Source organism: Gorilla gorilla, chromosome 20 (genome assembly GCF_029281585.2).
Source record: "Gorilla gorilla gorilla isolate KB3781 chromosome 20, NHGRI_mGorGor1-v2.1_pri, whole genome shotgun sequence".
Lineage (NCBI taxonomy): Eukaryota > Metazoa > Chordata > Mammalia > Primates > Hominidae > Gorilla > Gorilla gorilla.
The window spans coordinates 29,950,670-30,020,585 of NC_073244.2; the positions used below are offsets into that span (position 1 = coordinate 29,950,670).

Here is a 69,916-nt window from a genome sequence, read left to right on the forward strand (position 1 = left end):
TGCACTAGAACAGGTGCTGGTATCCACAGCTGAGAAGCCTATAGATGGTTCACATCACAGGACTCTGTGCAGACAACTCCAGTACCAGCGCAGAGTCACGTAGACTTGCTGGGTGGCTAGACCCAGAAGAGAGACAAAAATCCCTGCATTTTGGCACACAGGGAGCCACATCCATAGGAAAAGGGGAAGAGTACTACAACACCCAGTGGGACAAAAGAACTGAAAACAGCCTTCAGCCCTGGACTTTCCCTCTGACAGAGCCTACCAAAATGAGAAGAAGTCAGAAAACAAACCCTGGTAATATGGCAAAACAAGGCTCTTTAACACCCCCCAAAAAATCACACTAGTTCACCAGCAATGGATTCAAACCAAGAAGAAATCCCTAATTTACCTGAAAAATAACTCAGGAGGTTAATTATTAAGCTAATCAGGGAGAGGTCAGAGAAAGGTGAAGCCCAATGCAAGAAAATCCAAAACAAATCATACAAGAAGTAAAGGGAGGAATATTCAAGGAAATTGATAGCTGAAAGAAAAAACAATAAAAAATTCAGGAAACTTTGGACACAATTTTAGAAATGTGAAATGCTCTGGAAAGTCTTCACAATAGAATTGAACAAGTAGAAGAAAAATTCAGGGCTCTAAGACAAGGTCTTTGAATTAACCCAATCCAACAAAGACAAAAATAAATAAATAAATAAGAATAAGAAAATATGAACAAAGTCTCCAAGAAGTCTGGAATTACGTTAAATGACCAAACAAGAATAATCAGTGTTGCTGAAGAAGAAGAGAAACCTAAAAGTTCGGAAAACATATTTAGGGGAATAATTGAGAAAAAGCTTTCCTGGTCTTGCTAGAGACCTAGACATCCAAATGCAAGAAGCACAAAGAACACCTGGGAAATTCATCTCAAAAAGATTGTTGCTTAGGCACATTTTCATCAGGTTATCTAATGTTAAGATGAAGGAAAGAATATTAAGAGTTGTGAGACAAAAGCACCAGGTAACCTATAAAACAAAACCTATCAGATTAACAGCAGATTTCTCAGCAGAAACTCTACAAGCTAGAAGGGATTGAGGATCTATCTTCAGCCTTCTTGAACAAAGCAATTATCAGCCAAGAATTTTGTATCCAGCAAAATTAAGCTTTACATATGAAGAAAAGATAATCGTTTTCAGACAAACAAATGCTGAATTTGCCATTATCAAGTCACCACTACAAAACAGCTAAAAGAGAGCTAAATCTTGAAACAAATTCTGAAAACACATCAAAACAGAACCTCTTTAAAGCGTAAATCTCACAGGACCTAAAAAACAAAAATACAATTTAAAAAACAAAAACAAACAAAGTATACAGACAACAAATAGCATGATGAATGGAATGGTGCCTCACATCTCAATACTAACACTGAATGTAAATAGACTAAATGCTCTACTTAAATGACACAGAATTGCAGAATGAATAAGCATTCCCCAACCAACCATCTGCTGCCTTCAGGAGACTCACCTAACACATAAGGACTCGCAAAAACTTAAGGTAAAGTGGTGGAAAAACACATTTCATGCAAATGGACACCAAAAGCAAGCAGGAGTAGCTACTCTTAAATCAGACAAAACAAACTTTAAGGCAACAGCAGTTAAAAAAGACAAAGAAGGACATTATATAATGATAAAAAGCCTTGTCCAACAGGAAAATATCACAATTCTATACATATATGCACCTAACAGTGGAGATCCCAAATCTATAAAACAATTACTAATAGACCTAAGAAATGAGATAGACAGCAACACAATAATAGTGGGAGACTTTAATTCTCCACTGACAGCACTAGAAAGGTCATCTGGGTGTGGTGGCTCATGCCTGTAATCCCAGCACTTTGGGAGGCTAAGGCAGGCAGATCAGCTGAGGTCAGGAGTTCAAGACCAGCCTGATCAAGATGGTGAAACCCTGTCTCTACAAAAGTAAAAAAATTAGCTGGGCATGATGGCAGGTACCGGTAATCCCAGCTACTTGGGAGGCTGAGGTGAGAGAATCACTTGAACTTGGGAGGTGGAGGTTGCAGTGAGCCAAGATCACGCCATTGCACTCTAGCCTGGGTGAGAGAGCAGATTTCATCTAAGAAAAAAAAAGTCATCAAGACAGTATACAAAGAAACAATGTACTGAAACTATACACTGGAACAAATGTATCTCTCTCTCTCTCTATCTATCTATGTATATAGATATATAGATATAGATATATAGATATATAGATATCTATATATATCTACCTGTGTCGAGGCGTAGTGTTACACACTTTATTTCAATTATTTAATTTGATTTTAACAATGAGATGGATAATATCCTCCTCATTTTACAGATGAGACAATTGAGCCTTAAAGGTTAAACAAATGATTTCCTAAGCTCATTCAGCCAATAAACGGTAGGGGACTGCTTGACTCCAGTCCAGTTGATCCTCAAATCCATGATTTCTGCCACCATATTCACAGAAACAAGACAAGCTGAAAGTATAGCCTGACTCTTGAAACTGTCAAAGAATTGTGTATGTTTATGAAAGATATAGATATATAGATATATAGATATCTATATATCTATCTATATACAGATAGATATTTATATAGAGAGAGAACATTTCATCCAACAACCACAGAATATACATTCTATTCAAAAGTGCATGGAACTTTCACCAAGACAGACCATATGATAGGCCACATAATGAGCCTCGATAAATTTAAGAAAATTAAAATTCTATCAAGCACTCTCTCAGACCACAGTGGAATAAAACTGGAAATCAACTCCAAAAGGAACCCCCAAAATCATGCAAATACATGGAAATTGAATAACCTGCTCCTGAATGATTATTGGGTCAAAAATGAAATTAAGATGAAAATTATAAAATTCTTCTAACTGAATGAAAAAGGGGACAAAATCTATCAAAACCTCCAGGACACAGCTAAGGTGGTGCAAAGAGGAACGCTTATAGCCCTAAATGCCTACATCAAAGTCTGAAAGAGCACAGACAATCTAAGGTCACACCTCAAGGAACTAGAGGAACAAAAACAAACCAAACCCAAACCCAGCAGAAGAAAGGAAATAACCAATATCAGAGCAGAACTAAATAAAGTTGAAACAAAGAAAACAACACAAAAAATAAATTTAACAAAAAGCTGGTTCTTTGAAAAGATAAAGAAAACTGATAGACCATTAGCAAGATTAACCAAAAAAAGAAGAGAGAAAAGCCAAATAAGCTCAACAAGGAATGAAACAAGATACAACTGACACCCCAGAAATACAAAAGATCATTCAAGGCTACTATGAACACTTTTATGTGCATAAACTAGAAAACCTGTAAGAGATGGATAAATTCCTGGAAAGATACAACCCTCCTGGCTTAAATCAGGAAGAATTAGATATCCTGAACAAACCAATAACAAGCAACAAGATTGAAATGATAATTAAAAAATTATAAACAAAAAAAAGTCCAGGACCAGACAGATTCACAGCAGAATTCTACCAGACAAACAAAGAAGAGTTGGTACCAATCCTATTGACACTATTTCACAAGATGGAGAGAGAGAAAACCCTTCCTTGGGTTTTCCTTCATTCTATGAACCCAGTATCATTTTAATGCCAAAACCAGGAAAGGATATAACCAAAAACAAACAAACAAAAAACTACAGACCAATATCCCTGATGAAAATAGATGCTAAAATTCTTAACAAAATACTAGCTAACTGAATCTGACAACATATCAACAAAGCACGATCAAGTGGGTTTCATACCAGGGATGCAGGGATGGTTTAACATTGCAAGTCAATAAATGTGATACAGCACCTAAACAGAATTAAAAACAAAAATCACATCATCATCTCAATAGATGCAGAAAAACATTTGACAAAATCCAGCATCGCTTTATGATTAAAACTCTCAGCAAAATAGGCATACAAGAAACATACCTCAATGTAGTAAAAGCCATCTATGACAAACCCACAGCCAACATAATACTGCATGTGGAAGAGTTGAAACCATTTTCTCTGAGAACTGTAACAAGACAAGGATGCCCACACTCACCACTCCTCTTCAACATAGTACTGGAAGTCCTAGCCAGAGCAATCAGACAAGAGAAGGAAATAAAGAGCATCCAAATCAGTAAAGAGGAAGGTCAAACTGTCACTGTTTGCTGATGATATAATTGTTTACTTAGAAAACGCTAAAGACTCCTCCAGAAAGCTTCTAGAACTGATAAAAGAATTCAGCAAAGTTTCCAGACACAAAATTAATGTACACAAATTAGTAGCTCTTCTGTATACCAACAGTGACCAAGCTGAGAATCAAATCAGGAACTCAACCGCTTTTACGATAGCTGCGAAAAAAATTAAATGCTTAGGAATATGTCTAACAAAGGAGGTGAAAGCTCTCTACAAAGAAAACTACAAAACACTGCTGAAAGAAATCATAGACAACACAAACAAATAGAATTACCTCCCATGCTCAGGGATGGGTAGAATCAATATTGTGAAAACGACCGTACTGTCAAAAGCAATCTACAAATTCAATGCAATTCCCATCCAAATACCACCATGATTCTTCAGAGTTAGAAAAAACAATTCTAAACTTCATATTAAACTGAAAAACAGCTCATACAGCCAAAGCAAGACTAACTAAAAAGAACAAATCTGGAGGCATCACATTACCTGATTTCAAACTGTACTATAAGACGATAGTCACCAAAACAGCATGGTACTGGTATAAAAATAGGCACATAGTCCAATGGAACAAAATAGAGAACCCAGAGATAAACCCAAATACTTACAGCCAACTGATCTTCAACAAAACAAACGAAAACATTATATGGGGAAAGGATACTCTTTTCAACAAATTGTGCTGGGATAATTGGCTAGTCACATGTAGGAAAATAAAACTGGATCCTTGCCTCACCTCTCACCTTATACAAAAATCAGCTCAAGATGGATTAAGGACTTAAATCTAAGACCTGAAACTAGAACATTGAAAAAAACCCTTCTAGACATTGGCTTAGGCAGGACTTCATGACCAAGAACCCAAAAGCAAATGCAATAAAACAAAGATAAATTGCTGGGACTTAATTAAACTAAAGAGCCTTTGCATGGCAAAAGTAAAGTCAGCAGAGTAAACAGAAAACCCACAGAGTGGGAAAAATCTTTACAATCTACACATCTGACAAAGAACTAATATCCAAAATCTACAAAGAACTCAAAAAAAGCAACAAGAATAAAAAAGAAACAATCCTTCCAAAAAGTAGGCTAAGGACATGAATACACAATTATAAAAAGAAGACATATAAATGGCTAACAAACATATGGAAAAAATGCTCAACATCACTAATGATCAGGAAAATGCAAATCAAAACCACAATGTGATACCAACTTACTCCTGCAAGAATGGCCGTAATCAAGAAATCAAAAAATAGTAGATGTTGGCATGGATTCAATGAACAAAGAACACTTCTGCACTGTGGGTGGGAATGTAAACTAGTACAACCACTATGGAAATCAGGGTGGAGATTCCTTAAATAACTAAAAGTAGAACTACCATTTGATCCAGCAATTCCACAACTGGGTACCCAGAAAAAAAGAAGTCATTATGTGAAAAAGATACCTGCACATGCATGTTTATAGCAGTACAATTCACAATTGCAAAATCGTGCCCAAATGCCCATCAGTTGAGTGGATTAAGAAACTGTGGTATACGTATAGGATGGGAATATTATCCAAGCCTTAAAAAGGAATGAACGAATGGCATTCTCAGCGACCTGGTTGAGATTGGAGGCTATTATTCTAAGTGAAGTAACTCAGGAATGGAAAACCAAACATCATATGTTCTCACTAATAAGTGGAAGCTGTGTTGTAAGGATGCAAAGACATAAAAGTAATATAATGGACTTTGGGGATACAGGGAGAAAGGGTAGAAAGGGGGTGAGGGATAAAAGACTACAAATAGGGTCCAGTGTATAATGCTCAGGTGATGGGTGCACCAGACTCTCACAAATCACCACTAAAGAACTTACTTATGTAACCAAACACCACCTGTTCCCCAATAACCTTTGGAAATAAAAACAATTTTTAAAAAATGTCAGTCTCAGCACATGCAGTTTCAGCTTTGCTTCAGACACCTGAATTACTTTGATTCATGGTCCAGCTAAAATTAAATTAAATTAAATTTTAAAATGTCAACGTTTTCAAAGGAAGTACAATAAGCCTGAAAATATTTTAGATAAAAATATTTTTGTAAATTTGACAGGTTAAGGCCAGGCGCGGTGGCTCACGCCTGTAATCCCAGCACTTTGGGAAGCCGAGGCGAACGGATCACGAGGTCGGGAGATCGAGATCATCCTGGCTAACATGGTGAAACCCCGTCTCTACTAAAAATACAAAAAAAAAAAAAAAAAAAGAAAAAAAGAAAAAAAGAAAAAAAAAATTAGCCGGGCATGGCGCCAGGCGCCTATAGTCCTAGTTACTCGGGAGGCTGAGGCAGGAGAATGGCATGAACCTGGGAGGCTGAGCTTGCAGTGAGCCGAGATTGCACCACTGCACTCCAGCCTGGGCGACAGAGCAAGACTCCATCTCAAAAATAAAAAAATAAAAAATTACGGGTTAATGTGGTATAAGACTAAACTAATCAGTAGAGTACATTTGAAACACTTCAGATTACAAATATTTAGTCCTTTTTAGGATACAGTTTTAAAAATTAATCACTATTTTTATGAATAAAAGACTTTTTTTTGAATTGTAAAATTTTATTTTCCACACGTCAACATTCTTATTAACACAGCTTGAATGAAAAAATTCTGACCATAAGCATGTTGATTATTTCCCTTTGGAACTGGTGAAATCAGAAAAATAAAATATTTATTTTGCATATATAGCATCAAAAATATTCACTCAATGTGGCCTTCTGTGTGTATATTAAAAGGCTTTCTTCTGGCCGGGTGCGGTGGCTCACGCCTGTAATCCTAGCACTTTGGGAGGCTGAGGCGGGCGGATCACCTGAGGTCGGGAGTTTGAGACCAGCCTTACTAACATGGAGAAATCCTGTCTCTACTAAAAATACAAAATTAGCCAGGCGTGGTGGCACATGCCTGTAATCCCAGCTACTCGAGGAGGCTGAAGCAGGAGAATTGCTTGAACCCGGGAGGAAGACGGAGTATTTATTAAAAAGAGAGAAAAGGGATTGATTACAGATGTTAGTTGCAGATACAATTTATTGTGATTGGAACTAAATGTTACCAAAAAATTTAGGTTGTATGTGAAATTCTTCGATAAATTTTATGGACTTCAATAGGTCACAGAAAATCTTACTGTGCTCTTCTTTCTTTTACAACACAAAGTTGGCTGGGCGCGGTGGTTCACGCCTGTAATCCCAGCACTTCGGAAGGCCGAGGTGGGTGGATCACTGTCATTATTTCTAGCTGACATAAGGTAACAATTTACATGCTGTGGCTGTAGAAACTGGAAATGTCCTGGTTGACTCTGCTTTACTTCTTGACTTCCTATTTTAGAGAAACAAAGCAGCACAAGAAAGGTCAGAAACGACACACCTTGATTGTAAACACACTGGCGTCTTTCTAGGGAGAATATATGGGTGATAATATTAATTTGAAATTTATGGCATCTTTTGTAGAAGTACGGACATCTATATGGCAAATAATAAATACAAGTAAAAACTTAACACTGCGATAGAATCAGGAAAGTTTGCCAAAAATACCTCGTGATTCATTATTCCTTTATTCACTAGTATGGTTGTGATGGAATGGTTGCAGCAGTGTGGTCTTAAATAGCCAACACTCTATTTCATCATCCTTGCGCGATGGCCGTTTTTTTTGAGACGGAGTCTCACTCTGTTGCCCAGGCTGAAGTGCACTGGCATGATCTCGGCTCACTGCAACTTCTGCCTCCTGGGTTCAAGCGATTCTCCTGCCTCAGCCTCCTGAGTAGCTGGGACTACAGGTGTGAGCCACCACGCCCAGCTAATTTTTATCTTTTTAGTAGAGACAGGGTTTCACCATGTTGGCCAGGATGGTCTCCATCTCTTGACGTCATGATCTGCCCGCCTCGGCCTTCCAAAGTGCTAGAATTACAGGCATAAGCCACTGCACCTGGCCGCTTTTTTCTTTAGAAAAATACTTTATTTTCCTAATTCAGAAATTTAACGTAATTTTCAGTCTCACATTTTCAAAAATGGTTTATTCTAAAAGAAATATGATTAAACAATTCAGCATTTTTTTCCAAAAAAAAAAAGAGTAAAAAGTTAACTTTATAGTCTAGTGTAGTTACTAAGTAAAAAACAAAGATGTAGAGTCATTTATTTTAGCTGCACACTTGGAAATAAAACACTTCTTTGCCTATAGGCTGAGAGCTTTCAAAGATGCTAGCTTATAGAATGTGGGGAGACCTAGTATTAAAACATTCACCCCTATGCTCAAAGGGAACATAATTTTGTGTCTTCTTTGACTCCTAATTCCAACTATTTACCCAAAACTATAGAAATGTAACATTTCATTATAGCACAAAATATTTTATTATTTTTATTTCAGATTCAAGAGATATAGGTGAAGATGTGTAACATAGGTATACTGCATGATGTTAAGGTTTGGGCACTTGATAACTCCATTGCCCCAGTAGTGTACATCATACTTGATAGGTAGTTTTTCAATGTTTCTCTCCTTTTTTATTTTTAGAACTCTGCGTTTATTGTTTTCATCTGTGTTTCCATGTTAACCCAATGTTTAGCACCCACTCATAAGTGAGAACATGTGGTATATAACATACTTATACACAATGCAATACTATCCAGCCACAGAAAAGAAATAGTGTTTTTTTGCGGCAACATGGATGCATCAGAAGTAATGTTCTTTGCAGCAATATGGATATTAATTTTCTCATTATAAGCAAATTAAAAAAGAAAATGAATCTAAAGGCCGGGCGTGGTAGCTCACGCCTGTAATCCCAACACTTTGGGAAACCGAGGTGGGCGGATCAGGAGGTCAAGAGATCGAGACCATCCTGGCCAACATGGTGAAACCCCATCTCTACTAAAAATACAAAAATTAGCTGGGCGTGGTGGTGCATGCCTGTAGTCCCAGATACTTGGGAGGCTGAGGAAGGAGAATCGCTTGAACATGGGAGGTGGAGGTTGCAGTGAGCTGAGATCGTGCCACTGCACTCCAGCCTGGTGACAGAGGGAGACTCCATCTCAAAAAAAAAAAAAAAAAGAAAAAGAAAAGAAAAAGGACACCACATATTCTCACTCATAGGTGGGAATTGAACAATGAGAACACATGGACACAGGAAGGGGAACATCACACTCTGGGGACTGTTGTGGGGTGGGGAGAGGGGGGAGGAATAGCATTGGGAGATATACCTAATGCTAGATGATGGGTTAGTGGGTGCAGCACACCAGCATGGCACATGTATGCATATGTAACTAACCTGCACATTGTGCACATGTACCCTAAAACTTAAAGTATAATAATAATAAATTTAAAAAAAAGAAAAGAAAAAGGAAATTAATCTAAAATTCATTAGTACCTGGTTAAATTGTAGAACTTTGCTATGGTGAATAGTGCTGCAGTAAACATTTCAGTGCAAGTCTTTTTTCTAAAATTATTTTCCCTTTTGGGTATATACTCAGTAATTGGGTTGATGGGCTAAATGGCAATTCTATTTTAAGTTCTTTGAGAAATCTTCAAACTGTGTTCCATAGAGGCTGAATTAATTTGCATTTCCATCAACAGTGTAGAAAGACGCCCTTTTTTCCCACAGCTTGAATATTTGTCACTTTTTGGCTTTTAATAAGTCATTCTAACTAGCATGAGATAGTATCACATTGTTATTTTGACTTACATTTCTCTGATGACTAGGGATGCTGAGCATTTTTCTTTGTATGTTTATTGGCAGCTTTTATGTCTTTCTTTGAGTAATGGCTTTTCATATTATGTGTCTTTTTTTATAAAATTTCTGATAGATTCTATATATTAATACTTTGTTGTATGTAGTTTGCAAATATTTTATTTTATACTACAGGTTGTCTAATTTGTCAATAGTTTGTTTTGCTATGCAGCTATTTAGTTTAATTAGGTGTGAATTTCCAAGTTTTTTCCACTGAATTTACTTTTAAGGTGTTATGAATTATTTCCAGAGGGCAGTGTCTAGAAGAGTACTTTCTAATTGGTCTTCTAGAGTTTTTATATATTAAAGTCTCACAGTTATTAATCTATCTCATTTTATATATGAGAGGTAGGGTTTCAGTTTTCTTCTTTTGCATATGACTAACCAGTTTTCCCAATACTATTTATTAGATAGGTAATTATTTCCTTTTTATTTCTATTAACTTTGTCAAAAATAAGTTGGGGGAAGGAGTGGTGGCTCCTGCCTGTAATCCCAGCACTTCAGGGTCCAAGGTGAGCAGATCACTTGAGTTCAAGTGTTTGAGATCAGCCTGGCCAACATGGTGAAACCCCACCTCTACTAAAAATACAAAAGTTGGCCAGGCGTGGTGGTGCATATCTGTAATCACAGCTACTCGGGAGGCTGAGGCATGAGAATTGCTTGAACTCAGGAGTCAGAGGTTGCAGTGATCTGGGATTGTCCCACAGCACTCCCTCAAAAAAAAAAAAAAAAAAAAGTTCGTTGTGTAGGAGTGTAGCTTTATTTCAGGGCTCTCTCTCTGTTCCATTGGTCCATATGTATATTTTTGTACCAGAACCATGTCATATTGGTTACTGTAGCTTCTGGTAAAGTTTGAAGTCAGGTAATGTGAGGCATCCAGGTTTGTTAACGTTGCCTTGGCTATTTAGGCTTGTTTTTCTATACATTTTAGAAGATTTTTTTTAATTCTATAAAAATGACATTAAGGGTTTGATAGAAATAGCACTTAAATTGTAGGTGGTTTTAGGCAGCACAAACATTTAAATTATATTGATTCTTCAAATCCATGAGCATAAAATGCTTTTCCATTTACTTGTGTTTTCTGATTTCTTTCAGCAATGTATTGTTGTACTCCTAGTAGAGAGATTTTACATCCTTGATTCAATGTATATATATTTTTTGTTTGTGGCTATCATAAACTGTGTTCTTGATTTTGTTCTCAGCTTGAATGTTATTAGTGTAAAAAATGCTACTCGTTTTTGTATGTTGATTTTGTATCATAAGACATTGCTGAAGTCATTTTTTAGGCTTACGAGTCTTCTGGTGAAATCTTTAAAGTTTCCCAAGTAGAGAATTATATCTTCTGTGAAGATAATTTGACTTCCTATTTTTCTATTTAGATGCCTTTTGTTTATTTGTTTGATTGCACTGGCTAGGACTTCCAGAACTATGTTGAATAGGAGTGTGAGTGTTGAGTGAATATTGTTATTTTTATGGAGAATGCATCTAGCTTTCATCTGTTAAGTATGATGTTAAATGAAGATTTGTCATGGATGACTCATTATTTTGAGGTGTTTCTTCAATGTCTAGTTTGTTGAGAATATTTTTATGAATATTGAATTTTCTTGAATGCTTTTTCTGCATGTTTTGATAATTACATAATTTTTGCTTTTAATCATTTTACAAGGTGAATTTCACTTATTGACTGCATATCATAAAACATTCTTGCATTCATAAAGCCCGCATGATTGTGGAAAATAACTTTTTGATCTGCTTGTGAACTCAGCTTGCTAGTGTTTCATGGAGGATGTTTCAATGTTCATGAAGAATATTTGCCTATAGTTTTTTTGTGTCTTCACTAGATTTTGGTATTAGGATGATACTTGTTTCATATAATGAATTAGGAATAAATTCCACTTTGATATTTTATATACATTCAGTAGAATTAGTACCAGTTCATCCTTTTTTTTTTTTTTTTTTGACGGAGTCTTCCTCTGTTGCCCAGGCTGGAGTGTAGTGGTGCGATCTCAGCTCACTGCAACCTACCCGTACCGGGCTCAAGCAATTCTCCTGTCTCAGCCTCCTGGGTAGCTGGGACTACAGGCGCCCACTACCAACACGCTTGACTAATTTTTGTATTTTTAGTAGAGACAGGGTTTCACCATATTGGCCAGGGTGGTCTTGAACTCCTGCCCTTGTGATCCGCCCACCTCAGCCTCCCAGAGTGTTGAGATTAACAAGCATGAGCCACCATGCCCGGCCTAGTTCATTTTTTTTTGTTTGTTTGAGGCAGTCTCGCTTTGTCGCCCAGGCTGGAGTGCAGTGGCATGCATGATCTTGGCTCACTGCAACCTCCACCTCCTGTGTTAAAGTGATTCTCCTACCTCAGCCTCCCGAGTAGCTGGGATTACAGGCACATGCCACCATGCCCAGTTAATTTTTGTATTTTTGATAAAGACAGGATTTCACCATGTTGCCCAGGCTGGTCTCGAACACCTGACCTCAGGTGATCCACACACTTCGGTCTCCCTAAGTGCTGGGATTACAGGCATGAGCCACTATGCCCGGCCCATCTTTTTTATATGTGGTAAAATTTGGCTGTGAATTTATCTGATTCAGAGCTATTTATGTTTTTTTATTACTAATTCAATTTCATTATACATTTTTGCTCTGTTCTAGATTTTTGTTTCTTCATGGCTCAATTTTGGAAGATTGTGTGTATCCAGTTTATTTTCTCTAAATTTTTTAGTTTCCATGCATAGAGACGTCCATAGTAGTCTCTGAGGATGTTTTATATTTATGTGGGATTAGCTTTCACATGTTTAACATTTAAATACATGCAGAATAAAAGTTGGACAAAAGTCATATTTCCTCATGATAAATATGTGAATAAATTAGGTATAGGGCAAATGCACCTTAAGCCAATAAATGCCACATATAACAAAAATTGCACAGCTAACAACATAGTAGATGGAGAAATGTTGTGAGCTTTTACTCTAAGAGCTAGAATAACACAAGGATGCACATTTTCTTCAGTCTTACTAAACAGAGTACTAAATGTTCATGGCAGAGAAATTAGAAAATAAAATCAAAGGCATCCATATTGGAAAAAAATTAAATTATTGCTGCTTGCAGATGACATCTTAAGTATAGAAAAGCCTAAGACTTTACTGAGAACCACTAGAATAAACAAATTTATTAAACTGGACAAATATAAAATCAACATACAAAATTAGTAGCATTTCTATACACTAATGATTAACTATCTGAAAATGAAATTAAAAACTAATCCCATCTACAATAACTGTAGTTACTAGACTTTGAATTAAATTTAGCTAAAAAGTTGAAACATGTTACATTATAGGATAAAGAACCTTAAAGAAATTAAATAATACACAAATGAAAAAATTACAAATATTTGCAAAAAACTATCAAAGTACCAGTGACACACTAAATAGAAAATTTTAAATATATATCTAAAATTTTATATATATATCTAAAATTTATATGGTACCACAAAATACCTGAATAGCCAAAACAACCAAGAAAAAAAAGACTGAAATTATCACCCAAACTGACTTAGAAATATACTACAAAGCTATAGTAATCAAAATGGTATGGTACTTGAATAAAAATAAACACATTCACAAATGAAGCAGAAAAGAGCAGAAACATATTCATGTATTTATAGCTAAATGATTTTAGAAATAGGTGACAGTTTCTTAGGGAAAGGACAGTATCTTCAGTAAATGGTGTTGGGAAAACTATATAGCCACATGAAGAGCAATAAAACAAGATCTGCATATCACATCATATATATAAATCAACTCAAAATAAATTAGATACTTAACTGTAAGGTTGAAACTGGAATTACTACAAAAAAATATAGAGTGAAAGCCCTATAACATTGATCTGGACAGTGACTTTCTTGTTGTAATCTCAAAACCCCAGGAAAATAAGGGAAAAACAGATAAGTCATATTACTTCAAATTAAAAAGTTGCTGCACACAATTCTCATACAATTAACAGGATTAGACAACTGAAGAATCAGAGAAAATATAGGCAAATCATACATGAGACAAGTTTTTTGTTGTATACTAAAATTACTACACCAAAAAAACTTAAAAATGAGCAAAAGGTTTGAATATTTTTCAAGACATACATATTGCCAAGCTATAAATTAAAAAATGCTCAATATCAATTATCAGAAAAGGAAAGCAAAAAAAATTACTATGAGATATCAACTCACTCCTGTTAGAATGACTCTTATTAAAAAGTGTTAGTAAAGCTGTGCAGAAAAGGGAATGCTTGCACACTGTTGGGGTGAATGTAAATGGGGACAGCCATTATGAAAAACAAAATAGAGATATCTCAAAAAATTTAAAATCAAACTATCAAATGCAGAAAGTGCAATATTGGATACATATCCAAAACAAAATCGGAATGAAGAAACATTTGCAACTCTATGTTGTTTGCAACACTCTTCACAATGGCCAAAACATAAAATCAGTGGTTCAACATCTAATTAATATATAAAGACAATGTGGTGTATATACACAACAAAATACTATTCATCTTTAAAAAGAAAATGTAGTTTTCAATTACATGATTAATCTGGAGGACATTAGTTGAAGTAAGGCATAGATATTATTACTTTATAATTTCACTTACAGATGGATTCTAAAAAAACTTAATCTCATTGAAGTAGAGAGTAACATAGTGACCACCAGATGCCAAGGTATTCAGAAAGTGAAGCTTGAAAATAAATCTGTCAAACAATACATAATTATAGTTGGGCAGGAGAAATAAGTTCAAACAATATGTTCTACAGCATAGTGACTATAGTTCATAATAATGTATTTGCATTTTTTTTAAATTAAGACAATATCATGTGCTCTCACCACAAAGAGTTAACTATGTAAAGCATTACCTAAAATTAAGTATTTGACAATGTACATAGACTTCAAAATGTAATGTTTTACAAAATAAATACACATTTATTTATTACAGATGGTAATGGTATGAAAGACACTAAAAGGGCAGGTGTTCGGGCTGGGCACAGTGGCTCATGCCTGTAATCCCAGCACCTTGGGAGGCTGAGGTGGGCAAATCATGAGGTCAAGAGATTGAGACCATCCTGGCCAACGTGGTGAAATCCCGCCTCTACTAAAAAGACAAAAAACTTAGCTGGGTGTGGTGGTACATGCCTATAGTCCCAGCCACTTGGGAGGCTGAGGCAGGAGAATCGCTTGAACTAGGGAGGTGGAGGTTGCAGCGAGCCGAGATCGTGCCACTGCACTCCAGCCTGGTGATAGAGCAAGACTCCGTCTCAAAACAAAACAAAACAAAAAAACTTACATTGATAAGCAAACTCTCCAGTTAAAATCAATTATTCTTTCTTTTTTTGAGACAGTCTCGCCTTGTCACCTAGGCTGGAGTGCAATGGTGCAATCTCGGCTCACTGCTACCTCCGCCTCCTGGGTTCAAGCGATTCTTTTGCCTCAGCCTCCTGAGTAGCTGGGATTACAGGTGCATGCCACCCCACCTGGCTATTTTGTATCTTTAGTAGAGTCAGGGTTTCACCATATTGGCCAGGCTGGTCTCAAACTCCTGACCTCATGATCTGCCCGCCTTGGCCTCCCAACGTGCTGGGATTACAGGTGTGAGCCATCGCACTTGACCAAAAAACAATTTTTCAAGTGCATTAAAAATACCAACTTTCTCATCAAAACCTACAAAGTAGCATGTGAAATGACATGGCATTAAAAAAAAAGTGAGAAAATTGTAGCTATAAAACAGAAAAAAAGAAGTGCTGTGATGTCATACATAGTTGGAAAACACATAAGACAAACAAAACTGAAGATAACTGGAAAATAAAACAAGCAGAATTTTGCTTTATATTCAGCAAGATTCAGGTTTGCTGCCTAAAAAAAGATCCTCTCCACATAAAGAATCAATGTTTTTTGTCATTTATATTTTACATCTCTGACTTAAAGTTACAAAATAACTCTAGCAGGAATATTTACAGATTATAAAACATCTGTTACTCGGCAAGCACTGTCATGTTTTTTGCTACATTTATATATTAAAACATCCTCATGACTTATGAAGCCTCCTTAGTACTTACCTGAATGTTATGGGAAGTCAGGGACCCTGAACAGAGGGACCGGCTGGAGCCGTGGCAGAGGAACATAAATTGTGAAGATTTCATCTTAATATGGACATTTATCAGTTCTCAAATAATACTTTTGTAATTTCTTATGCCTGTCTTTAATCTCTTAATCCTGTTATCTTCATAAACTGAGGATGTACATCACCTCAGGACCACTGTGATAATTAACTGTACAGATTGATTGTAAAACATGTGTGCTTGAAAAATATGAAATCAGTGCACCTTGAAAAAGAACAGAATAGCGACTTTTATGGAACAAGGGAAGACAACCATAAGGTCTGACTGCCTGCGGGGTCGGGCAAAAAGAGCCATATTTTTCTTTTTGCAGAGGGCCTATAAATGGACGTGCAAGTAGGAAATATATCACCAAATTCTTTTCCTAGCAAGTAATATTAATACTCTGGGAAAAGAATGCATTCTTGGGGGAGGTCTATAAATGGCTGCTCTGGGAATGTCTGTCTTGTACAGTTCAGATAAGGACGGAGATAAGCCATGGTCTCCTGCAGAACCCTCAGGCTTACTAGGGTTGGGAAAACTCAACCCTGGTAAATTTGTGGTCAGACTGGTTCTCTGCTCTCCAACCATTTTCAGTTGTTTATCAAGACAATACATGTACTACTGAACATAGACCCTTATCAGTGGTTCTGCTTTTGCCCTTTGCCCTGTGATCTTTGTTGGACCCTTATCAGAGGTTCTGCTTTTCCCCTTTGATCTTTGTTGGAACCTTATTAGTGGTTCTGCGTTTGCCGTTTGCCCTGTTCCCTCAGAAACGTGATCTTTATTAGACCCTTATCAGTGGTTCTGCTTTTTGCTCTTTGAAGCATGTGATCTTTGTACCTACTCTCTGTTCTTACGCCCCCTCCCCTTTTAAAACCCTTAATAAAAACTTGCTGGTCTGAGACTCAGGCGGGCATCATGGTCCTACTGATAGGTGATGTCACCCCTGGCAGCCCAGCTGTAAAATTCCTTTCTCTGTGTTATCTCTCTTTATTTCTCAGCCGGCTGACACTTATGGAAAATAGAAAGAACCTACATTGAAATACTGGGGGCGGGTTCCCCCAATACCTGAACTGGCTCAATCAGCAAATAAATTTACTTCTGTCAATTATAAAAAGTGAAAGGAATAATAACTTAAATAGGCTTATATAAGGTTCTTCAATTAAAAGAAAAAAATAGAATGTTTTAATTCAATAAAACAATACACTAATTGTGGAACTACATCTAAAAATTATTTTGTGTGCCCTACTAAATTTTATAAAAATAGTTTATATCTTTGACCACTTCACATAATGAAAACCTCATAAACTATAAAAGAAAAAAAATTGTAAGAAACAACAAAAAAATGTGGGCTAGGCATGAGTACCAATCAAGTAAAAACAAAATTTGCGTAAGATTTTGAACCCATAAGCCATACTATTTTACAGTAATTCAGTAGAAAGAGTATAGATTTGCTTTCCGCATTTTTGAGGTTTATAGTTTTCTAGTAAATTAGTTACCTTACTAAAATGTTTTGTTCCAATATTGCTCTTTTCTTCTGAAAATAGGTACAAATTTATACTCACACAAACATGCTTACTTACTCCATAATTTTCTTACACCTAGGGTTTAACTTAAGAGTAATGTATGTATATATTTAACTTTATGTAAGTCAAAACTAACAAGTCTGTATGTGTTTGCAGGCAGAGAAACATGTTCAAAAATACATATAACAATTTTTTAATGCTTATTTAGGACTCAGAATGTGTGGACTTTATTTATACTTCTATATAATTTTTAGCATAACCATAAAAATAGCCCTGTAGTCAATAACAATTGTACATTAAAAAAAACTAAAACTGTAGAATTGGTTTATAATACAAAGGATAAATGCTGGAGATGATGGATACTTAATTTTTTCTGATGTAATTATTACATATTATATGTCTGTATCAAAATGTGCTATATATGGCATAAATGATATACATACAATGTATCCACAAAAATTAAAAAGTATAAACTTAGATGAGAAATAAATATTTAACCTATGGGAACATTCTTTAACCTCCTTGCAGTTTAAAGTCACTGGCAAAAGGGATTACTAGAAATGTTTGTCCATTATGTTACCAAATAGTATGTTACCATCTTTTGCCTACACCAGTGAGTAAAGTGAAATAGGTTAAAGTTAGTGGCATAATAACTTTATTAAATGCAGTTTTATAAATGTTAAATAAAACTTTAATAAAATATTAAGTTTACACATAACTTAAAATTTTAAGAATGTACATTTTATTACATAAAAGTACAATTAGTAAAATAATTTACTAATTTTAACTAAAATTCAAAATGCTTTTTTCTCACTATAATGCAGAATATTACCCTGAACACCTACCTCATGTGTCACTTATATTAACAAAAAGAGCCTCTCCACTTAGATTTTTATGTGTCTTACATTTTAATGTCCTTACCCTTCCATAAAAAAGATCATAATGCCCAACTAATAAAAAAAATTCTCCTATCTCTGATGCAACAATTAGTCACAAGTTGAATACAATAGAAATGAAGAAAACAAGAAGAGTTTTGAATTTTGAGAGTTGAATTACATTATTCATGTTGCAAATAATCTATTTTTTAATGAAAAAAGTATACTTTCAACGTAATTATAACTTTTCAAAAAATTTTCTACACCTTTTAAAGTTATACACAAATAATTTATCTAACAACTTTAGTTCTGGATTATTTTTTATACTCAGCATTCTGATTTACTGTAATGTCTGAAGTGTCAGTGCCTTAGATATTTCTGAGTTATCTGATATTCACATAGACTTAATTTTAGAATAAATATTGTTTTATATTTACCTCATCTGCCAAAAAAAATATATTATATATATATATATATATATATATATATATAGAGAGAGAGAGAGAGAGAGAGAGAGAGAGAGAGAGAGAGAGAGAGAGAGAGAGATGGAGTTTCACTCTTGTTGCCCAGGCTAGAGTGCAATGGCACGATCTTGACTCACTGCAACCTCTGCCCCTCCGGTTCAAGCAATTCTCCTGCCTCAGCCTCCTGAGTAGCTGGAATTAAAGGCACTCACCACTATGCCTTGCTAATTTTTGTATTTTTAGTAGAGACAGGGTTTCGCTATGTTGACCAGGCTGGTCTCGAACACCTGATCTCAGGTGATCCATCCACCTCGGCCTCCCAATGTGCTGGGATTACAGGCATGAGCCACTGTGCCCGGCCTGCAGAAATATATTTTAGTACTAACTCTCTGGTGTTTTCTAAAGCTACAGATTTTGAAAAAATGTGTTTTTTTAAATGTATTACATTTGCAGAGTTTTTCTCCCATACAGATTCACTAATGTTGAAAAAACTTTGAGCAACTGCTTCAGGGTTTTTCTCTAGTACAAAATGTATATGATAAGCTTTATGATACCAGTAAATGTACTACAACCCTCTTTATGTTTGTAATCTTTGTCTTCAAAACGAATACTCTTCTTCAAAGGCTTATATTTTCTTAAAATCTTTAGACAGTAATTGCATTTATAATGCTTTTATTAAGTACCAACATTCTGATATTAAGATGTCAACAGATATTAATGGCTATTTTACACTCTTTATATTTGTACAATTTTTCTTAAGTATAAATGCTTTCCTGTGCAATAAGGTTTGAGCCTTAACATTATTGCCAAATTGTTCACACTTGTAGTTTTCTCCAGTATGAATTATCTTACATACAATGAAGTGTGAAAACCATTTAAAGTCTTTGACACATTCTTTACATTTCTAGAATTTTTCACCAGTATTATTTCCTTTATATTTAGAAAAGTTTGAGGTGTTGTCAAAATCATTATCACACATTCCAGTTTTGTAGTTTCTCTCCAGTATGTATTTTTTTATGTTTAGTAAGGTTTGCAGATTGGTTAAAAGCTTTGTCACATCTGTCACATTTATAGGGTTTCTCTCCAGTATGAATTATCTTATGTTCAGTAAGTTTTGAGGATCGGCTAAAAGCTTTGCCACATTCTTCACATTTGTAGGGTTTCTCCCCAGTATGAATTCTTTTATGTGTAGTAAGGGATGAGGAGTGTTTAAAAGCTTTGCCACATTCTTCACACTTGTAGGGTATCTCTCCAGAATGAATTTTCTTATGTTCAGTAAGTTTTGAGGATTGGATAAAAGCTTTGCCACATTCTTCACATTTGTAGGGTTTCTTTCCAGTATGAAGTTTCTTATGTTCAGTAAGTTTTGAGGATCGGTTAAAAGCTTTGCCACATTCTTCACATTTGTAGGGTTTCTCTCCAGTGTGAATTCTCTTATGTGTAGTAAGGGCTGAGGAGTGTTTAAAAGCTTTGCCACATTCTTTACATTTGTAGGGTTTCTCTTCGGTATGAATTTTCCTATGTTCCGTAAGATTTGAGGATCGGTTAAAAGCTTTGCCACATTCCTCACATTTGTAGGGTTGCTCTCCAGTATGAATGTTTTTATGTTCAGTAAGTTTTGAGGATCGGTTAAAAGCTTTTCCACATTCTTCACATTTGTAGGGTTTTTCTCCAGTATGAATTCTCTTATGTGTAGTAAGGGTTGAGGATTGGGTAAAAGCCTTGCCACATTCTTCACATATGTAGGGTTGCTCTCCAGTATGAATTTTTTTATGTGTAGTAAGATTTGAGAACTGGTTAAAGGCTTTGCCACATTCTTCACATTTGTAGGGTTTCTCTCCTGTATGAATTATCTTATGTGTAGTAAGGTGTGAGGACTGGTTAAAGGCTTTGCCACATTCTTCACATTTGTATGGTTTCTCTCGAGTATAATCTTTTTTATATTCAGTAAGGTTTGAGAATTGGTTAAAAGTTCTGTCACATTCTTGACATTTGTAGAGTTTCTCACAAGTATAAATTCTTTTATGTTTAGTAAGCTTTGAAGATAGGTTAAAAGCTTTTTCACATTCTTCACATTTGCAGAAATTCACCTTGGTATAATTTCTTTCATGTTGAGTTAGGTGTGAAAGCATGCAAAATGATCTGCCACATTCTTTACATTTGAAAGGTTTATTTTCCATATGTTTTATCTTATGTCTATCTGAATGTGAAAATTTATTAAAGACTTTCACATATTTATCACATTGAAACATTTTGCTCTGCATAGTTGGTAAACATTGGTTAAGTCCATTATAACCTCCCTTGTGCACCTTACATTCATCCACACTTTTACAGCCTTTTAACTGAAAATTATCATTTCCACATTTTTCATATCTTCTCAGTGTCACTTTTTCAAAAGAATCTTTTATGTTCTGCTCTGGCCAAAACTCTTGGGCAAAATGAGAACACATTACTGAAAGAAATAAAAATAACACATTACTTTACAGACTCAGATAAATATACTTTCCAAACCTAACTTATAAAATTACACAAACTACATAAACAAGATGGCACCACAGGCCATAATTAAGTGTATGCATTGCCCCAGGTGAGCACAATGCAAAGAGCCACATAGAAAAAAAAAAAAATTCTGTCACATTTACCCAACACAGCTTTTTCTACTCCCCAATATAACATAATGTTTTCAGAAGTAAATTACAGCCAGGTGCAGTGACTCACACCTGTACTCCCAGCTCTTTAGGAGGCTGAGGCGGGCGGATCACGAGGTCAGCAGTTCAAGACCAGCCTGGCCAACATAGTGAAACCGCATCTCTAATAAAAATAGAAAAAAAATTACCCGGGCATGATGGTGGGAGCCTGTAGTCCCAGCTAATTGGGAGACTAAGGCAGGAGAACTGCTTGAACCTGGGAGGCTAAGGTTGCAGTGGGCCAAGATCGCACCATTACACTCCAGCCTGGGTGACAAAGCAAGACTCTGTCTCAAAAAAAAAAAAAAAAGTAAATTGCAAACTTCAATTATTTACATATAGAGGAATACCTGAGAGTAGATAATTTATAAAGAAAAAGGGTTTATTTGGCTCACAGTTCGGCAGACTGTACAAAAAGCGTGTGCCAGCATCTGCTTCTGGTGAGGGTCTCAGGAAGCTTACAATCACAGTGCAATGCACAGATTAACTGGACACATCACATGGTAAGATACAAAGCAAGTGTCAGGTAAAGAAGCCAGGTTTTTTTTTTTTTTTTTTTTAATGAACTAGCTCTTACTTGAATTAACAGAGTGTAAACTTACTGATTAACAAGAAGATAGTGCCAAGCCGTTCATGAGGAACTTTCCCTCATGACCTAAGCACCTCCCACTAGGTCCCATATTCACCTTCTATCAGGACCCAAATCAACAATGATGATTACATTGCAATATGAGGTTTGGAGAACATAGACATCCAAGCCATATCACAGACCAAATAGGCTTAACAGACCTGTACAAACCTTTTCAATCAAAAGCAAGAGAATACACAATATTCTTATTTGCACCTGGTGTATTCTGTTAGGACACAAATCAAGTCTTATTAAATTTAAGAATGCTGGCTGGGTGCATGCCTATAATCTCAACAATTTGGAAGACCCAGCTGGGCCAGAAATTTGACACCAGCCTGGGCAACATAGCAAGACCCTGTTCCCACAAATAACCAAAAAAATAGCCAGGCATGGTAGCAGCCATGGCACGTTTGTAGTGCCAGCTACTTGGGAGACTGAGGTAAAAGGATCCCTTGAGCCTGGGAGGTTATGGCTGCAGTGAGCCAAAATTATGCCACTGCACTCCAGCCTGAGTGACACAGTAAAATCTAACAGCAACAACAAATAAATTTAGGAAAACCAAAATTATAAACATTTTCTGACCAAAAGTGAATAAAACAAAAAATTAAAAGGAGAAGTAAAATTGGCAAATTGAAAAATATATGAAAATAAAACAGTCTTCAACATATTCTTGGTTCAAGGGCCAAAACACTTAATTTTTCAAAAATGTCAATGCAACCAAAAGTGGTGAACAAATTCAACATAATCTCTATAAAAAATGCATTAGCAGTGTCTCATGCCTATAATCCTAGCACTTTGGGAGGCTGAGGTGGGCAAATTACCTGAGGTCAGGAGTTTGGGACCAGCCTGGCCAACATGGTGAAACCTCTTCTCTACTAAAAACACAAAAATTAGCTGGGTGTGGTGGCATGTGCCTGTAGTCCCAGCTACACAGGAGTCTGAGGCAGGAGAATCACTTGAACCCAGGATGCAGAGGTTGCAGTGAGCCGAGACAGTGCCACTGCACTCCAGCCTGGGTGACAAAATGGGACTCCATCTCAAAAAAACAAAAAAGGTATACACACACACACACACACACACACACACACACACAATGGATTATTCAGCCTTAAATAAATCTTGTCAACATTTTAAGATAAACTTTGAGAATATTATGTCACCTGAAGTAAGCCAGTAACAAAATGATGGATACTATATGATTCCACTTATGTGAGATATCTTAATTAGTCACACTCATAGAAAGTGCAAGGGTGTTTGTCAACGGGTGGAGAGAGGATAAAATGGGCAGTTGTTAAGGGGTATTGAGTTTTAGTTTCACAAGATGAAAAATTTATAGAAGTCTTTTGCATAACAATACAAATATACTAAACATGGCTGAAATGTACAGTTTTTTTTGAGACAGGTTCTCACTCTGTCATTCAAGTTTGAGTAAAGTGGCACAATTATGGCTCACTGTAGCCTCAAACTGCCAGGCTAAAGTAATCCTGCACCATCAATCTCCCAAAAAGCTGGGACCACAGGTGCACACCACCATGCCTGGCTATTTTTTAAAATTTTTTGTAGACAGAGAATCTCCATACGTTTCCCAGGCTAGTCTCATACTTTTGGGCACAAGCAATTCTCCTGCCTTGGCCTCCCAAAATCCAGGGATCAAAGATGTGAGCCACTACCATGCCTGGCCCTGAAATACACACTTCAATAGATTTTAGATGGTAAAATTTATGTGGTTTTACAATTAAATTTTTTAAAAGAAAAAATGGAAAAATACAGAATTATAAATCTTTACATGAATTACCTTCAAATCACAAAAGTGTTTCTCTCACACAAAAGAAATATATATTTATTATTAAACACATGGTGAAAATAAGACTATCTCACTGGGTGTGGTGGCTCACGCCTTGTAATCCCAGTACTTTGGGAGGCCAAGGCAGGTGGATCACCTGAGGTCAGGAGTTGGAGACCAGCCTGACCACATGGAGAAACCTCGTCTCTACTAAAAGTACAAAAAATTAGCTGGGCATGGTGGCGCATGCCTGTAATCCCAGCTGCTTGAGAGGCTGAAGCAGGAGAATCACTTCAACCTGGGAGGCAGAGGTTGCAGTGGGCAGAGGTCACACCACTGCACTCCAGCCTGGGCAACAAGAGTGAAACTCCATCTCGAAAGAACAAAAAAAGACTATCTCCATGACTAATCACTTAGACAAGATAAAACAATCATTGAAAATCAGCTAAGAAAGAATACATACAAGATAAGCCATAACCAAAATTGGGGTCATATTCATAGATAAACACACATAAGTAATCTGATTGGGATAGATATGTGGCTGATTTATTTCTTAATTAAATCCCACAAAGTGTACAAACAATTGCAAATTGTCTAAAATGGTAAAACAAAAAAACAATAAACAGATGTCAAACTGAAAAAACACACTAATATGGAATGGCAAAACCATGGTAAGAGAAACGTTTACTCATAAAATCTTGCAGGCAACACTGATATAGCATTAAAAATGATGTCTCTAGGCCAGATGCAGTGGCTCACGTCTGTAATCCCAGCACATTAGGAGGTGAGGCTGGCAGATCACAAGTTCAGGGGTTTGAGACCAGACTCGGCAACACGGTGAAACCCTGTCTCTACTAAAAATGCAAAAAAATTAGCCAGGTGTGGTGGTGCACACCTGTAATCCTAGATACTCAGGAGGTGGAGGCAGGAGAATTGCTTAAACCCGGTAGGCAGAGGTTGGAGTGAGTCAAGATTGCACCATCGCACTCCAGCCTGGGAAACAGGAGCAAAACTCCATCTCAAAATAATAAAAAAAACAACAACAACACAAAAAAAACAAAGACAATTTTGGGCCAGGCTCTGTGGCTCACACCTGTACCAGAACTTTGGGAGGCCAAGGAAGATGGATCACGAGGTCAGGAGTTCAAGACCAGCCTGGCCAACATGGTGAAACCCCATCTCTACTAAAAGTACAAAAATTAGCCAGACATGGTGGCATGTGCCTATAGTCCCAGCTACTCAGGAGGCTGAGACAGGAGAATCACTTGAACCTGGGAGGTGGAGGTTGCAGTAAGCAGAGATTGTACCACTGAACTTCAGGCTGGATGACAGGATGAGACTCTGTCTCAAAAAAACGACGGAAATTTTACGTCTTAAATATATGCTATTGTTACACAAAACAAAACTGCTGTAATCCAACTTTAGAAGCAAAAAAATAGCCTTACATTGCTGTATATATCTATAGATCTATATAGAGATATAGATCTATATCTAGATATATAGATATATCTATATAGATCTATATCTAGATATATAGATATGTCTATAGATCTATATCTAGATATATAGATATATCTATACAGATATAGATATATCTATATATCTATGTAGATATAGATATAGATATATAGATATATCTATATATCTATATATAGATATATCGATATAGATATAGATATAGATCTACAGATCTATAGATATCTATAGATATAGATCTACAGATCTATAGATATCTATAGATATAGATCTACAGATCTATAGATATCTATAGATATAGATCTACAGATCTATAGATATCTATAGATATAGATCTACAGATCTATAGATATCTATAGATATAGATCTACAGATCTATAGATATCTATAGATATAGATCTACAGATCTATAGATATCTATAGATATAGATCTACAGATCTATAGATATCTATAGATATAGATCTACAGATCTATAGATATCTATAGATATAGATCTACAGATCTATAGATATCTATAGATATAGATCTACAGATCTATAGATATCTATAGATATAGATCTACAGATCTATAGATATCTATAGATATAGATCTACAGATCTATAGATATCTATAGATATAGATCTACAGATCTATAGATATCTATAGATATAGATCTACAGATCTATAGATATCTATAGATATAGATCTACAGATCTATAGATATCTATAGATATAGATCTACAGATCTATAGATATCTATAGATATAGATCTACAGATCTATAGATATCTATAGATATAGATCTACAGATCTATAGATATCTATAGATATAGATCTACAGATCTATAGATATCTATAGATATAGATCTACAGATCTATAGATATCTATAGATATAGATCTACAGATATAGATATCTATAGATATAGATCTACAGATCTATAGATATCTATAGATATAGATCTACAGATCTATAGATATCTATAGATATAGATCTACAGATCTATAGATATCTATAGATATAGATCTACAGATCTATAGATATCTATAGATATAGATCTACAGATCTATAGATATCTATAGATATAGATCTACAGATCTATAGATATCTATAGATATAGATCTACAGATCTATATCTATCGATCTATAGATATCGATAGATAGATATAGATCTATAGATATCGATAGATATAGATCTATAGATATCGATCTATAGATAGATATAGATCTATAGAGATCAATCTATAGATAGATATAGATCTATAGAGATCAATCTATAGATAGATATAGATCTATAGAGATCTATATCTATATATAAAATGTTAAATATATAAAAATATATATATTGCAGAATATGGTTAGAGTGATATATAAAACAAATATCTGCGAATAAATTATATTATTTAGATACAGGCTGGACAAAATGGGTGCAAATCATAGAATTGTTTTTTCCTACATAGAGCCTAAATTTATAAGTGACAGTTTTAGTAAATATGGAGTGCCTGCAAATTATCTAATTTACTTTAGACATTACATGTAAATTCTAGCATATTGTTCTAAATTTCTAAATCTAAAATTACAGACAAAATTGAAACAGAAAATGGAGAATAAAAATGTATAGCAGGAGTGAAATTGGTAAGATGGGAGAATAAAAGGTGCCCTATTTTGTTATCTCCTGCACAGCAAGACAATTTGTCAGCCATCCCTGACAAAAATGCCTTTATGTGATTGCCAGGCATCATGGCTCACACCTGTAATGAAAGATACATGGTATATTAAGTTTAGAGAATTGCTTCAGGTTAGGATTTCAAAATCAGCCTAAATTATGTATGTAGCAAGACTCCATCTCAAAATAAGTGCCTTTGAGAGCTTTGAGATCCAGAGAGAGAGGGAGTTGTGGAACTCTGATAAAGCCCAAGATTTAAAAGTCTTCTTTTCAGAAGGCAGGCCCTCATTCAGGTGCAAACTACAGGATCCCTGTTCTTAACTACAGACTAGGAAATGGCCCACCCAACTTGGTCCCACTGAGAATTCTGAACTTACTATGTAACCATCCCAAACTCCTCCCAGCCAAAGTCTGGGAGAGATTCTGCTTTTCCAGAGGCCCAGAGGAAGATACTCATTTATAGCCATGTGGACTGGCCTAAGGTAAAGGACCTTAGCCTTTACTGTGGTCCTTGAAGCAGTTCAATGACTCAGTTCCAGCTCGCTGAGCCACAGTTTATGGTCAGTTCTGCCTATACAGAAACCCACACAGTGACCTGGAAAGATCCTTTCTGGTACTCGCTGAAAGCCATAGTCATTCACATTTTGATATAAGGCCCACCATATGCAGACCCTACTGCAAAAACCTGCCCTAGTGTCTGCCCTACAGAGCAAAATCCCCTGCCAAAATTCAGTCTGTCCAAAATGGGAATTTAAACTACCCAAGTTTTTTAGGACAAGCCAACTAAAGGTCGACCCTAGTGCAGACCCAGCAGCCTTGTGACAAAGCTACAACCCCCTCTCCACTACAAACCCAGAGGGCATCCCATCACCCTGAGTGTCCAACAAAAGATCTTTACCTTCTGAAACCAGTTTATAAAAACTTGAGGTGTTTTCTCCTTCTGTACACAGATGCCAACGCAAAACTATATTGTGCCCATTGTCAATGCTGCTAGTTTAACATAACACTGAAAGTACTGGCAGAAGAATTAGTTGAAAAATGAAAAAGAGCAATTGAAATTGAAGACACATAAGTAAAAAGTTGCTGGCTGTAGCTTATATGATCATATATCTAAACATAAACAGTACATTAAAACTTGTAAATACACTCAGTAAATCAGAAAAATATAAAACTAACATACAAGTTAGGGTTCCATAAACTTAAACTCTCTGATAAAATAAGAGAAAAAACTTATTTACAATAGCATTAAAATAATAAATTTCTGAGAACAAATTTAACCAAGGAGGTACAAAATCTTTACAGTGAGAGATATATCAGTGAAAGATATTAGAAAAGACATAAATAAACTTGAAAATATTTTATGTCTATGAACTGAAAGAATAAATACTGTTAAAGTGCCATGTTATCCAAAATGATCTATAGATTCAAGACTCCTTATCAAAATTCCAGTGGCATTTGCTTTTCACAGTAATAAAAAATACAATTCTAAAATTTAAATGAAACTATGATATACTTTAAATAGCCGAAGCAAGCTTGAGAAAAAAGAACAAAGTAGAAGAATATCATACTTTGTAATTTTCCTTTTTTTTGAGACGGAGTCCCACTCTATAGCCAGGCTGGAGTGCAGTGGCACAAACTTGGCTCACTGTAACCTCCACCTCCCGGGTTCAATCGATTCTCCTGCCTCAGCCTCCTGAGTAGCTGGGAGTACAGATGTGTGTCACCACACCCAGCTAATTTTTTGTATTTTTAGTAGACACGGGGTTTCACCATGTTAGCCACGTTTACAACTGCTGAATCAAGAGAAAGATTTATCTCTGTGAGATGAATGCACACATCACAAAGCAGTTTCTCAGAAAGCTTCTTTCTAGTTTTTATCTGACCTCCTGATCTGCCCACCTCAGCCTCCCAAAGTGCTGGGATTATAGGCGTGAGCCACCGTGCCTGGCCCTTGAGCCGATGCCCAGCCCTTTATAATTTCAAGACTACATTTGAAGATTATAGAAATACAAACAAGTAAAATGTGTAGAAAAATGAAAAAAAAAAAGGGCGGGGAATAGTGGCTCACACCTGTAGTCCCAGCACTTTGGGAAGCCAAGGTAAGCAAATGACCTGAGGGCAGGAGTTTGAGACCAGCCTGGCCAACATGGTGAAACCCCATCTCTACTAAAAACACAAAATTAGCCAGGCGTGGTGGCACATGCTTGTAATCCCAGCTATTTGGGAGGCTGAGACAGGAGAACTACTTAAATCCAAGAGGCAAAAGTTACAGTGAGTCAAGACTGTAGCACTGCACCCCAGCCTGGGCTACAGAGCAAGACTCTGTCTCAGAAAAAAAGAAGGAAAGAAAACAACAGAAAAGAAACCACTTCTCATACGTTTCAGACAAGATGGAAAAAAAAGAACTTAAAAAATCATTTAACAGAGTTTCTCAAAATTATGTAGGTATTTCTGTGCCTCCAAAAAAAATGAGTAAGGATTCAGATTGCACAGTCTCTTGTATGCCATGAAGAGGACACTGGTTCTCATCGAAAACTTAAAGGAAAATTACCAAAAATGTAAACAGAAACCTTAGAGAATTTAAAAGCATAAGACAGAAAATGCTCAAATGTGAGAGCATAAAATACTCAGGCTTTCCAGAAACTATTTCCTTTAAAACACGGCTTCCCAAATCACATTTTAAGGACTGGCTTTCTCTTTGACCTTTGGACCTCTCATCAGTGTCACCTGTTGTATTCACTTTCATTCTCACTTACCTGGGGGTTCATTCACCATCTCATGTCTCTTCACAGTCAAAGGCTCTTTTTCTTGCTCCAGACAGGTGATCAGGTCTTGCTTAGAGACAGCAATACCTGTTTTATTAAAAAATAAATAACATGAATCTTGCTCATATTCTCCAATTACCAACCTAGTAATGTGCTCAGTAAAGACAATATAATGGAATAGTCTAGTAAATTAATCCCAAAATACTGACTTATAACAGAAATTTTTAAATACTTAGAAAATATTCTAAATTTGTAGGTTCTTAATTTTACTACCCAGTACTACTGAATCAAAACTTGGTGTTGGCAATTCGATTTTAAGGTGTGGGCAACAATATTTTATGCCACTAAACTTCTGAAATTACCACTAGAGTGAAGGACACAGATCAGCTCAGGAATGTTGTAAGTTCAGATCAAGATGAAACATACTAAAGAAATTCTTCTCTATACAGACAAATCCTTAAGATTTTCTCAAAAACAGGGATCTGAAACTCATTTATGCAAAGCATACATTACCAAAATATATTCTACAAAGAAGAGAAATGAAACCTTTATGGTATATTAGAAACTGTCTGTTGGGACAGGCATGGTGGCTCACACCAGTAATCCCAGCACTTTGGGAGGCCGAGGCAAATGGCTCATCTGAGGTCAGGAGTTCGAGACCAGCCTGGACAACATGGTGAAACCCTGTCTCTACCAAAAATACAAAAAAAATTAGCTAGGCATGGTGGCTCACGCCTGTAATCCCAGCTACTTGGAAGGCTGAGGCACGAGAATTGCTTGAACCCGGGAGGCGGAGGTTGCAGTGAGCCAAGACTGCACCACTGCACTCTAGCCTGGTGACAGAGCCAGACTCCGTCTCAAAAGAAAAACAAAAAAAAAAAACAAACTGTGTTTAAGTTATCCTTACCCAGGAAGACCAGGTTTCTGTAGTTCTCTAAAATCACATTTTTATATAAATTCCGCTGTGCAGTGTCCAGGCATTGCCATTCTTCCAGAGAGAATTCTATGGCCACATCCCTAAATGTCAACAGTCCCTGAAAAACACATACACACAAACATATTCACCAGGTAGCCAACAGAGATTATAATTTGACTCAAGGTAAAATGAGAGACTAAAGAGAACAGGTTCTGATTTATAGGAGTGACTGAAATTATCCAATAAAATCATATTTTTTACACAGAAATATTTCCTAATGTGTTCTCTAACCCTGAGAAAACAGAGTGGCACAAGAGCCACAACACCAGTGTATATATAATAATTTTCTAAATAATAACATATATAATAGGTCAGGCACAGTGGCTCATGCCTTTAATCCCAGCACTTTGGGAGGCCGAGGCGGGCAGATCACCTGAGGTTGGGAGTTCCAAGGCCCACCTGACCAACATGGAGAAACCTAGTCTACTAAAAATACAAAATTAGCCAGGCCTGGTGGTGCATGCATGTAATCCCAGCTACTCAGGAGGCTGAGGCAGGAGAATCACGAGAATGGCTTGAACCTGGGAGGTGGAGGCTGTGGTGAGTGGAGATTGCAGTGAGCTGAGATCGTACCATTGCACTCCAGCGTGGGCAACAAGAGTGAGACTCCATCTCAAAAAAATACATAATTAAGGGCATAAACACAAACACGTAGCTTTTTGAGAGCTTCACAAGCTTCTGTGTAATAAACGCTATCTTGTTTAAATAATAGCTAATTGAGAACACAGATGGAGCCTCAACATTAGATGTTCTCCATTTTTACTAAGGACCGCAGGTTTCCCCAATAGAAATGTTGAGTTATCTGCACCTTTGCATGTTCAATAGCCACAGGTAACATTTTTAATATTGCAGATTATAAAATAATCGTGAGAATTCTGCATGGCATATAAGAAGTCATGATGTAGAGAAGGCTCTGGTATATGGAAAAGAAGTATTTTTCAGAGACTCTTGACTATCATAAGAGTTTTTAGAAGTAGTTAAAACAAACTCATTAGGGAGAAAAAACCCAAGTAGAGAAGTCAAAGTTTGCAGGTACTAAACGCATGGCATTCCAGGAGGCAGAGCGGACACAGCTCTTGATCTGAGACATGTTTAACCGAAAAAAAGCCATTTCTTCCTTTCTCTGAAAATTCTTTTCACATGCGATTCTCTGGTCAAATTACACCTGCATCTGGAGAATATGCCTTTAAAGGTATCAGCACCACATGTTTACCTGGTACCACCACACTCACAGGCAGAAGGACCAAGACTCGCAGAAAAAGTCCACCCATTTCTGTCCTTCATACCAGAAGCGATTCAGGAACCATGAGCTGCTCCACGGAGATAAAAGTAAAAGTTCCTTTTCTTCTGTCCTCAGGTGCCCTCCCCTGCCATGGACATCAGCAATTTCTGCTACAGCAATGAAAATACGGGCCACACTTTCCTGTCACTACCAAACCAAACAGAACCAGCCCTTTGACCATTCTTTAGAGCAAAGGTAGAACTTAACTCTCATGAATTTATCTTAAACCCCTCATACTTGATTTTGGCCTCACTTTAGAGTCACAAGAGGCACTTAATTAAAACAACATGGGCGGGAACAGCGGCTCACACCTGTAATCGCAGCACTTTGGGAGGCCAAAGCGGGCAGATCACTCGAGGCCAGGAGTTTGAGAACAACCTGGCCAACATGGCAAAACCCCATCTCTACTAAAAATACACAAATTAGCCAGGCATAATGGTACGCGCCTGTAATCTCAGCTACTTGGAAGGCAGAGGCAGGAGAATCGTTTAAACCTGGCAGGCGAATGTTGCAGTAACCTCAGGTCGCACCACTGTACTCCAGCCTGAGCAACGGAGTGAGACTCCATGTCAAAAACAAAAAACAAAACATGATACCTCTGCCCAGAAGAATAAACAGACCTGTGGATAGGGCACAAGTAGATATTTCTGCAAACTGGCCATGTAATCTTAATTAGAAACCTGAGCTGGGCATGGTGGCTCACACCTGTTATCTCAGCACTTTGGGAGGCCAAGACAGGGGGATCACTTGAGGTCAGGAGTTCCTGACCAGCCTGGCCAACATGGTGAAACCCCGTCTCTATTAAAAATACAAAAATTAGCCAGCCGAGGTGGCACTTGCTTATAATCCCAGCTACTCAGGATTCTGAGGCAGGAGAATCGCTTGAACCCAGGAGGTGGAGGTTACAGTGAGCTGAAATCGCACCACTGCGCTCCAGCCTGGGCACAGAGCAAGACCCCACCTCAAAAAAAAAAAAAAAAATCAAACCTGGGCTGAAAACCACTTAGCTGGGCATTGCCTTTAAAGCTTTAATGGGCTTAAAAAATACTTGGAAACTGTGGCTCCACTCTCTGTGATGTAATTCTGCAGACTTAGGGTTCATGAGTGGTTCTTTTGTTCTTTGGGTTTTTGTGTGTGTGTGTGATGGAGTGTCGCTCTGTAGCGCAGGCTGGAGTGCAGTGGCGCGATCTCGACTCACTGCAACCTCCGGCCCCTGGGTTCAAGCGATTCTCCTGCCTCAGCCTTGAGTAGCTGGGATAACACAGGTGCCTGCCACCACAAGCAGCTAATTTTTTGTGTATTTTAAGTAGAGGCAGGGTTTCACCATGTTGGTCAGGCTGGTCTCAAACTCCAGACCTCTAGTGATTCGCCCAACTTGGCCTCCCAAAGTGCTGGGATTAAAGGCATGAGCCATGGCAGCCAGCCATTAATGGGTATTTTAAACGCATTAATATTCCCTATCAATTGCTCTTCTGGGGCTCATGATTAGCATTAGAGAAAGCAGGCACAGCATGGAGTCCCTTACACTCAGCACTCTTGTTACAACACAAATACTTCTCAAATGAAGACTACCAATTTTCATATTCTTTGCTGGCTCTTTAAAGTTTACAGAATAAACAGAAGGCAGCAACATCTAAATAAGTCTGCATTTGGAAACCATAAGGTACACATGTACTAATGAGGCAGGAGGATAGGGTCTGGAGGCAGGGAACCTAAGACCATTTCACACCGAATTCCTAGACCTAAATGGAAAGGAAAACTAACTTTCCATGCCTAAGTAACAAAAAGACCAGAGGCTATTGCCTTTGCAAATCCCCACCTTTTCTGTGAGGCAGATAGGAAATTTGCTGTCCACAACCATTCAGACTGATTGTGGGCTGAGTCTCTATTTGAATAAAAGTGACACTTTGTAACTTCACCTTAGCCTCTAATTGGTTGCTTTTGCAATCAATTGGATATTTGCAGAGGATTGTGACTTTTTTAACTTCGAGTCAGCATCTGATTGGTTTCTTTCTGCAACTAATCAGAGCAATTGTGGGCCACCACTTCATTTACATGAGGTGAGCATCAAGTGGCCAATGGGAAACCTCTAGGGGTTATCTGAACCCAAGAAAATTCTGTTGTCTGGGACCTTAAGCCTTTGTTCTGGCCCACTTTCACACTGCAGAGTGTAATTTCATTTTCAATAAACCCGTTTGTTCCTTTGTTGCTTCATTCTTTTCTTGCTTTGCTGTTTCATCCAATTCTTTGTTCAAAAGGCCAAGAATCTGGACAACTTGCAGTCAAGACCCTCTACTGGTAATTTATTTTGGTGAGCCAGGCAGGAGAGGAGGTAGGCCCAAAGTATTGGATTTAATTTTTTCCTTTCTCCTTTTACATACAGGGAAGTCTTTCTCTCTTTTTCTCTTTCTCTCTCTCTCCTCCCCTCCCCCCGACCCAGGGCCACTTTTTGAAGAAACTGAAAGGTTTCCACGTGCAAGTGCCTGACTACCACCTCACAGTTTGGGTGAGGGACCTGAGACCTTTCGTCTGTTTGTATTTCTGAGTCCTATTGTTTTTGTCCTTTTTCTGAGACTGTGTCCGGAATTGGTGGGTTCTTGGTCTCACTGACTTCAAGAATGAAGCCGCGGACCCTCGCAGTGAGTGTTACAGCTCTTAAGGTGGCACGTCTGGAGTTTGTTCCTTCTGATGTTCAGATGTGTTCGGAGTTTCTTCCTTCTGGTGGGTTCGTGGTCTTGCTGGCTCAGGAGTGAAGCCGCAGACCTTCGCGGTGAATGTTACAGCTCTTAAGGCAGTGCATCTGGAGTTGTTCATTTCTCCCGGTGGGCTCGTGGTGTCGCTGGCTTCAGGAGTGAAGCTGCAGATCTTCGCGGTGAGTGTTACAGCTCATAAAAGCAGTGTGGACCCAAAGAGTGAGCAGTAGCAAGATTTATTGCAAAGAGCTAAAGAACAAAGATTCCACACTGTGGAAGGGGACCCCAGTGGGTTGCCACTGCTGGCTCGGGCAGCCTGCTTTTATTGTCTTATCTGGCCCCACCCACATCCTGCTGATTGGTAGAGCCGAGTGGTCTGCTTTGACAGGGCGCTGATTGGTGCCTTTACAATCCCTGAGCTAGACACAAAGGTTCTCCACGTCCCCAGCAGATTAGTTACATACAGAGTATCGACACAAAGGTTCTCCAAGGCCCCACCAGAGTAGCTAGAATGTCGACTGGTGCACTCACAAACCCTGAGCTAGACATAAATGTTCTCCAAGGCCCCACCAGAGCAGCTAGATACAGAGTGTCAATTGGTGCACTCACAAACCTTGAGCTAAACACAGAGTGCTGACTGGAGTGTTTACAAACCTTGAGCTAGATACAGAGTGCCGACTGGTGTGTTTACAATCCCTGAGCTAGACATAAAGGTTCTCCAAGGCCCCACCAGAGCAGCTAGACACAGAGTGTCGACTGGTGCACTCACAAACCCTGAGCTAGACACAGGGTGCTGATTGGTGTGTTTACAATCCCTGAGCTACACATAAAGGTTCTCCAAGGCCCCACCAGAGCAGCTAGATACAGTGTCGATTGGTGCACTCATAAACCTTGAGCTAGACACAGGGTGCTCCAAGACCCCACCAGAGCAGCTAGATACAGTGTCGACTGGTGCACTCACAAACCCTGAGCTAGACACAGGGTGCTGATTGGTGTTTACAAACGTTGAGCTAGATACAGAGTGCCGATTGGTGTATTTACAATCCCTGAGATAGACACAGGGTGCTCCAAGGCCCCACCAGAGCAGCTAGATACAGAGTGTCGATTGGTGCACTCACAAACCCTGAGCTAGACACAGGGTGCTGATTGGTGTGTTTACAATCCCTGAGCTAGACATACTCTCCACGTACCCACCAGACTCAGGAGCCCAGCTGGCTTCACCCAGTGGATCCCGCACCGGGGCTGCAGGTGGAGCTGCCTGCCAGTCCTGCGCCATGCGCTCGCACTCCTCAGCCCTTGGGCGGTCGATGGGACTGGGCGCCGTGGAGCAGGGAGCGGCATCCGTCAGGGAGGCTCGGGCTGCACAGGAACCCACAGAGGCGAGGGAAGACTCAGGCATGGCAGACTGCAGTCCCGAGGCCTGCCCCGCGGGAAGGCAGCTAAGGCCCGGCGAGAAATGGAGCGCAGCGCCAGTGGGCTGGCACTGCTGGGGGACCCAGTACACCCTCCGCAGCCGCTGGCCCGGGTGCTAAGTCCCTCATTGCCCGGGGCGGGCAGGGCCGGCCGGGAGCTCTGAGTGCGAGGCCCGCCAAGCCCACGCCCACCTGGAACTCCAGCTGGCCCGCAAGCGCCGCACGCAGCCCCGGTTCCCGCTCCCGCCTCTCCCTCCACACCTCCCTACAAGCTGAGGGAGGGAGTCAGCTCCGGCCTTGGCCAGCCCAGAAAGGGGCTCCCACAGTGCAGCGGTGGGCTGAAGGGCTCCTCAAGTGCCGCCAAAGTAGGAGCCCAGGCAAAGGAGGTGCCAAGAGCAAGCGAGAGCTGTGAGGACTGCCAGCACGCTGTCACCTCTCAAGACCTTTTCCTTTTCTCCTTTTTCAGTCTTTCAGCAGCCATTTTCTAGTAGATGTTGGTAATTGAGTGGAACTAGCCAGAGCCACTCTCTTATGTTCTCTGAAGGCCAATGAGCAAACAGGGCTGCCTGTCCTGCCCAGAAGGGGGATTTTCTATCCTTTCTGGTTATAGTCCCTGATCCCTATATATGACACAGTTGGCAGCGGGCAGTTCGCCCAGGGTGAACTCACATGTTTCAGGTGACTTAAACCTTCTTTTCTTTTCTTACGCTAAATTCTTCCCTTCCCCCACTCAACTAGCTATGAACAGAAAACCCACCTAGCTATGCAAAAAGGTTATATAAGTCGGAGGGTCCAAGCATGTTGCAGGTGGTCTGTGAGGTGCATGGTGGGGGGGGGAGGGACTTATGAAAGGAAATGTATTATTGCTGAAGTTGAGAGAGTTAAAGGGTTGCTTTAAATGGGATAGATAAACCTTTAAAAAAGCTCATAGTAGTCCGGGCACGGTGGCTCATGCCTGTAATCCCAGCACTTTGAGATGCTGAGGCGGACAGATCATAAGGTCAGGAGTTCGAGACCTGCCTGACCAACTAAAACTACAAAAAAATTAGTCTTGCATTGTGGCACGCACCTGTAATGCCAGCTACTCAGGAGGCTGAGGCAGGAGAATCGCTTGAATCCAGGAGGCAGAGGTTGCAGTGAGCCAAGATCATGCCGCTGCACTCCAGCCTGGACAAAAGACTCTGTCTCAAAAAAAAATTTAAAAAGAAACAACACCTCATAGTAGGTCATCAGTGGTGGAGGGAACCATTCTAAAGTTGTGCTGGCACCTATCTAAGGTCAGAGCCATCTGACAGACTAAGTATGGGGCCTAAAGAGGGGATGTTCCCAGAGACCCCAGTCTGGGCCAAGAAGTTTTCCAGGGAGATGCCCCAGGAAAAATTTGGGTCACCTAATGAGCCCTCTACTTTGCAAAGTCCTCTTCTTTTTTCTTTTCTCTAGACCACTATGAGCAACTCTTAATCTATTTCACCTGATTCCACTGTGGGGCACTCTATTTCCAATTCTGATTCCCTGCTTGGCTATATCTTCCACCATTAGAATCAATTTGACCCTGACAATCTAAAGAGAAAATGTATAATATTTTTCTGCAATACTGTCTGGCCCTATTATGAGCTGCTCAGTTCAGAACACTGGGCAGTCAATGGTAGCATTAATTATGACACTATCCTGCAATCAGGCCTATTTTGCAAGAGGCAGGGCAAATGGTCAGAAATCTCCTATGTACAGCCCTTCATGAACCTATATCAAAACCTAACAATCTGTGAAACTCCCAGAACCTACCCCCCAAAGGAAAGTTCTAAGGCAGAAGTGGATATTATAGATAACCTTCTTTTACAGGGCCACCTGGTTCTCAGGGTGGGCAGCGACCATCCTTGCCAAGCGACCCCTTGCCAAGTGCTTCTGAGGCCAAAACTCAGAAGCAAACACCGGGGACCCTACAAGTTCCCCTCATACTCAAGGGGGAACACTGTATTGAACTCTCTCTCCAGCCTTGCTACCTCTTAGGGTAGCAGGAGCTGAGGGGCCAGTCCTAGTGAAGGTCCCCTTCTCTATAACTGATACGCAACAATGTAAGGAGAAGCTAGGAAGCTATTCTGAGAATCTTGGGAAATTTGCTGATGGGTTTCAAACTTTGATCTCTCATGGAGAGATGTTCAATTTATTCTAGCAACCTGTTGCATCCCTTCAGAAAAAGAACAAATCTTTTGAGGCCACCACCAGGAAGCGGATGGATTATTCACCTGAAACCCTCAGGGCAATCACTCAGGACCAGAAACAGTTCCCACTACTGATCCTCATTGAAACTACAACACCACTGTAGGAAACAACCAGGCTAAATTTCTTGAGGCTCTCCTTGGAGGAATGAGAAAGGGAATAACTAAGGCAGAAAATTATGATAAAGTACAGAAGGTTACACAAAGCAAGAAGAAAAATCTAGCCATGTTTTATGGCAGGTTGGAGGAAGCCTTTCAAAAAATATACTAATCTAGTCCCTTCCTCTTCCTGAAGGGAAAATATTAATGGCAAAACATTTTATTAGCCAATCTGCCACTGACATTAGACACAAGCTCCACAAGCTACAGATAGGGCCACAGACTAACCAAAACCAGCTTGTTGATACTACGTTTATGGTGTATAACAATTGTGACCTGAAGGAAGGAAAAAGGAAACAGAGTGAAGAAAAACGGCAAGCCAAAATTATGGCAGCCATCATTGGTGATGTCCTGAATGCCCGAAGAGCATCTAAGGAAAATCTGAAGGGCCATAAAGGTAAAGCCAGCAGAGACTCTTGCTTCAAATGCAAGAAAAGTGGGCATTGGGCAAAGGGATATACTAAGCCCCTGCCAGGTCCCTGCTGTCAATGCAAAGGTACCAGTCATTACCGCTGGAGAACTGACTGCCCCTGTGCCACCATGGGGTTGGGTCAGAAAACGCTAGCAGTGCAAAAGGAGGAATTAGATGAAGACTGAAGGGGCCTGGGATCTTCCTCACTGCCCCTGTCTAGGAACATCGTAGCAACCACATCATGCCCAATTCAGTGGTTTATCTAGTTCCTGTAGTCTAGACTAAAAGTTCCCAGATGACAGGGACCATGACTGCTTTATCTATTTATCTAATGGTCATATGAAATGGAAGCAATTAGTTTATCTGAGTCTCCAGACCTCTTCCTTGTTTTTCACCTAAGTACCAGGAAACTGGAGAAACTCTCATCTGAGTACCAACCAAAGACATCTCTTGCATGGGGGTAGGAACAAACACAGGATGACTTATTTCTCTTGCACTGAGACAGAAGCAGAATTAACCACTCATGTCAGCCTTACACAATTCTGTTCTGGACATTTTCAAATTTCTCAAAGATGCCTAGGTGATTGTGAAAGGGTTCTCAGTGCACCTGAGCTGGTGGCCCAATGATAAGCTAGGGATGAGAGACTCAGGCTAAATGAAGAATGGAACTGTCCTGGTAGAGCTCCAAAACTTGAATTGCATGTCCTGATTAGTTAGCTCTTGGGTTTAAAAAAAAAAAAAAAAAGGACAAGAATACTCTACTCCAGTATCACATTTTATGGGTAGGTATAGTTTGGTCATGGCACTGGATACCTTGTAAGTCTTAATCTCTTACTCTGAAGATGCTTGTTTACACTTACAGATTCTGTAATCAGATTCTATTTACACCTGGAGCCCCTCACATAACTGTAGAAAGTCACTGCACAAGATCTGAGAAGTTCAAAAACCCGCACCCTCAAAAAGGGGTTTTAATATTTCTATGTTGATATCTCACAATGCAGAAAATGTCCCCCGTATGTTTTCTGCACATTCTCAATCGAAAGTCTAACCTTCACTTGTGAATCCCAGACAGAGGTTAGACCTTATGTGCAGATTCTATGTCAGATAAACCTGGCTCTGCATTCTTGTGTGTCACAGTAAGTGGAGTACAATCAAAGGAGAGGTCCACTCACAGAGGCTGCTCTAGCTCATTCTAAATGATATTTCTACCTAAAAGGGAAAAGCTGAGGCAACATAAATATAAATAGACAGTTTTGGGAGGACCAAGCTTGAGGATTATAACATGAAAGCAAAGACTCAAGTTGCTTGGAATTTATATTTTGCTTACCACCAGTTACAAGTGTATTTGTAAAGGTAAAAAGAGGACAGAGGTTGTTCTCTCTTTGGGCTGGTACAAACTTGTTTGTCAGAAACTCTTACTTACAGGAATAACATTAATTATTGATTGGATGTATATCATTAAGGTTTAGAGTGTCCAGTGTGGCATTATTAATTTAATTCACAGCTACTGGTGGCAATAGCAAACAGTTTCAAGGTATGAATACATATAGTTGAAAGTGGGGAGAAAGACATAATTGTGCTCTCATTTTAATGTCTCTTCAAGTTTGACAACTAAAAGGACCTGCATTTCCCAGATATAAGTTTTTTAATTTCCAAAATTTCAAGACCTAGATTCAGAATTTGGAGCTGCAGATTTAGGTTCTGGATGGATAAGAGTATCAGCAGGTGTTACCTGCACATTTGTGAGCATTTCAGTAACAGGAGGAAGTGGAAAGTGGAGATTCTCATGTCTATGTGTATACTCAATGCACACCTGTTACTCTAATTGGGTTTGTGGGCCCCATGGTCTCTAAATCAGTTTCAGGTCTGAAGATACAAGAGTAATTGAAAGAGGTAAAATGGCTGATTGCTGCCCTGTGAAGTTCGTAGAAAATCTGGCCTAGCCCCTCCAGAAGTGACTGTAGAGGACTATCAATACCAAATAGGAGACAATTCTGCCTGCATATTTAGGCGACAGCATGCACTTGGCAGCAAATTTGGGAGTGACTGGAAGCCTGAGAGGGTAAGCCCACTCTAGCGTAGATCCTGGTTGGCATCTTATATGTTTCTATCATATCTGGTAATTCCAGACAGTGTTTGGGAAATATCATTAAAATAAAAATTTCCTGGTTGGGGGCAAGGGGAGGGAGAGCATTAGGACATATATCTAATGCATGTGGGGCTTAAAATTAGATGACAGGTTGATAGGTGGAGCAAGCCACCATGGCACATGTGTACCTGTGTAACAAACCTGCACGTTCTGCACATGTATCCCAGAACTTAAAGTATAATAAAAAAATAATAATAATAAAAGAAAAAATTTTATCCAGCCCCAGAGAAACTCCACAATGATAGAACATTAAGAAAACTGTTGGCCGGGAACAGTGGCTCACGCCTGTAATCCCAGCACTTTGGGAGGTTGAGATGGGTGGATCACCTGAGGTCAGGAGTTTGAGACCAGCCTGGCCAACATGGTGAAACCCTGTCTCTACTAAAAATACAAAAATCAGCCGGGCATGGTGGTGGGCACCTGTTATTCCACCTACTCAGGAGGCTGAGGCAGAAGAATTGTTTGAACCCGGGAGGCGGAGGTTGCAGTGAGCCGAGATCAAGCCATTGCACTCCAGCCTAGGCGAAAAGAGCAAAACTCTATCTCACAAATAAAATAAAATAAGACTAAAATAAAAATAAAATCCTGAGTCACAAAGAATGCCAAAAAGTTTATTTACCTGTTAATATGATACACATTTATTTTTAAAAAGCAGAGAAAAATATCTACATATAACCTAAATGCTTAAAGAAGTGAGAGATGGGCAGGCCACAGGGGCTCAACGCCTGTAATCCCAGCACTTTGGGAGGCTGAGGCAGGCGGGTCACCTGAGGTCAGGAGTTGAAGACCAGCCTGGCCAACATGGGGAAACCGCATCTCTACTAAAAGCACAAAAATTAGCCGGGCGTGGTGGCAGGCATCTGTAATCCCAGCTACTCGGGAGGCTGAGGCAGGAGAATCACTTGAACCCAGGAGACGGAGGTTTCAGTAAGCCTGGTCGACAGAACGAGACTCCATTTCAAAAAAAAAAAAAAAAGGAGAGAGATAGCAAAATATTCTTTCTTATTTTCAGGTATAAAAATAGAGCCTTTTGGCTGGGTGCAGTGGCTCACACCTGTAATCCCACCACTTTGAGAGGCCAAGGTAGGTGGATCACTTGAGGTCAGGAGTTCAAGACCAGCCTGACCAACATGGTGAAACTCTGTCTCTACTAAAAATATAAAAATTATTAGCTGGGCATGGTGGCACATGCCTGTAATCCCAGCTACTTGGGAGGCTGAGGCACAAGAATCACTTGAACCCAGGAGGCGGAGGTTGTAGTGGGCCAAGATCACGCCAGTGCACTCCAGCCTGGGTGACAGAGCAAGACTCCATCTCAAAAAAAAAAAAAAAAAAAAAAAAAGAGAGAGAGCCTTTTATTTCTAACTTAAATTTTCTCTTACAACAGCCAGGTCTCTGGATATGTTGAACTCTTCGACATCTTAATTTTAGTAGACACTGGATTCAGGCATCTAAGGAGTAGCATTGGGCACACAGTATTCACTTGAAAGAATGTTTATGGGGAAAAAAGCAGAAGAGAAAAAGGTGCTATAAAAAATCCATGGGTCCACATAAATAAAGCAACTTCTTAGAGACCTATGAAGACAGTTGGATTCTTACACAAAAATAGTGGGAGGCTACAATACGCCACAGACACTAGTAAACAAATCACTGAGGCAGAAAAATTAACAAAGATATTAGGACCTAAACTCAACACTTGACCAAACAGTAATAAAATATCTACAGAACTCTCCATCTAAAAACAACATAATATACAATGTTTTCACCACCACAGGGCACATACTCTAAAACTGACCACAAAATCAGAAATAAAACAATCCTGAGCAAATTCAAAAATTTCAAAATTGTATCAACAACATACTCAGACCACAGCTTGATAAAAATATAATTCAATACAAAGAAAACCACTTGAAACCAGACAACTACATGCAAATTAACCTGAATATGAATGACTTTTGGGTAAATAATAAAATTAACGCAGAAATCAAGTTCTTTAAAATAAATGAGAACAAAGACACAACATACCAGAATCACTGCAACACAACTAAGGCAGTATTAAGAGAGAAATTTATAGCATTAAATGCTCATATCAAAAGGTAGAAATATCTCAATTTAATAACCTGACATCCTAAATAAAAGAATGAGACAAGTGAGAGCAAATCAACCCCTAAGGTAGCAGAAAACAACAAATAACTAAAATCATATCTGAACTGAAGAATATTTAGATGATGTAAAAAACTATAAAAAAGACTAAAAAATTAGAAGTAAATGTTTTGAAAAAACTCAGTAAGATAAATAAACCACTAGCTAGATTAATGAAAAAAGAGAAGATCCAAAAAGAAAAACACAATTAGTAATGACAAATGGACATTACCACTGATTTGGCAAAAGTACAAACAAGGATGAAAGTCTACAATGAGCACTTCTATGCACAGTAACTAAAAAATCTAGAAGAAATGAATAAATTCCTGGACAAATACCTCCTCCCTAGACTGAACAAAAAAGAAATTGAACCCCTGAATAAACCAATAAAAAGCTCCAAAATCAAATTAATAATAAGTAGTCTACCAACCAAAAAAAGCCCAGGACCAGACGGACTTACAGCTGAATTCTACCAGATGTACAAACAAAAGTTGGTATTATTTTTACTAAAACTATTCCAAATAATTGAGAAAGGACTTCTCCCCAAGTTATTATATAAGAACAGCATCATTCTGATACCAAAACCTGTCAAAGACAAAACAAACACACAAACAAACAAAAAACTTCAGGCCAATATTTTTAATAAATATTAACAAAACATCATCAACAAAATACTGAAAAACCAAGTCCAGCAGCACATCAAAAAGTTAATCCAGCATTATCAAGTAGGATTTATCCCTGGAACACAAGGTTGGTTCAATATATACAAATCAATAAATGTCTTTTATCACTTAAACAGAACTACAGACAAAAACCACAAAATTAACTCAATAGATGCAGAAAAAGCTTTCAGTAAAATTTAACATCCTTCATGTTATAACCCTCAACAAACTGGGCATTGAAGGTACATACTTCAAAAGAGTTATCTACGACAAATTCACAGCCAACATACTGAATAGATACAAGTTGCAAACATTTTTTTTCTTGAAAACTGGCACAAGACGGCTGGGCGCGGTGGCTCACGCCTGTAATCTCAGCACTTTGGGAGGCTGAGGTGGGTGGATCACGAGGTCAGGAGATCGAGACCATCCTGGCTAACATGGTGAAACTCCGTCTCTACTAAAAATACAAAAAATTAGCCGCGCGCGGTGGCGGGCGCCTGTAGTCCCAGCTACTTGGGAGGCTGAGGCAAGAGAATGGCGGCGTTAACCCGGGAGGTGGAGCTTGCAGTGAGCCGAGATTGTGCCACTGCATCCCAGCCTGGGCAACAGTGCAAGACTGTCTCAGAAAAAAAAAAAAAGAAAAAGAAAACTGGCACAAGACAAGGGTGCCTTCTCTCACCACTCCTATTAAACATGGAATTTTGAAGTCCTGGCTGAGCAATCAGGCAAGCCGAAACAATAAAAGCACCCGAAAAGAAAGAGGAACTCAAACTATCCCCGTTTGCAGATGACATGACTCTACATCTAAAAAAAACCTATAGTCTCAGCAGAAAAGTTCTGTAAGCTGACAAACAACTTCAGCAAAGTTTCAGAATACAAAATAAACATACAAAATTAGTAGCATCTCTGTACATCAACCATATCCAAACCAAAGGCCAAATTAATAATACAATCGCAGCCGGTCACGGTGGCTCATGCCTGTAATCCCAGCACTTTGGGAGGCCGAGGCGGGTGGGAGTTTGAGACTAGCCTGACCAACATAGAGAAAACCCATCTCGGCCTAAAAATACAAAATTAGCGTGGGGTGGTGATGCATGCCTGCAATCCCAGCTACTCGCGAGTCTGAGGCAGATGAATCACTTGAACCCCAGAGGCGGGAGGTTGCGGTGAACCAAGATCATGCCATTGCACTCCAGCCTGGGCAACAAGAGTAAAACTGTCTTGGGGGGAAAAAAAGTCAGAGATGACGCAAACAAATGGAAAATCATTTTGTGCTCATTGATAGAAAAGTTCGGTATTAATATGGCCATAACACCAAAAGAAATTTACAGATATGTTATTTCTATGAAACTATCAAAAATATTCTTTTTTTTTTTTTGACGGAGTTTGGTTCTTGTCGCCTAGGCTGGAGTACTGTGGTGAGGTCTTGGATCACTGCAACCTCCACATCCTGGGTTCAAGGCTGCCTCAGCCGCCCAAGTAGCTGGGATTACAGGCATATGCCACCACACCAGGCTAATTTTTTGTATTTTTTACTAGAGACAGGGTTTCACCATGTTGGCCAGGCTGGTCTCGAACCCCTGACCTCGAGTGCTCCACCCACCTCAGCCTCCCAAAGTGCTGGGATTACAGGTATGAGCCACCACACCTGGCCTCAAAAATATTCTTAACTTAAAACAAAACAAAAAAAATTAAATACATATGGAACCAAAAAAGAGCTCTAATAGCCAAGGCACTTTTCTAAGCAAAAATAACAAAGCTGGAGGCATTACATTACCCAACTTTATATTACAAAGCTACAGTAACCAAAGCAGCATGGTACTGGAACAAAAACAGACTCAGACAAATGCAACAGAATAGAGAGCCAAAAATTAATGCGACGCACTTAAAACCATCTGATCTTCAACAAAGCTGACAAAGAGAAATACAGGAACAATTTCCTATTTAATTTTAAATGTTATTTAAAATTTTAATGTAAACATTTAAATTTCTGGCCAGGCGCAGTGGCTCATGCCTGTAATCCCAGCACTTTGGGAGGCCGAGGTGGGTGGATCATGAAGTCAGGAGATCGAGACCATCCTGGCTAACACGGTGAAACCCCATCTCTACTAAAAAATACAAAAAATTAGCCGGGCGTGGTGGCGGGCGCCTGTAGTCCCAGCTACTTGGGAGGCTGAGGCAGGAGAATGGCATGAACTCGGGAGGCGGAGCTTGCAGTGAGCCGAGATCGTGCCACTGCACTCCAGCCTGGGTGACACAGCGAGACTCCATCTCAAAAAAAAAAAAAAAAGAGAACAAAAATTAAATGTAAATATTTAAATAATCCTATTAAAAATAATGCCACACACTTACAACCATACGATCTTCAACAAAACTGACAAAGAGAAATATGGGAATAATTTCCTATTTAATAAATGGTGCAGTAATAACTATTTAGCACTATGTACAAGGCTAACCCTGGATCCCTTCCTTACAACATATACAAAAATTAACAAGATAAATTAAAGACTTAAATGTAAAACGTAGAATTATAAAAAACTCTGGAAGATAACCTAGGAAATATCATTCCAGACACAGGAACCAGCAAATTTTATAATGAAGATACCAAAAGCAATTGCAACAAATTGACAAATGGGATCTAACTGAAGAGTTTCTTCATAGAAAACTATTAACAGAGTAAAGACAACCTACAGAATAAAAGAAAATATTTGCAAACTATGCTTTTGACAAAGATCTAATATCCAGAATCCATAATGAACTTAAATAAGTTTACAAGAAAAAAAAAAAAACCTCATTAAAAAGTAGGTGGCCAGGCACGGCCACCTACTTGCTCATGCCTGTAATCCCAGCACTTTGGGATGCCAAGGCAGGTGGATCACCTGAGATCAGGAGTTTGAAACCAGTCTGGCCAACATGGTGAAACCCTATCTCTACTAAAAATACAAACTTAGCCAGGCGTGGTGGCAGGTGCCTGTAATCCCAGCTACTTGGGAGGCTGAGGCAGAAGAATCGCTTGAATCAGGGAGGCAGAGGTTGTGTTGAGCCGAGATTGCACCACTGCACTCCACCCTGGGCAACAAGAGCGAGACTCTGTCCCCCCCCCAAAAAAAACATTAATAAAAACAAAATATGGCCAGGCGCGGTGGCTCACGCCTGTAATCCCAGCACTTTGGGAGACCTAGGCGGGCAGATCACAAGGTCAAGAGATCGAGACCATCTGGCCAACATGGTGAAACCCTGTCTCTACTAAAAATAGAATTAGCTGGGTGTGGTAGCAGGCTCCTGTAATCCCAACTACTAGGGAGGCTGAGGCAGGTGACTCGCTTGAACCTAGGAGGCGGAGGTTGCAGTGAGCCAACATCTGCACAACCGCACTCTAGCCTGGGGACAAAGCCAGACTCCGTCTCAAAAAAAAAAAAAAAAAAAAAAAATAGGTACATAAACATCATGGAACACTGTGTGGCCATAAAAAGAGACAAAGATCATTTCTTCTGCAGCAACATGTACAGAGCTAGAGACCACTATCCTTAGAAAACTAATGCAGAAACAGAAAATCAAATGCATGTTATTATTTATAAATAAGAACTGGCTGGGGACAGTGGCTCACGCCTGTAATCCCAGCACTTTGGGAGGCTGAGGTGGGTGAATCATGAGGTCAGGAGTTTGAGACCAGCCTGACCAACATGGTGAAACCCTGTCTGTACTGAAAATACAAAAATTAGCCAGGTATGGTGGTGGGCGCCTGTAACCCTAGCTACTTGGGAGGCTGAGACAGGAGATTCGCCTGAACCTGGGAGATGGAGGTGGCAGTTAGCTGAGATCGTGCCATTGCACTCCAGCCTGGGCAAAAAGAGCAAAACTCCGTCTCAGAAAAATTAAAAAATAAAAAAATAAGAGCTAAATAATAAGAACACATGCACACAAAGAGAGGAACAACAAAAACTGAGACTTAGTTGAGGGTGGAGAGTAGGAGGACAAAGAGAATCAGAAAAAAATACTTCTTTGGTGCCATGCTTAGTACCTCAGTGACAAAATAATCTGCACACCAAACCTTCATGACACAATTTTACCTATAAAACAAACCTGCAGATGTACCTATGAACCAAAAATAAAAGTTAAAAGTAAAAAATCCATGGGTGGAGGAGAGTACAATGTAAGTGGAAGGACTGGTTTGTACTACAGATAGTGGCTTAGGTGAGGCTACACTGATTTATTTTTGTGCCCATGAAGGCAGAAGAGATTATGAACAGTTGGTCAAAACCCTAGGATGGTGGAGAAAACAGATTACTGCTGCAGATTCAGTGTCTGCAGGTGGGGATATTCCAGGAGACATAGTCATTTTTTGGGTTTTTCGCAAGAAGCACTAGGATAAACAATGCTGTTGTGAATTTTCTGAGGGTGGTACTTAGTCCTGGGAGGGGTGTGGGCACGTCAATGTCTAGTGGGTGTGTTTGTGAGTGGGTGGAAATCTTGTGGTGGTAGCTGTGGGAAAGTGGGGTTTGTTATCACAGCTCTTGTCCTTTAAGTTTTCAGTCCTCGCTCACCCTTGGAGGAGACCTGAAATCACAGGACAATGAGCTTGTGTACAGGAGAGCAGAGCCTCCCATTCCAGGCACCCAGAGTTCCATTCCAGGCCAGGCCTCTGTGATATCTTTTTTCTGGCACCAAATCTGTAGAGTTTACTGAACACCAAGCAATCCTCCAACACTCATTGTCTAACATTTGAATTCTGACACCACCCACAGTCAGCATAGACCCTGATTCAGAGCATAATCCACAACACTGTCTTTACTGCAGATGCCAGTCACAAACTTCATGGGCTGATCTATGCTTCTGAGCCACTGTTTAATAACTGGGGACTCCCAGAACTTTCCTCAAGCTCAGTAATATAACAGAGCTATTCACAGAACTCAGTGAAACACTGTAGTTATCTTTACCAGTTTATTATAAAAGATACAACTCAGAAAAAGTCAAATGGAAGAAATACATAGGACCAGGAAAAAAGGTGGGGAAAAATGAAGCACATAGATAATCCTGGTAAAGAGCTATGATTAATAAAATTCTCCATCTTTGTATTCTCCAAAAATAGTTTTTCAAAAGAAATACCCTCTTATTATGACTTAGATGGTGCTCTTTTCTCACCTGTTGTAGAGCCAGACATAGACTCTGCATATTTTCTTCCTTTTTGTGGGGAAAAGCAAGAGAGATCAGATTGTTACTGTGTCTGTGTAGAAAGAAGTAGACATAGGAGACTCCATTTTGTTCTGTACTAAGAAAAATTCTTCTGCCTTGAGATTCTGTTAATCTATAACCTTACCCCCAACCCCATGCTCTCTGAAACATGTGCTGTGTCAACTCAGAGTTAAATGGATTAAGGGCGGTGCAAGATGTGCTTTGTTAAACAGATGCTTGAAGGCAGCACGCTCCTTAAGAGTCATCACCACTCCCTAATCTCAAGTACCCAGGGACACAAAAACTGCGGAAGGCCGCAGGGACCTCTGCCTAGGAAAGCCAGGTATTGTCCAAAGTTTCTCCCCATGTGACAGTCTGAAATATGGCCTCGTGGGAAGGGAAAGTCCTGACCGTCCCCCAGCCCGACACCTGTAAAGGGTCTGTGCTGAGGAGGATTAGTATAAGAGGAAGGCATGCCTCTTGCAGTTGAGACAAGAGGAAGGCATCTGTCTCCTGCCTGTCCCTGGGCAATGGAATGTCTCGGTATAAAACCCGATTGTATGTTCCATCTACTGAGATAGGGAAAAACCACCTTAGGGCTGGAGGTGGGACCTGCGGGCAGCAATACTGCTTTGTAAAGCATTGAGATGTTTATGTGTATGCATATCTAAAAGCACAGCACTTAATCCTTTACATTGTCTATGATGCAAAGACCTTTGTTCACGTGTTTGTCTGCTGACCCTCTCCCCACTATTGTCTTGTGACCCTGACACAACCCCCTTTTCGAGAAACACCCACGAATGATGAATACATACTAAGGGAACTCAGAGGCTGGTGGGATCCTCCATATGCTGAACGCTGGTTCCCCGGGTCCCCTTATTTCTTTCTCTATACTTTGTCTCTGTGTCTTTTTCTTTCCTAAGTCTCTCGTTCCACCTTACGAAAAAGACCCACAGGTGTGGAGGGGCAACCCACCCCTACACTTTTCTTAAAAAAATCAGCTACATTTGTCTTCAGTGGTCAAAACAAAATACTTCTTAATCAAACTTCTTTTTCCCACAGCAACTAAACTTTGAGCTACACTCAGTCTGAGCCAACATACAACCCCATTTTATGTTCACCCTAAGAATATGCTAACTTCAGGGTAAAACATTTTCTGATCTAAAACCTGACTTTTTCACTCTCTATTCACCATTCTTCTGCTATTTTCTTTCTAATCTTGTTTTCTCCCCTCTGTGAAAAAAAAGTCTGCCTGAACTTTGCAATAATAGTTGGTACTTCCTCCTGTTGCAATACTCCTTTGGAATTAAAATTTTTTTTACATAAATCTATAACTGTTTAATTTTACAAAATTTAGAAACTGCCTCAAAACAATAATACTTATCTTCAGTAAGACCGTCACAGTACTTTTTCATTTTAACCTTAACTGCACCTGCCTGTGCATCCCCAGCTTCCCAGGGCTCTCAAGCTTCTCTCAGGATAAAGCCTTCTTCCATGGCTGGGGTGAGCAGGCTGACATATCTGCAGAAAAGGCTCCCCAGAAAGAACTAACTGGGCCTTTAATAACCTCCTTTTGCAGGCTCAATATTAGCTTTAGATGGGCTCAAGATTTAATTTTCATGTCTGAGTTATTCACTTGGTGTCTGAAACTATGTGTTCGAAAAATCCAGCAAAATTACTGAAATGCAGTGTTAGTATATAAAAAGACAATTTTAAGGTGCTTCCATTTCATACCTCTATAAGAAAACCAAAAGCATCTATACCTTTCAAACAATTAAAGTATTATTTTATTATTTATTTTAAAAGTTATGTAGTAGGCCGGGCACGGTGGCTCACACCTGTAATCCCAGCACTTTGGGAGGCCAAGGCCAGCAGGTCACCTGAAGTCAGGAGTTCGAGCCTAGCCTGGCCAACATGATGAAACCCCATCTCTACTACAAATACAAAAATTAGCCAGGCGTGGTGGTGCGAATCTGTAATCCCAGCTACTAGGGTGGCTGAGGCAGAAGAATCACTTGAATCTGGGAGGCGGAAGGTTGCAGTGAGCTGAGATCATGGCACTGCACTCCAGCCTGGGTAACAGAGTGAGACTCAGTCTCAAAAAAAAAAAGAAAGTTATCTAGTAAACAATTAGTCATATGAGAACACTTCTAGGAGGAACCAAATTTCATCTCATAACACTTAGCATTAAATTCAGAAATCAAGACCATAGGATATAGAACAGATAGTCACTGTCACAAATTTATGGTGCAAAAAGAGGAACTATGTTTTCATGAATCTATGTAACTCACCAATTATCTACTACATTTTCTTGTGGAAAGGTATTTAATTTTTACAGCCAAAAAGGAAGAGAGATTGTCTCGCTCTGTCTCCCAGGCTGCAGTGCAGTGGTGCGATCTCGGCTCACTGCAACCTCCACCTCCTGGGTTCAAGCAATTCTCCTGCCTCAGCCTCCCAAGTAGCTGGGACTACAGGCACGTGCCACCATGCCCGGCTAATTTTTGTATTTTTAGTAGAGATGAGGTTTCACCATATTGACCAGGCTGGTCCTGAACTCATGACCTCGTGATCTGCCCACCTCAGTCTTTCAAAATGCTGGGATAATAGGTGTGAGCCACCCCACCTGGCCCTTATTCTTTCCCTTAGTAGAATTCTAACAGCTAAACCTTGGAATTCTGTTTGAAATTACCCAGCCATAAACACAACTGACAAATTTTCTAAACTCACTCTGGGAAAGAAAAAGGTAAATAAAAACTTTTAACAAATAGAATATATAATTAGATTTTTTTTTTCTGAAACCCAACTCTTACATGCTCTTTGCACATATTTTCTTCCCTTTCAAATGCTACTAATAAAATGCAATTTACATTTAAAAAAACTAAAGTCACTGACTGGGCGTGGTGGCTCACGCCTGTAATCCCAGCACTTTGGGAGGCTGAGGAGGGCGGATCACGAGGTCAGGAGATCGAGACCATCCTGGCTAACACGGTGAAACCCTGTCTCTACTACAAATACAAAAAAATTAGCTGGGTGTGGTGGCGGGCACCTGTAATCCCAGCTACTCAGGAGGCTGAGGCAGGAGAATGGCTTGAACCCGGGAGGCAGAGCTTGCAGTGACCCCAGATCGTGTCACTGCACTCCAGCCTGGGCAACAAATCGAGACTCCATCTCAAAAAAAAAACAAACAAACAAACAAAAAAAAAACTAAAGTCAAAATAAGTGCACTAATCTTTTCAAGGTGACAAACTAGGGAGTGGCAATGCTGATTAGAAAACAGATGTGTTGGCCCAGGGCAGTGGCTCATGCCTGTAATTCCAGCACTTTGGGAGGCCAAGAGGGGTGGATCGCCTGAGGTCGGGAGTTCGAGACAAGCCTGGCCAACACGGGAAAACCCCGTTTCTACTAAAAATACAAAATTAGCTGGGCATGGTGGTGCATGCCTGTAATCCCTGCTACTCAGGAGGCTGAGGCAGGAGAATCGCTTGAACCTGGGAGGCGGAGGTTGCCATGAGCCGAGATGGCACCATTGAACTCCAGCCTGGGCAACAAGAGTGAAACCCCATCTTAAAAAAAAAAGAAAACAGGTGTGTCTAATTCATGTGTCAAGTCAGGTCACCAATCAATTGAGAAATTCTCCCACCCCATCCTGCTCACTTAAGTGCTCAATGACCACCCTCTCACTGCACTATGCCTCAGTGACTGCCCCAAGTGCATTTTACTTTGCAAGTTTTTGCATCATTTCACTGAGGTCACTTTTTTTTTTGTCTTCTGAAATGCTATTTTTTCTTTCACAAATCTTAGACAATCCAGGGGACAGAAATTATCTCTGTGTTTTTCCCTCAATACCAGCATCTGATTGGCTGACCAGCAATATGCCTCCAAGAAATGGAAGCTGGGTTGACTAAAGGCAATCTTAATGTCTCAAGGCTTAGTTTTTCTTTTTTTGAGATGGAGTTTCACTCTTGGTGCCCAGGCTGGAGTCCAATAGTGCGATCTCGGCTCTCAGCCTCCAAAATAGCTCGGATTACAGGCAGCCACCACCACGCCCAGCTAATTTTTTTGTATTTAGTAGAGATGGGGTTTCACCATGTTAGTCAGGCTGGTCGCGAACTCCTGACCTCAGGTGATCCACTGCCTCAGACTCCCAAAGTGCTGGGATTACAGGTGTGCGCCACCGTGCAGGCAAGTGTTAGTTTTTCAAAGGAAGAGTGCAGGGGAGAGTCCTATCAGTCCAAGGGCATCCATCTGTTCCATTGAGAGGCCACACTCCATACCTCAGGTTGTTTTATGAAAGAAAATAACCCAGTAGATTATATTCACTAGACACTCGAGCAGACATAGCCATGGTAGATATATTGGTTTATTCACAGAAACTACTGAAGCCCAGGACCAGAAAAAACTGAAGGTGGCTGAGGCCACATCACCCATAAAGTTTCCAAAGGGAAACCTTGACCCAAAAATATTCTGATACTATCTCTGTGCCTAGAGAAGATTTTTAAAAATGAGGCGAAAAGATTTTTTACAATATAGTATCAGGGAATTGTTCTTCTTTTTCTTCTCATAAAAAATATTTTCAAACAGAAAACGATTTTTTTAAGTGCCATTCAATGTCAAAAAACGCTTAGTTAAAATACAGTATCTAAGATGTACAATAAAAGACAAATAGTTGATAATGTGAATTAGAAAGGGGAAGCTGGCATTTGAGAATGTGAGAAGAAACTGGAAATTTAGTATTTTACTGCAAGTCATAGTTAGTCTGGAGGAATGGGATGAGGGGTAAGCTTGAGACCCAGCTTGAGAGAACTGTGAAAAATGCAGGGGAAAATCAGTCCCCTGTGGAGTGTGAAAATAACTAAGTAGCAGGCAATTAGACGGAGGTTACTCTAGTCCCTGGGTTCCTACTTTTTAAAAACTCTAACTCAAATGCATTTTTTTGTAAATTACTGAATTGAGGGAAACAAAAATTTAGGCTTAACCAATCATAAACTGCCAATTAACCCCTGATTACATAACCAGGAAATGTCCACCTTAATTTTACAAATCAAGTAACTATGAACTGTACCTAACCAATTATTTAATTTGGTTTTCTTCATCATGTACCTTTAAAAGTCTTTCCTTCAAGCTGCTCTCATAAAGTCACAAGCTCCAAACCACAGCTGAGTGCTCCACAATTTTTGAATCACTCTTTGATTAAATTCTCCAATATTTTTGTGGTGATCCCCATAATTTATTTATTTAATTTATTTATATATATTTTTTTAAGACGGAGTTTCGCTCTTGTTAACCAGGCTGGAGTGCAATGGCGTCATCTCGGCTCACTGCAACTGCCACCTCCCGGGTTCAAGCGGTTCTCCTGCCTCAGCCTTCTGAGTATCTGGGATTACAGGCATGTGCCACCACGCCCGGCTAATTTTGTATTTTTAGTAGAAATGGGGTTTCACCATGTTGGTCAGGCTGGTCTTGAACTCCTGACCTCAGGTGATCCACCTGCCTCGGTCTCCCAAAGTGCTGGTACTACTGACCTGAGCCACCACGCCCGGCCCTCCCATAAAATTTTAATAAGAGAAAACAGGAACTGGGAACCCCACGGACCAAAACTCTTCCCATTAATGAACCCACACCCTGAGTCAGGATTCTCCCGTGACGACCCTCCTGTGGTCCCTGCACAATCTGAGAGAGATGCGGCACTGCGGGTACAGAGCTGCCCAGAGAGGGCTACAGGCCAGGGTACAGTCACTACGCAGAGAAGAGACGGGATGCCCCGGGGCTGGCTGTCAGCGCGCCGCCATCTTATGGCTGCAGGGACTGAGCCGAGCTGGGGAAGGAGAACTCGGGGTGCAGATTGTGGAGCTGACTGCGGGGAGGCCTGAGTCCCGCCATAGCCACTTCCCACGGGTTCCAACCAGCCCCTTCTCCGTCTCGGGATGTCGCACCCGGAACTCTCACCATTTCTAGGCTTCCAGGGAGTCCTGGAGTCTTAGCTGTGGATCTCTCAATTTCTGCAGGTCACAGGCCCACAGAGGCTGGATCTCTAGGAGCAGAGGACACAGAGCAGTGAAAGCGAGACCTGGAGCTCCAGCTGCAGCGAGAGACAAAGGCGCCGCCAAATCCCGGAAGCCATCTTGTCTGCCCCAGCTGCGTGCCTGATTGGACGGTTCCCAGCCCAGCGTGCCTGATTGGACAACGTTTAAGGTCCTGACCCTTCAGGCCCTGAGTGACAGAAGATGTGATCAGACACTGGGCTGAGTGAAGAGTGATAGCCTGCGCTGCAGCCTTTTCAGCCGGGGCTTCCTCTTTTAGCTGAGCCAGGCCCATCCCATAGGGTATTTGTATTTAACCTTGTGTATAAGGTCATATAGATTTATAAATGATATATGGCTACTCACAAAGAAAAATAATATAATAATAATTATTTTAGAATTTCAGATTTTATGACCTTCCTGGCTTCTGGTCCTTTGAGTAGGCAGCCTGAGAATTTTAAAAAGAGGCAATCCTCAAATAAAATGTGAGCCACATGTGAATTTTAAATTTTCTAGTAGTCAAACTTTAAAAAGAAAAAACAAGTGGAATTGACTGTAACAATCTAACCCAATATATCCAAAGTACTATCATTTTAGTATGAGAGCAATATGAAATTATTGATGAAATACACATATATATGTATATAAATACACACACACATATATGGAACTAAATCTTTGAAAATAACTCTATTTTACCTAACACATGGCAATTCAGACCAGCCACATTCCAGGCACCCAGTAGCCACACGTGGCCAACAGCTGCCACATTAAAATGCAGCTCTGATGTCAGGGGGGTGAAGAAGAGCCTGAACATCCCTTTTTTGCCAGAGGTGAGGGGACAGCCTCTCTCTACCAACATCTCTCTTCAATTCCAAGGAAAAAACAGTTAGTGACCATAGAAAGAACAGAGGACAGATAGAATAAAATAACCACAGGTCGACCTGTGGTTACGTCTGGTTGTTTTATTAACTACTGCTGCCCACCTGTTGCTCACCTTAATTCCAAACATCAGACAGTGAACAAAGAATGATGAAGCCACAAAACAAGAAAACTCTGTATCTTCAGATCTGTCCACAGTCTTAACCTCCAATGTTTAGATATGGAGAAAATAGATTAAAGGCAAACTTATTTTGCTATTTGGCCTTGGCCCTAACGGTCAGCCTGTGGTTATCTGTTTTCTCCTGTGGTGTGGTGAACTGTGTGAGTATAAGCACCAATCACACGCAGATATGTCTACATGTATTTTTGCATTATTCAATATTCTCTTACAAGACATACGACTTTAAGTCAAGAATAAAGGTAATGTGACTCTTTTTTCTTGCCTTGGCGCTACCCACAGGGTGCATCATGACATATTGCTAAGTTCTGCATTCAGGTTATGTGACTCTCTTCTTTTACCCAGGCCCAGAATATTTTGCACAATAGAACATATTACTAGGCCCAACATATATAAAATGGGAGGCCCTTGCCTGAGCCCTTTTTACAGAGGGCCTTGTGACATATCTCTGCATCAATCACCTAAGAGATGCAACTGTCCATTTTCCCCTGCACTCTGCCCACAGGAAAAATTGTGACTTATCATTAAGCCTAGGTAGCAGGTGATGTGTCTCTCCTGCCTGGGCCTTGAACCACAGAAAGCATTGTTACCTATTGCTGGGCTCAGCACCCAGGTGATGTGACTCTGCTGCCTGTGTCCTGCTGTCAGGAGAAGGTTGTAACGTATTCCTGACTGAGTATTCAGGTGATGTGACACTCCTCTCTGGTCCCTGCCCTCAGAAAATATTGTGACATATTCCTGGCCCAAGTATGAGAGTCAACATGTCCTTCGGGAACACTTCAGGACCTTTAACCTTGGGTACATCATCTCACAATTCAGAAGGGCCCTTCCAAACTCAGGAATGAACAAGTGGCTGTTGGCTGTCTAGGTTCTCCATGAGTTCACATTTATTACTGAATTTATGTCCGCTTAAATATCAGGTTTGTTTCTTCAATTTAGGTGTATAACACTGATAACTGAGGGGTAATCATAGGTAATCTGACTTGAATCACAAAGTTTATTCAAATGGCATATCTAAAAAATTTTAGTACTGGTTTATTTAACACAAAAATGTGTCAGAGGCCAGGCACAGTGGCTGATGCCTATAATCCCAGCACATTAGGCAGCCAAGGAGGGCAGATCACGAGGTCAAGAGATCAAGACCATCCTGGCCAACATGGCAAAACCCCGACTCTATTAAAAATACAAAAATTAGCTGGGTGTGGTGGCACATGCCTGTAGTCCCAGCTACTCGGGAGGCTGAGGCAGGAAAATCGCTTGAACTGGAGAGGCGGAGGTTGCAGTGAGCTGAGATCATGCCACTGAGACTTCAGCCTGGTGACAGAGCATGACTCCGTCTCAAAAAAAAAAAAAAAAAAATAGTGGCAGAGTATTTTCCTGATGTTCAACTATTTTTGTTTTTCCTGAATTAGCAGTTTTATGAATCAGTGTGTTCTTTAGAATTCTCACAATCCTTACCCAGTCCAAACAATATAATTTTAAAATTATCAGAAACCTGTACTCAACTTGTCTGGGCTATTTCCATCTTTTCATGAATCTCCTTACAGACACAGTACTCTAGGATTTTGCATGTTTTTGAAGTTTATAGAAACTACATCAGAATTAAACCATTAACTGTAGAAATGACTTCAAATAATTATAAAGAAACAAATGAAACAAACTTATTATGTCTGTGACCTGCAATAACTTATCATAACCATAATTATGACTAATAGCTTATACTCAGATATATAAGATTTTTAGAAATTTCATATTATGAAATAAATGTTAATAATATATATTAAAATAGAAGTTGAAGAAGATCAAACATTATCTTTAATTCAACAATGCTTTTCATGTAATTTAACATATCAAATAATTACTTTTTTACTCTTTTGGATGTTACACAGACCCTCTGTAGCATCCAAAAGTTAGGGGTCTAGGCCATGCCCAGTGGCTCACACCTGTAATCCCAGCACTTAGGGAGGCCAAGGCAGGTGGATCACCTGAGGTCTGGAGTTTGAGACCAGCCTGGCCAACTTGGTGAAACCCTGTCTCTACTAAAAATACAAAAAATTAGCTAGGCGTGGTGGCAAACCCCTGTAATCCCAGCTACTTGGGAGGCTGAGGCAGGAGAATTGCTTGAACCTGGGAGGTGGAGGTTGCAGTGAGCCAAGATCATGCCATTGCACTCCGGCCTGGGTGAAAGAGTGAGATGCTGTCTCAATAAAAAAGAAAAAAAAAGTTAGGGGTCTAATAATACATAAAATTTGTGTTCAAGAGAAAATTGTTATACTTTTTAATTAGTGTATTATCAATGGTAAAGCTAATTTTAATAAAACCTTACAAGTAAATTCATCAAATTTGTCATTTTTGGCCAATCTAGATTTCCATAAATATGTTATAATCTCCCATAATCATTTAAACTTTTTATATTTTATTTTTATCTACTATTTTATTTTTTCAATTTGACACAACCGTTAAGTAATTTCAAACTACACTAAATGTTTCTAACTGTCTTCATCAAAAGCATTTTTTGCTTTCGTTTCTACACTCTATGCAGAATTGTTTTTCATACATCTAATTGATTTAATTATATATAAATCACATTAACTCTTTTTTTTTAAGATGGAGTCTAGCTCTGTCGCCCAGGCTGGAGTGCAATGGCGGGATCTCAGCTCACTGCAACCTCTGCCTCCTAAGTTCAAGCAACTCTCCTGGCTCAGCCTCCAGAGTAGCTGGGACTACAGGTGCATGCCACTATGCCTGGCTAATTTTTGTATTGTTAGTAGAGACGGGGTTTCACCGTGTTAGCCAGGATGGTCTCAATCTCCTGATCTCATAATCCTCCCGCCTCAGCCTCCCAAAGTGCTGGGATTACAGACATGAGCCACGGTGCCTGGCCTCATTAACTCTTAACAACCTTTTAGTGAAATTCCTAGGAAGCAATTTTGAACTGTTTCAGTATTTGTAGACAAAATTTATTTTATATTTTAAATAAATATTTTTTAAATATTTTTAAAATAACAAATCTAAATATATTTAGCTTTTTTATATTACATAAAAATAAGATTCTGATCAGGCATGGTGTCTCATGCTTGTAATTCCAGAACTTTGGGAGACCAAGACAGGAAGGCTGTTTAAGCCCAAGAATTCAAGTCCAGCTGGGGCAACATGGCAAAATCCCATGTCTACAAAAAATACAAGAATTAGCTGGGCATGGTTGCCTGCACCTGTAATACCAGCTATTCAGGAGGCTGAGGGAGGAGGACTGCCTGAGTCCAGAAAGTTGAGGCTGCAGTGATCCATGATGAAGCTATTGCACCCCATCCTAAGTAATAGAGTGAGAACCTTTCTTTAAAAAAGGCCAAAGCATATGAACTTAATGTTATGGGGTTTTTTTTTGGTTTATTATTATTATTATTTTAATAGTTTTGGGGGTACACGTTATGTTTGGTTACATGGATAAGTTGTTTAGTCATAATTTCTGAGATTTTGGTGCACCCATCTCCTGAGTAGTGTACACTGTATCCAACGTGTAGTCTTTCATCTCTCACCCACCTCCCGCCCTTCCACCTGAGTCCCCAGAGTTCTGTGTATAATTCTTATGCCTTTGCATAAGAGCTTAGCTCCCACTATGAGTAAGAACATACAATATTTGGTTTTTCATTTCTGAGTTACTTCACTTAGAATAATTGTCTCCAACTTCATCCAGGTTGCTTCAAATGCCAATATTTTGTTCCTTTCTTGACTGAGTAGTATTTCATTGTTTGTGTGCGTGTGTGTGTGTGCGTGTGTGTGTATATATATAGTGATATATATGCGTGTATATATATAATGTGAAATATATATATATATATGCACACATATATATCACATTTCTTTATCCACTCATTGGCTGATACGAATTTAGGCTGGTTCTGTATTTTTACAATTGCAAATTATGCTGCTGCAAACATGTGTGTGCATGTGTCTTTTTAATATAATGATTTCTTTTTGTGTGTGTAGATACCCAACAGTGGGACTGCTGGATCAAATGATAGTTCTATCTTTAGTTTTTTGGGTTTTTTTTTTTTTTTTTTTGAGACAGATTCTCACTCTGTCACCCAGCTGGACTGCAGTGGCGCGATCTTGGCTCACTGCAACCTCTGCCACCCGGGTTCAAGGGATTCTCCTGCCTCAGCCTCCCAAGTAGCTGGGATTACAGGTGCCTGCCACCACGCCCGGCTAATTTTTTCTGTATGTTTAGTAGAGATGGGGTTTCACCATCTTGGCCAGGCTGGTCTTGAACTCCTGACCTCCTGATCCACCTGCCTCCGCCTCCCGAAATGCTGGGATTACAGGCGTGAGCCACCCCGCCCAGCCCTACCTTTAGTTCTTTAAAAAATCTTCATACTGTTTTTCTCTAGTGGTTGTACTAGTTTACATTCCCACCAGCAGTGTAAAAGTGCTTTTGTTTCACCACATTTCTGTCAACAGCTAGTATTTTTAAATTTTTTAATTAAGACCATTCTTGTAGTGTGGGGAAAAGCAAGAGAGATCAGATTGTTACTGTGTCTGTGTAGAAAGAAGTAGACATAGGAGACTCCATTTTGTTCTGTACTAAGAAAAATTCTTCTGCCTTGAGATTCTGTTAATCTATGACCTTACTCCCAACCCCATGCTCTCTGAAACATGTGCTGTGTCAAACTCAGGGTTAAATGGATTAAGTGTTGTGCAAGATGTGTTTTGTTAAACAGATGCTTGAAGGCAGCATGCTCCTTAAGAGTCATCACCACTCCCTAATCTCAAGTACCCAGGGACACAAAAACTGCGGAAGGCCACAGGGACCTCTGCCTAGGAAAGCCAGGTATTGTCCAAGGTCTCTCCCCATGTGATAGTCTGAAATTTGGCCTCCTGGGAAGGGAAAGACCTGACTGTCCCCCAGCCCGAGGAAGGCATCTGTCTCCTGCCCGTCCCTGGGCAATGGAATGTCTTGGTATAAAACCCGATTGCACGTTCCATCTACTGAGATGGGGAAAAACTGCCTTAGGGCTGGAGGTGGGACATGTGGGCAGCGATACTGCTTTGTAAAGCATTGAGATGTTTATGTGTATGCATATCTAAAAGCACAGCACTTGATTCTTTACCTTGTCTATGAATGCAAAGACCTTTGTTCACGTGTTTGTCTGCTGACCCTCTCCCCACTATTGTCTTGTGACCCTGACACATCCCCCTCTCAGAGAAACACCCACGAATGATCAATAAATACTAAGGGAACTCAGAAGCTGGCGGGATCCTCCATATGCTGAACGCTGGTTCCCTGGGTCCCCTTATTTCTTTCTCTATACTTCGTCTCTGTGTCTTTTTCTTTTCCAAGTCTCTCGTTCCACCTAACAAGAAACACCCACAGGTGTGGAGGGGCAACCCACCCCTTCATTGTAGGAGTAAGGTGGTATCACATTGTGGTTTTGATTTGCATTTCCCTGATAGCTAGTGATGTTTAGCATGTTTTTATATGTTTGTTGGCCGTTTGTATATCTCCTTTTGAGAATTGTTTATTCATGTTTTTAGCTTACTGTTTCATGGGATTTTTTTTTTTTCTGATTCTTTTGAGTTCCTTGTAGATTCAGAATATTTGTCTTTTGTTGGATGAATAGACTGTGAAGATTTTCTCCCACTTGGCGGCTTGTAAGTTTACTTTGCTGATTATTTCTATTGTGGTCAAGAAGGTTTCTGGTTTAATTAAGTCCCGTTTATTTTTCTTTGTTTTTGTTTTATTTGCTTTTGGGTTCTTGGTCATGCACTATTTGCCTAAGCCAATGTCTAGAACAGTTTTTCTGATGTTAGCTTCTACAATGTTTACAGTTTCAAGTTTTAGATGTAAATATTTTCTCCATATTGAGTTAATTTTTGTATAAGATAAGAGATGAAGATTCAGTTTTATTCTTCCACATGTGGTTTGCCAATTATCCCAGCAGCATTTGTTGAATAGGGTGTCCTTTTCCTACCTTACGTATTTATTTACTTTCTCAAAGATCAGTTGGCTGCAAGTATTTGGCTTTATTTCTGAGTTCACTATTCTGTTCTATTTGTCTGTGTGTCTACTTTCATACCAGTAGCATGTTGTTTTGGTAACTATAGCCTGGTAGTATAGTTTGAAGTTAGGTAATGTGATGCCTCTGATTTTTTACTTTTTGCTTAGTCTTGCTTTGGCTATGTGGGCTTTTTTTAGGCTGTATATGAATTTTAGGATTTTTTTTCCTAATTCTGTGAAGAACGATGGTGGCATTTTGACAAAAACTGACTTGTAGAATGCTTTCGTCAGTATGGTCATTTTTACAATATTGACACTACCTATCCATGAGCATGGGATATGTTTCCATTTGTTTGTGATATCTATGGTTTCTTTAAGCAGTGTTTTGTAATTTTCTTTGTAGATGTATTTCACCTCCTTGGTTAGGTATATTTCTAATTATTTTATTTTTTTGCAGGTTTTTGCAACGAGTTGAGTTCTTGATTCGATTTTCAGCTTGGTAGCTGTTGGTGTATAGCAGTGGTGCCGATTTGTATACATTGATTTTGTATTCTGAAAGTTTACTGAATGTATTCATTAGATCTAGAAGCTTTTTAATAAATCTCTAGGGTTTTCTAGGTATAAAATCATGAATTCAGAAAACAGTGACAGCTTGACTTCCTCTTTACAGATTTGAATGCAATTTATTTATTTATTTCTATTGTCTAATTGCTCCAGCTAGGATTTCCAGCACTATGTTGAATAGAAGTGATGTAAGTGACCATTCTTGTCTTGTTCCAGTTGTCAGGAAGAAAGTTTTAATTTTTCCTCATTCAGTATAATGTTGGCCATGGATTTGTCACAGATGGCTTTTATTACCTTAAGGTATGTACCCCCGTGCCGATTTTGCTGAGAGTTTCAATCATAAAAAGATGCTGGATTTTAAATATGTTTTTCTCGTCTGAGTGTGGTGGCTTATGTGTGTAACCCTGGCAGCTTGGGAGGCCGAGATTGGTGGGTTGCCTGAGCTCAGGAGTTCAAGACTAGCCTGGGCAACATGGTGAAACTCTTTCTTTACCAAAATACAAAAAATTAGCTGAGTGTAGTGGCGCACACCTGTACTTTTAATTTTAGCTACTTGGGAGGCCGAGGCATGAGAATCTCTTGAACCCGGGAGGCAGAAGTTTCAGTGAGCCGAGATCATGTCACTGCACTGCAGTGCAGGTGACAGAGATTTCATCTGAAGGAAAAACAAATGTTATTCTGCATCTGTTGAGATGATCATATGGTTTTTGTTTTTAATTCTGCTTATGTGATGTATCATATTTGTTGACTTACGTGTGTTAAACCACCCCTACATCCCTGGTATAAAATGCACCTGATCATGGTGTATTATTATTTGATATGCTGTTGTATTTGGTTAGCTAGTATTTTGTTAAGAATTTTTGCATCTATGTTCATCAGGAATATTAGTGTGTAGTTTTGTGCTATGTTCTTTCCTGGTTTTGGTATTAGGGTGATACTGGCTTCATGGAATGATTTAGGAAAGATATCCTCTTTCTCTATTTTTGAAATAGTTTTATTTAGGTTGGTACCAATTCTTCCTTAAATGCCTCATAGAATTCAGCTGTGAATCCATCTGGTCCTGGACTTTTTTTTTTTTTTTTTGAAATTTTTTATTACTGTTTCAATCTCACTACTTGTTATTGGTCTATGCAGAGTTTCTATTTCTTTCTGGTTTAATCAAAGAGGGTTGTACATTTCCAGGAATTTATCCAGCTCCTCTAGGTTTCCTAGTTTGTGCATGTAAAAGTATTCATAGTAGCCATGAATTATCTTTTGTATTTCTGTGGTACTGGTTGAAATATCTCACATTTTGTTTCTAATTGAGCTTATTTAGATGTTCTTTCTTCTTTTCCTGGTTAATCTCACTAATGGTCTATTAATTTTGGTTATCTTTTAAAAAACATTTTTGCTTCATTTGTCTTTTGTGCTATTTAAAATTTCAATTATGTTAATTCTTCTCTGATTATTGTTTGTTTTTTTGTTTGTTTGTTTGTTTTTGTTTTTTGCTGGGTTGGGGTTTGGTTTGTTCTTGTTTCTCTAGTTCCCTGAGGTGTGAGGTTAGATTTTCAATTTGTGCCCTTTCAGACTTTTTGATGTAGGCATTTAATGCTATGAACTTTCCTCTTAGCATCACTTCCGCTGTATTCCAGAGGTTTTGATAGGTTGTGTCACTACTATTGTTTAGTTATAAAAAAATTTAAATTTCCATCTTGACTTCATTGCTGACACAACAGTTATTCAAGAGCAGGTTATGTAATTTCCATGCATTTGCATGGTTTTGAGGATTTATTTTGGAGTTGATTTCCAATTTTATTCCAATGTGGCCTGAGAGAATACTTGACATAATTTTGATTTTCTTAAATTTGGTGAGACTTGTTTTGTAGCCTAATTATATGGTCTATTTTGGATAATGTTTTATGTGCTAATAAATAGAATGTATATTCTTCAGTTGTTGAGTAGAATGTTTTGTAAATATCTGTTAAGTCAATTTATTCTAGAGTATAGTTTAAATTCACTGTATCTTAGTTGACTTTCTGTCTAGATGACATTTCTAGTATTGTCAGTGGGGTATTAAAGTACCCCATTATTATTTTGTTGCTCTCTATCTCCTTTCTTATGCCTAGCAGAAATTATTTTATAAATTTGGGAGCTCCAGTGTTAGGTGCATATGGATTTAGAATTGTGATGTCTTCCTGTTCGGACTAGTTCTTTTACTATTATATAATGTTATTCTTTGTTTTTTTGTTTTGTTTTGTTTTTTACCATTGTTGCTTTAAAGTCTGTTTTGTCTGCTATGAGAATAGCTACTCCTTACTTTTTGTTTCCATTTGCATAGAATATCTTTTTCCATTTCTTTGCCTTAAGTTTATTTGAGTTTTTATTTGTTAGGCAAGTCTCTTAAAGACAGCAGATACTTGGTTGGTAATTTTTTTCTTCTTTTGAGATGGAGTGTCACTCTTGTTGCCCAGGCTGGAGTGCAGTGGCACGATCTTGGCTCACTGCAACCTTTGCCTCTCAGGTTCAAGCAATTCTCCTGTCTCAGCCCCCTGAGTAGCTGGGATTACAGGTGCATGCCACCATACCTGGCTAATTTTTCTATTTTAGTAGAGATGGGGTTTCACGGTGGTAGCCAGGCTGGTTTCGGACTCCTGACCTCAGGTGAACCACCCACCTCGGCCTCCCAAAATGCTGGGATTACAGGCATGAGCCACCGTGCCTAGCCATAAATTTTTATTTATTCTGCCATTCTGCATCTTTTAAGTAGAGCATTTAGGTTATTGACATTTAATGTTAGTTTTGAGATGTGAGGTACTGCTGTATTCATCAGGTTAGTTGTTGCCTGCATATCTTTGAGTTTTTTTGTTATTGTTTTATAGGTCTTGTGAGACTTATGCATTAAGGAGGTACTATTTTGGTGTATTTTGAGGTTTTGTTTCAAGATTTAGAAGTTCTTTTAGCATTTCTTCTATTGCTGGCTTGGTACTGGTAAATCCTCTCAACACTTGTTTTTCTGAAAATGACTTTATCTCTCCTTCATTTATGAAGCTTACCGTCACGGGATACAACATTCTTGGCTAAAAATTGTGTTGTTTATGGAGGCTAAAGACAGGACTCCAGTCCCTTCTTTCTTGTAGGGTTTCTGCTGAGTAAACTGTGTTAATCTGGTAAGTTTTGTTTATAGGGTACCTGATGCTTTTCCTCACAGCCCTTATGATTCTTTTCTTCATCATGAATTTAGATAACCTAATGACTACATGAATAGGTGATGATCTTTTTGTGATAAATTTTCCAAGTGTTTTTTGAGCTTCTTGTGTTTGGATGTCTAGATCACTAGCAAGGCCTGAGAATTTTTTCTCAATTATTCACTCAAATAAAATTTCCAAACATGTAAATTTATCTTTTTGCTTTTTTCAGGACCACCAATTACTCCTAGGTTTGGTCATTTAACATAATCCCAATTTTCTTAGAGGCTTTGTTCATTTTGTTGATTCTTTCTTCTTTGTCTTTGCCAGACTGATTTAATCTGAAAGACTTTTCTTCTGTTATGTCCAGACCGTTAGTTCCCCAAAGAAGACCACCAGAGTCCAGAGTCAAAGCCAAGCGGCAAGGATCTTTACCACAAGTTCGAACCTTGTCCCTCCATTCCACAGCATACAAGAGGGCCTCGAACAATGCGAGTGTTTGCTTTTTATAGCCTGAAAGTTACAGGGGAACAAAGGAATTCTTTTGGTTCCCGCTCTTTCAGTAAAACTTTGAACGGCTGTCCTCTTATCGGAGACTTTCCTGGTGGTGTTTGTACTGGGCTCAGGAAGTTTGAGAGATATATGGCGATATGTGGTGGGATGGGAGGATGGGATGTGTTTGTACTGGGCTTGTTTGTTTTGAGCCCGGGGCTGAGGAATGTGCCCGGCTCCTTTCATTCCCCCCCTTTCTTTTCAGGTATTTTTTAGAGCCAATCTTGGGTCTTATAAGTCTGATTCTGTTTCAGCATTTACAGGTTGGTATTAGGCTCTGAGGACCATGAGTTGTACAGTGTTAAACCTTTCTTTAACGAACCGCAAAATTCTGTTAACAACACAAGATTCTACGGTAAGCAGAAATAGTAGACTCAGCAAGGGTCCAAGGAAGGGGGTGAACAGAGAAAACATAGATGAGTTCCACCATTGGTCTGCAGCTGAAGCAAACTGCCGTGTTCTTACTTCTGTGCTTAACTTGCGTAACTGTTGGACCCGGTCTTCCACGAGCCCTGTGCTAGGGACGTGAGCTGCCACTGGAGGGAGGCAAGGGACTCAGCTGACTCCTCCATAGCAATGGCAAATTGTTGGTACAGCTTGTTACTTTCTATAAGGGTGTGACCTAGGGCTCCCCCAGCTAGTCTGGCCGCCATGAAGGATGTGGTGAGGGAGATTCCTGCAATGAGGGGGAGAAATATGGCTCGTGCAGGTCTCGGTCTAGGGTCTGAGTGAATAACAGCACTAGTCCAGTTACCGGTATACCCTAGGAACTCGCCGGCAGTAAGCAGAGTTAACCGGGGAACTAATGTGACAGGAAGACACAGTAGGTTGGTAACAGAGGGGCTTGATAGGTTTTTAGATAACGTTCCATTACACCAGAAGAATATGCCTGATGGAGCCCTTAAGGTGATGTTAGGGGGCGTTGCAGTGATGTTACAGAGGCTGGAATTAGTTCCTGAGAAACAGTAGGGAAACTTTTCTTGACTGGGGTTTAGGTATAGTGGCACGTTAGGGATAGGGGCATATGAGAGGTTTCGGTGGTTGTTAGCTTGGGCTGAGGTGGAGGATCCCCATGGCAGGGGGACAGCGGTTAGCGGTGGACGCCCTAGAGTGGCACACAGAAAGCAGCCAGACAGGCTGTGAAGTCCTGTAAGGTTGGCAAGTTCTAATCCTTCTTGCAATAATTTTAACCAGGAAAAAGGACTTAAATCTTGTGTCAGGCGGTTTTCTTGTCGCTGGATATTTCCATGGACCAGGGGCCGTACCTGCACTAGACCCCGCCACAGATAGAGGTGACTGCTAGGCCATGTGGAGGCGGAGGAGTAGTATACAGCCCCGTGTTGAGGCGTGGTCCAGCGGGAGTTCCAGGGGTCTCTAACTATCTATGTATATGAAAGGTCTCTATCTCGTCTGTGATGGAAGGGCCATCTGGGATCTATCTGTTCTTTTCCACCCCACCATTGGTATTTATGGATGTTACAATAGTTATAAGGGCAGCCGGCACTTTGGTGCCACCAATAGTGTTTACAATTGTATTCAGTCTGATCATACTCGAAGCATATTATTGGTGCCACTGGTTTGGCTACTGGGAAATCGGTAAAATTTAGTAAAATTGGGCTATTGCACCCTGAGGAGGGGCAATCTGCACTGGCCACTAATTTCCCAGGCTTATGAGGTTGCCCAGGGTGGGTTTGGTTTTCATAAAGCTAGAATCTCCAGACAAAGGGATTAGGAGCTGGCTTTATGTTTTCCCCAGCGGCCACTAGGGCGACTAAAGTTAGAGTTAGACTACCTAACTGCATGTTTGCAGTGAGCTATGCTGCCGGCACAGGGTGAGTTTTAAGGGGTTGTTCTTAGCTCTGTCCACAGTCCACGTGTCCGGTGCTTCAGCCGCCGCCGTGATTGGCCCCAGAAGGTCGGAGGTTGGGTCCACTGGCTTGATGTGGGTGTAGTGGATCCACGACACAATGCCTTCTACCTTCAGGGCGGTGGGTGTGGTCAGGAGTACTTGGAGTGGTCCTTTCCACCTGGGCTCTAGGGTCTCTTGTCCGTGTCGCTTAACCAGGACCCAGTCTCCCGGCTGGTACGGATGGGGTGTCGGTGGGGGACCGGTCTCATATAGCTCTTTCAGCTTGGGCCAGTTTTCTTGGTGAATTTTCTGTAAGGCTTGTAAGGAAAATAAGAATTCAGAGACATGTTCTGTTTCAGACTTAAGCAGGTCATCTTTTAAGCTAGGAACCAGGGGTGGAGGTCTGCCATACATGATTTCGTAAGGGGTAAGGCCCAGTTTGTAAGGGGTATTACGGGCCCGGAACAGAGCATAGGGGAGAAGAACTACCCAATTAGCGCCAGTCTCTATAGTCAATTTAGTTAAGGTCTCTTTTAAGGTCCGATTCATCCTTTCTACCTGTCCTGAACTCTGGGGCCTGTAAGCGCAATGTAGTTTTCAATTTGCCCCAAGGATGGAAGCCAAGTCCTGACTTACCTTAGCGACGAAAGCAGGCCCATTATCTGACCCTATCTGGATGGGGAAGCCATACCTGGGAAGGATATCTTCCAGAATTTTCTTTGCTACGACTTGAGCAGTTTCTCTTTTGGTTGGGAATGCTTCAGTCCACCCTGAAAAAGTATCTACAAAGACAAGTAAGTACCGGTACCCGTAGTTTCCTGGCTTTATTTCGGTAAAATCTACTTCCCAGTAGATACCGGGCCTGGTTCCCCTGAGCCTTGTTCCTGCTGCAGCTTGAGATTGGGGGTATGCGTTGTTAAGCTGGCAGACTTTGCAACTTGTCACGATACTGCTGGCCGTCTCAGCTATATGTCTGATTTTGAGCTTGGAGCGTCTGATCAGGTCTATCATCCGCCGGGCCCCCAGTTGGGTGGTTCGGTGGATGTGTTCTAACACCTGTTGTCCTAGTTTTTCTGGTAGGATGGTTTGGTCATTAGTATCAGTCCACCACCCATTCTGGATTTGTTTCAGGGGAAGTTTGTCAATCCACTGGAGATCTTGTTCTGAATATTCAGGGAAATATGACAGTCCCGGGGGCCCGGGTCAGGGAGCTGGAGTGCAAGGAGTTGGCTGGGAGCCTTCGCCACATTCCTTGCAGTTTGGTCTGCCAGAAAGTTGCCTTGAGCAGTTGGAGTAGTTAGTTTCTGATGCCCTGGGCAATGTATAATGGCTAACTTTTCTGGCCTCCATAGGGCTGTTAGCAGGGCTAGGATCTCTTGCTTGTTTTTTATCTCTTTTCCTTCAGCCGTCAGTAACCCTCGCTCCCTGTAAATGGCCCCATGTATATGCACCATTGCAAAAGCATATCGGCTGTCTGTATATACTGTCAGCTTTTTCCCTGCCCCTAAGGTAAGAGCT

The 69,916-nt window shown here is 39.7% G+C and overlaps 1 protein-coding gene across 1 annotated transcript; it reads right to left on the bottom strand.

Annotated features, from left to right (window-relative positions):
* Nucleotides 1–19,590: 19,590 nt before the first annotated feature.
* ZNF675 (zinc finger protein 675) lies at nt 19,591–55,306 on the bottom strand. Its single transcript, XM_004060423.4, is given in 5 exon segments — nt 19,591–19,927; nt 19,929–21,387; nt 29,911–30,006; nt 30,827–30,953; nt 55,141–55,306. Coding segments are annotated over 5 exon segments (1,773 nt in total). The 5' UTR covers nt 55,144–55,306; the 3' UTR covers nt 19,591–19,839.
* Nucleotides 55,307–69,916: the final 14,610 nt, after the last annotated feature.